This window comes from Equus przewalskii, chromosome 11 (assembly GCF_037783145.1).
Source record: "Equus przewalskii isolate Varuska chromosome 11, EquPr2, whole genome shotgun sequence".
Lineage (NCBI taxonomy): Eukaryota > Metazoa > Chordata > Mammalia > Perissodactyla > Equidae > Equus > Equus przewalskii.
The window spans coordinates 20,861,171-20,933,259 of NC_091841.1; the positions used below are offsets into that span (position 1 = coordinate 20,861,171).

The 72,089-nt window shown below is 36.5% G+C and overlaps 3 protein-coding genes and 2 pseudogenes across 3 annotated transcripts in view; all 5 read right to left on the reverse strand.

The window, feature by feature from the left end:
* Positions 1 to 12,746: 12,746 nt before the first annotated feature.
* On the reverse strand, positions 12,747 to 13,723 carry LOC103556897 (olfactory receptor 5A1-like; annotated as a pseudogene).
* Positions 13,724 to 41,849: 28,126 nt separating this feature from the next.
* On the reverse strand, positions 41,850 to 42,788 carry LOC103556898 (olfactory receptor 5AN1-like). The gene has a single exon (XM_070566059.1). The coding sequence runs from the start codon at positions 42,786 to 42,788 to the stop codon at positions 41,850 to 41,852; it is 939 nt and encodes a 312-aa protein (XP_070422160.1).
* A 9,809-nt stretch (positions 42,789 to 52,597) lies between these two features.
* Positions 52,598 to 53,560, reverse strand: LOC103545087 (olfactory receptor 5AN6-like). Its single transcript, XM_008511824.2, has one exon. It carries the CDS (start codon positions 53,558 to 53,560, stop codon positions 52,598 to 52,600), a length of 963 nt encoding a protein of 320 aa, XP_008510046.2.
* Positions 53,561 to 64,460: 10,900 nt separating this feature from the next.
* LOC103556900 (olfactory receptor 5AN6-like) lies at positions 64,461 to 65,414 on the reverse strand (annotated as a pseudogene).
* A 6,226-nt stretch (positions 65,415 to 71,640) lies between these two features.
* The window catches only part of LOC103556901 (olfactory receptor 5A1-like), a 975-nt gene continuing 526 nt past the window's right edge, over positions 71,641 to 72,089 (reverse strand). Inside the window, exon 1 of the mRNA XM_008529204.2 lies at positions 71,641 to 72,089. This exon is cut by the window's right edge and continues 526 nt beyond it. Coding sequence (XP_008527426.1) covers positions 71,653 to 72,089 — 437 coding nt within the window. The 3' untranslated portion in view covers positions 71,641 to 71,652.

The following is a 72,089-nucleotide window of genomic DNA, read 5'->3' on the forward strand; positions in this document are numbered from 1 at the left end:
GCTTTGCACATCTGCAGAGCCTAGATAGTGCTCCCATCAGACCAGGGAACTTGGTAGGGAGTTCTGCCTGAATTGCAACCCCAAATGATGAGACTTGCTGGCCTTGGAACCTGTCCTGATTCCCCACTCAGGCAGGGGAACAAATTCATAGCCCTGTCTAGTGCTGAGTGTAACCCTCCAGCCTGGCCCAACCAAGAAGCCAGGTCAGAACACCTGCAAAACTGTGTAGTTCAGCATCACTTGAGAGTAGAGCTTGTCAAGAAGTGCTACCCTTCTGCAGAGCCAGGGCAGTGGATTCATTTGTCCAGGGAACTCAGTGTACATGGTTATGCCAAATCAAACATGAGAGTTCTGACCTTGCTGGCCTTGGAGCCTATTCTGCCACTCCACCCAGGCGAGGAAGATAATTCATAGCTCTACCTACTGCCAAGTGTATCTCCTAGCCCTTCCCAACAAGGAAACTTGGCTGAAGCCCCTGGGAATCTGCATATCCCAGAAGCATTCAAGCAGAGTGCCTGTTCAGTGGCTTTGACCTTCTTCATAGCCAACCTGGTGGATCCGTCTATCCAGGAATCTTGGTACACACTGCTGCCTAATTTGGGCCCCTGAATAATGATGCTGGCCAGTTTTGAAGCATGTTCTGCTGCCCTGTCTAGGCAAGGAGGCTAATTTATAGCTCTGTCTACTGCTGAGTGCTGTTCCCAGCCCTTCCCAACCAGGAAACCTGACCAGAGCATCCCGGAAGCTGCCTAAACCAGAAACACTTGAGTGGAGAGCTTAGCCAGTGGCTCTGTTCATCTGCAGAGCCAAGCTTGCAGCCCCATCTGACCAGAGAATTTGGTGTACAGTTCTACCTGATTTGGGACCCCAAACAACAAAATATGCTTGCCATTGAGCCTGTTCTCCCTGGCTTCCTGGGCAGAGAAGCTAATTCATAGCCCTGCCTATTGTGGAATACAGCCTTCAGCCCTACCTGCTCAGGAGACTTAACCAGAACACCTGGGAAGCTGAATTGCCCATTCTATAACCCCACATACAGGGGCACCTGAGCAGAGAGCCCAGCCAGTGGCTCTGCTTATCTGCAGAGCAAAGCTTGTGGCCCCATGTGGCCAGGGAACTTGGTGTGCAGTTCTGCATGATTCAGGCCCCCAGTTAATGAGCCGTTCCAGCCTTGAGCCTATTCTGCAGCCCCACCCAGCCAGTGAAGGTAATTAAAAACCCTAACTCCTGCAGAGTATAGTACCCAGTTCTGCCCAACTAGGAAGCCTGACCAGAGAATACGAGTAACAACAGAGCCCACTCTACAGCCATGCTTGGCCAGGAAATTAGGCCAGCAATCCTATCCAACTTTTCCATGCCAGTAGCACCCCTCCCAAACCTCAGAACTCAGTTGATGACCTCTTTCAAAAATAGACCCCAATTGTAAGCCACACCTGCCCAAGGACACTACTAGCTGACCCATCCCAACCCCAAGCTGAGCTGACTGGTGAAGGACTGTCTTTGCCAAAGTGAACGTGTAAAATCTGGGAGTGGAAACTGCTTACTCAAATGTGCAGATGCCAACATAAGGAATCAAGGGTCATTAAAAACCAGGGAAACATAACACCACCAATGGAAACTAATAAAGTTCCAAGAACTGATCCTAAAGAAATGGAGATCTATGAACTGTTAGATGAAGAATTTAGGATATTCTTAAAGAAGTTTAGTGAACTATAAGAACACACATACAACAAAATGAAATTAAGAAAACAAAGCATGAACAAAATGAAAATTTAATAAAGAGAAACCATGAAACAAACAAACAGTAATCCTAGAGCTGAAAAATATAGTGAGTGAACTGAAGACGTCAATAAACAGTTTCAACAACAGACACAATAAGGCAGAAGAGAGAATCAGTGAGCTCTAAGATATGTCATTTGAAATTATCCAATGAAAGGAGCAAAAAGAAAAAGAATGCAAAAGAGTGAAGAAAGCCTACAGGGCTTAGGGACACCATAAAGAGACAAAATATATGCATTATGATAATCCTAGAAAGAGAAAAGAAACAGAAAGGGATAGAATATTGAAAGCAATAATGGCTGAAAACGTCTAAAATCTAGGGAGAGAAATAGACATTCAGATTCATGAAACACAAAGGACCCCAAATAGGTTGAATCATAAAGGGCTACACTGAAACAGATTATAATTAAACCGTCAGAAGTCAAAGAAAAAGAGAAAATTTTGAAAGCACCAAGAGAAAGTGACAACTGGCATAAAAGAGAACCCCCTGAATGTGAAACAATGGACAGTTTCTCAACAGAAACTTTTTGTCAGCAAGGAGACAATGGGATGATATATTAAAATGTGGAAAGAAAAAAAAATTGTCAACAAAGAATATTCTACCTGGCAAAGCTGTCCTGTAGAAATGATGGAGAGATAAAGACTTTTCTAAACAAACAAAAGCTGAGGGAATTCATCACCACTACACCTGCTGTCTGAGAAGTGTAAAAGGTAGCTTTTGGGCTTGCCCTAGTGGTCTAGTGGTTAAGTTTTGTGCACTCTGCTTCAGCAGCCCAGGTTTAATTCCAAGGTGCACACCTACATCACTTGACAGTGCCTCTGATATGGTGGCAGCTCACATACAAAAAAAAGAATATTGGCAACAGATTTTACCTCAGGCCAAAGCATCTTCAGCAAAAAGAGGAAGATTGACAACAGATGTTAGCTCAGGGTAAATCTTTCTCAGCAGAACAAAAGAAGTTCCTCAAGTGAAAATGAAAGGATGCTAATTAACAAGGCAGAACATATTTGAATGCAGGATGTAAAATTGACCGGTAAGAGTAAATGCATAGTCAGAGTCAGGTTCTTTAATATTGTAATGGTGGTACATAATTCACTTACAACACTAGTTTAAAAGTTAAAAACAAACATATTGAAAATAGTGATGACTACAATAATTTGTTAGTGGATACATACATAAAACTGTGTAAATTGTAACATCAAAGACCTAAAGTGTGAGGGGGGATGAAGTAAAAGTGTAAAGTTCAGGAATGCTCTTGAAGTTAAGTTGTTATCAGCTTAAAATAAGGTGTTATAAATTTTACGTAAGCCTCATGATAACCACAAAGGAAAAACCTGTATTAGTTACACAATAGATTATGATAAAAGTCAAAATATACTGCTACAAAAAGACATCAGATCACAAAAGAGGCAACAAGATAAGAAGCAAGGAAAAATGCACCTATAAAATAACCAGAAAACAATTAACAGAATGGCAATGGTAAGTGCTAACCTTTCAATAATTATTTAAAAAAGTTAAATGGATTAAATTATCCAGTCAAAAGACATAGAATGACGGAATACATATGAAAACGATATAAAACATGCTTCCTACAAGAGGCGACTTTAGCTTAAAGACACAAAGAGTATGAGAGTGAAAAGATGGAAAAAGATATTTCAACAAATAGTAACCAAAAGAAAGCAAGGAAGGATACAGTTATATCAGAAAAAATAGACTTTAGTCTAAAAATGCTCAAAAGAGAAAAAGAAGGTCACTATGCAATGATAAAGGGTCAATCCATTAAGGGGATATAACAATTGTAATATTTATGCAAGAAACATCACAGCACATAAATATATAAGGCAAATATTAACAGAACTAAAAGGGGAAATAACGGTGACTTTAGTACCCCACACTCAACAATGGAAAGATCATCCAGAGAAAGAATCAATAAAGAAAGAGAAGATTTGAACAACAGTATAGACCAAATGGACCTAATAGACATATACACAACATGCCATCCAACAACAGCAGGATACACACACTTCTGAAGTGCAACCAGAACATTTTCTAGGATAGATCATATATTAGGCCACAAAACAAGTCTTCACAAATTTAAGAAAATTGAAATCGTACCAAGTATATTTTCTGACCACACTTACATGAAACTAGAAATCAAACAGGAGGAAAACTGGAAATTCAACAACACACTCCTGAATTACCAATGCATAGAAGAAAGAATTAAAAGGGAAATTAAAAAGTGTCTTAAGACAAAAAAATGGAAGAAAAACATACCAAAACTTATAGGAGGAAGCAAAAGCAGTTCTAAGAGGAAAGTTTATAGCTATAAATACATACATAAAGAAAATAGAAAGATCTCAAGTAAACAATCTAATTCTCCTTCTGTAGGAAGTAGATAAAGAAGAACAAACTAAGCCCAAAGTTAGTAGAAGGAAGGAAATATTAAATATAGGAGCAGAATTAAATGAGATAGAAAACAGGAAAACAATAGAAAAGATTAACAAACTTAGAGTTCATTCTTTGAAAACAGAAACAAAATTGGCAAACCTTTAGCTAGACTAATGACGAAAAAATCAATAAAATCAGAAATGAAAGGGGGACTGGTCAACTGATACCACAGAAATACAAAGGATCATAAGAGACTACTATGAATAATTATAGGCCAACGGACTGGACAATCTGGAAGAACAGGATAAATTCCTGGAAACAAACAATCTACCAACACTAGAGCAGGAAGAAATAGAAAATCTGAACAGAGTATTGACAAGTAAGGAGATTGAATCAGTCATCAAAACCTCTCAACAGAGAAAAGTCCAGGGTCTGATGGCTTCACTTGTGAATTCTCCCAAACATTTGAAGAATTAAAGCTAATCATTCTCAAAGTCCTTCCAAAAATTGAAGAGAAAGGAACACTTTCAAACTCATTCTACAATGCCAGCATTACCCTGCTACCAAAGCCAGAAAGGATGCTACAAGAACAACAAAACCACAGGCCAATGTCTCTGATGAATGCGTAGAAATAATTCTCAACAGAATACATGCAAACAGAATTTAACAGCACATTGAAAAGATCATACATTTGGGCTGTCCCGGTGGCACAGTGGTTAAGTTTGCACATTCGGCTTCACTGGCTTGGGGTTCACCAATTCAGATCCCAGGTGCGGACCTAGGCACTGCTTCTCGAGCCATGCTATGGCAGACATCCCACATATAAAGTAGAGGAAAATGGGCATGGGTGTTAACTCAGGGCCAGTCTTCCTCAGCAAAAAGAGGAGGACTGGCAGCAGATGTTAGCTCAGGGATAATCTCTGCCCCCCCCAAAAAAAAATTAAAAATATAATTTAAGAAAAGATCTTATATTATGATCAAGTAGGGTTCTTTACTGGGATGCAAGGACAGTTCAACATATACAAATCAATAAATGGTGATACATCACATTAATAGAATGAAATATAAAAATCATATAGTCCTTTCAATAGATGGAGAAAAAGCATTTGACAAAATTCGTCATCCATTCATGATAAAAACTATCAATAAATTAGGTATAGAATGAACCAACGTCAACAGAATGAAAGCCATGTATGACAAGCCCACATCTAATATCATCTCAATAGTGAAATGTTAAAATCTTTTATCCTAAGATCAAGAAGAAGACAAAGGTGACCACTTTCACCATTCCTATTCAAAATACTATTAGATCCTAGCCAGGGCAATCAGACAAGAAAAAAGGAATCATCAGAATCCAAAAGAAAGAACTGAAATTGTGTCTATTTGCAGATGACATAATTTTATACATAGAAAGTTCTGAAACTCCACCAAAAAAGCTGTTAGATCTAATCAATAAATTTAGTAAAGTTGCAGGATACAAACTGGACATGCAAAAATTCGTAGCATTTCTATACAGTAATAATGAATTATCTGAAAAATAAAGAAAAAAATCCCATTTATAATAGCATCAAAAATAATAAAATACTTTGGAACAGATTTAACCAAAGAAGTGAAAGATATCCCACTGAACACTGTAAGACATAGATGAAAGAAATTGAAGAAGACACAAGTAAATGTAAAGATATCCCATGTTTATTATTGAAAAAATTAGTATTGTTAAAATGTCCATATTTCTCAAAGCCACTGGAATAAGAAAAACCTCATAGAAACAGAGATCAGATGTGTGGTTGCCAGAGGCTAGGGAGAGGCATGGAGGAATTGGGTGATGGTGGTCAAAAGGTAAAAATTTCAAGTTATAAGATAAATTCTGTAACTGTAATGTACAACGTGATGAGTATAGTTAACAATACTACATTGGACATTTGAAAGTTACTAAGAGAGCAGATCTTAAATGTTCTCATCACAAGGAAAAGAGTTGTAACTATGTGAGGTGAAGGATGCTAGCTAATCCTACTGTGATAATCGTTTTGCACTATGTACATATATATATAATCACTATGTTATACACATTATACTTATTCAATGTTGTATGTCAATTATATCTTAATAAAACTGGAAAAAAAGAGTTTTAGTTCTGATACCCTCTCACTTTATGAATTTGTCCCAGCGGGTTAATCACACTAAGTGTAGTTTACTCATAAGAAAGTGAGGACAAGACCTCCTGGGCTTTAAAGTTAATGGGAGGGTTATATGAGGAAGTTAATGCCAATGTTGAGCACACAATTTGGTACATATTAAATTCTTCACTTGATGTTGGCTATTACTATCATTGATTGCTTGCAGGTAACCATGAATGACAGTTGTACAATGAGTAGGAATGCCAGGTGTGCTAGAGTTTCATGGGTTAATTTGGGGAAACTCTGGAGACATTGTCAGCGCTGTAGGTAGTCAGGTTTTATTACCTCTGGGCATGTGTGGATTCAGACCTGGTGCCCAGACAAGTCAAACCACCAGGGTCCATGAAGACACAAACCACGTAAATGATTTTCTATTTAGTTTGCTTGATTTCGAGTACACTCGGGTCAACTGACAACCAGCATCAAGCTATGATGAGTGCTGATGTCAAGAAAGAGTCCAAGAAATATTTCAATTCCCGAATAAAACAAAGATGTATTTCGTTATTTGTTGCTACAGTCAGTGTGTTAGTGCACACAACCAGATTCATAACAGATAACACCTCTTGGCTATGCTCCATACTCAAAATGACCTTCTTTGGGATGAAAGAGTAAATCAATAATAACGGCCAAGAAAATTTTGAAAAAGATTAATAATTATAAAGGGCTTGGACTTTCATATACTAAAAAGTATTATAAACCTTAATTCATTATTCTTGCTAAAACAGATATGTCAAAAGAACAAATAGAAATTTAAGAAATAAATTTAAATATTGGTAAGAATTTAATATATGATAAAGTTAGTACTTAGATAGAAAAAGGATAAACTTTGCCCTAAATGGTTTATGAGACTTGGCTCACTACAAGTAAAAAGCATTAGAGGAATAAATATATATGCATTTGTATAATCTTGGGATGGAAAATAAATTTCTGAAATATAACACCCACACAGAAACTATAAGAGAAAAAATGTTAAACTTGATGATGGCTGAAAAACCCACTTTTATAAAATGCTTTTGAAATAAAATTGATTAACTCGGAAAAATAGCCACAAAATATGAAAAAGTCGATATGGTAAGGCCTTTAATATAAAAAGCATAAATCAATATGGGATAGGAACTCACACATACTGCTCATATTTGCACAAAATTGTTCTACCTTTTTGGAGGAAAAAATGTGCATTATATAATCAATTTCTTTCTCTCTCTCTCTCTCACACACACACACATATATACTATATGAACCAATTACAATTGCCAAAAGTAATGAGTGGTATGACTTTGATTTTCTTCTTCATATTTATCTGTATTTTTTCAATTTCTACAACTCCCATGTTTATAGTAGCAAAAATTATTGTTATAGAAATCCTTAATCCACAATAATTAGCACTTAAAGGGGGTGGGAGAGGGAGAGAGAAAATGATGGAGAGAGAGAATGACAGAGAGAGAATGACAGAGTAGACATTTAGACTCTCCTGACTTTTACCTACTGTCTGTGTGACACTTACCTAGTTATTAACCTCTCTGTGCCTCAGTTGTCTCATCTATAAATGGGGCTAATAATACTACCTTATAGAGTTGTTGCAGATATTAAATGACATAAAGGGCCTAAAACAGTTAGGGCTCAATAAGTGTTAGTGTTGTCATTCCCATTATCATTTCTCTCTGTGAAAGAAAATGTAAGGAAGAATTAATATTGAAGAATCAAAGAGTTCTTCATAAAGTTATTTCTTAAATTAGGTGGTCTCTAAGCCTAGTGTCAAGAACATTCTCAATAGATGATTGCATTTATTCCTTTCTTGTATGACTCTGTCATCTCCCACTTAGTTGGATTGCAAACTCATGATGCCATTTTTTATGTTCCACTATCACCATGTCCTCTTGAGACGAGGATACTCACTATATACAGTACATGGACTAGTGGAGATGTTTTCCTATTTCATGATAAATATCTCATATACTAATATTTACATAACAATAAACATACTGAATATATTAATAAATGGGTCTCTCACCCAGTGTTGGATGTGGAACTAAAAAAATAATCTTATTTTGTTCCATTTCATTTACGGTTTTATGAATGTTGAAATCTTTCTGTTTACTCTTAGAATAGACTGCTGCCAAAATAATTTATCATATGTTTTATCCAGGATGAATTAAATTCGATGAAGATATTTTCAAAATATAAACTTGCATGCATTACATCCCTGGAAATGCCAACATAGCTGATCGATTCAGGGAAAATAAGTCAAGCCTTTGATCAATTAGTTACAGTAAAATTCTTCACATTCTTACTACATTCTGGTAACTGAAGCAGCCATAACTAAATGTATTCTACATGCCTCATCATTCCCAGAAAGGAGTGAAGAGTTGTGGTTTGTTTTTCTTGTTCATGAGAAAATTTATGCTATTAAAATTTGGTAAGCTAGAGGAAAAGGAAAAAATTCTGAATATACTCACTCTCTTAATTAATTTTTTGCATGTGTTAGCCACCTCCCAAGACGGTTTGGAGAAAGAAAGGTGATTGATGTAAATTTTGTTGGAGATTTTAATATGTGGATCTAGCTAATCAAAACTATTTCCAGGGCCTGGCCCAGTATCCGAGTGGTTAAGTTCCGGCACTCCACTCCAGTGGCCCAGGGTTTCGCCGGTTTGGATCCCGGGTGTGGATGAGCGGTGCTTGTCAGGCCACGTTGAGGCAGTGTCCCACATGCCACAACTAGAAGGACCTGCAACTAAGATATACAACTATGTACCGGGGGGATTTGGGGAGATAAAGAAGAAAGAAAGAAAAAAAAAGATTGGCAACAGTTGTTAGCTCAGGTGCCAATCTGAAAAAAAAAAAACCAAAACTCTTTCCAATTCTGATCTACTTAGAATATGGTCAGTTTGCCAGGTTGCACAGAGTACAAAACCAATTTAAAAGTCAGGATGTTGCTGAATGAAGAAGAAGAATACAAATAAAAGAAAGTTAAAAGGGACAGCTAGACCAATAATAGCTGTGCTTGGAGTGGGGCATCTCTGACATCTGTGTCACCCACACTAGCATCTCCAGACCCCCAGGGTCTCCAAAGACTACAGGGGAGAGCTATTTTAAGTGTTTCAAAGGCCAATACAATTGTACAAAAGAACTTTGTCATATCATTATGAAGTGACCAGCTTGGCTTTTGCTAATCAGAAATTATGAATCAAAGCTATATATTGAAATGGAAGTCAATTTAACTGTTGTTGTTTTAAAACAGAATCCTCAAGGAAAATAGTAAATTAAATGGGTTCTTGAGATGGATAAAATCAGGAAACATAGACAAACATGTTTTGATTTTAGTTAATTCACCCAAAATTCAGCAAATTATTATTTTGGATTCAGCACCAAATTATTAACTTCTACAGTGTTCAAGTCTTACAGATATTATTTCATTTGAGTTTGGATGACCCTATTATCCCTGTTTTACAGGTGAAAAACAGAAGGTAGCACCAGGTCAGGATCATGTCCTTAGGAAGTTACAGAACTAGAACTCAACATCTGCCCCTGACCCCAGAAAAATACCCGATATTTTAGGTTAGAGATTAATCTTCCCACTGACGGTCAGAGAAAGAGAACCCCAAAAGAGCCCTAAGTAGAGAAGGTGAAAATGAGAGATGACAAGAGTCAAAGGATGGGAGAGACTGAGGAACATAAACCTTGTTCCACATAGGTCCTACTGGAAGATTCACACAGATATTGAGATAGCACGGAATCTACTGTTCTCTGTAAATCTGGCCCTCTCACCTTGACCCAGATCACCGAGGAAAACAGAGTGCTCGCCAAAGGTTGAAATTGTGTATTTCTCTCCCCTCCCTAAATTTTCCAGGTGAGACCTACTGCACTCAAAGACAAGAACTTTTGTCCATGAAACCCCTGTCCACTCACAGCCAGAGAGATGCCCATGACTGGGGATCCTCTTAAATGTGTCATTAGGGCAGAGGTGAAAGGAGAAAAGACAATTACAGGGAGAAAACTCTCCAGGTACTTGCTCTCTGGAGTCACGGTTGTCATGGAGTTTTTGTCCCTGCTAATTTCATGCCCCACTTTGCCATGTCCTTTCTGATTCATTCCCCACTTCCCCACGGTCCTATTATGATCTCCTGATTATAGTTTTTCTTTTAACAAACTTGGGGTCATCAGAGCTGGAAAGGACTTAGGGATCATCTAGTCTAATATCACCAATTTCCAGGTGAGAATCTGAAGCCAGTGGATCTAAGAGATTTGCCCAATATGACACACTTGTCTAGTAATATAGCCTGACAACAATAAATTAGATATATGGACACTTCCCTGTTTACAAAGCACTTTATTTTAGATATTTACGTACATGCACTTTCACAACTCCCTGACCTGAATCAATTTTCACAGCAGTCCTGTGAGGCAGACATGGCATGATTTCCTACGCATAAGTGAGGAAATCGAGGCAGTAAGGAATACAATAAAACCAATTCATGACAGGGCCATGGCTTATCATGGTCACAACCGTGGGCATTGGTAACAGCCAATACAGTTTGAATGCCAGCTTTCCATTTGCTGGTTGTGTGACCTGGAGCAAATTAACCTCTTCAAGCCTCAGTATTATCACCTATTAAATGAGGCTGATAGTAGTAGCTACTTCATAGAATAGCTCTTCATAGAATCAAATTAGATAATACTTAGAAAGCACTTCAGAGAGTGCAGTACATATCATGCCTTCTATTAATTGTAGGTGCAATTTATGTGTTCTGAATTGGAGTTCTTTCCAACATATGCTGTGTTACTAATCTTTCATCAAAAATATCTACTTAAGATCATTCCCACAACCATTGTTTCTTATTTTTTTCGTTTTTTGTTTTTTAAATGAGCTCTTCTACCCTGCCATTGCTAGGGATACAGAGATGTTTTAGGAACGTCTCATTCTTGGTTTGATCTACTTTAAACAGTCTTACTTCTCGGGAGAAAGAGATGAATGGGAAATAAGTTTATTTGATTTAACTCTTGCTAATAGGTTGGTAGTTATATATTCCCCCCCGATAGCAACTATAATAATTTAATCTTTTAAGTTGAACAGCTTCTTAATATCGTTTTAAAGAAGTAACACCAAAAGTATAGAATTTGGGCTCCTCCATTAGCTGAGCAATGGGGGACATGTTTCTGGTCAATAAGAACCATTTACATTCCACAAATCACACTTTATGAGATTTAAGATGGATTGTTGCTACACTGGGAAGAACATCGTGTACCTCAATATGCCCAATAGTTCTATCTCGAAAATGAGGATAATATCTCACCTGCCAATTTCACAGGGTAATGGAAATAAATCACTTGTATACAATGTAACTATATGAAGTGTAAAGTGTTATATAAATACTAACATAATATGTATGAAACATAGTGCATAAACTCTTGTCTGAAAATAATGTGTTTTTTAAAAATTTTATTTAAATTCTCTTGGTTGGACTCTGAGTTTCCATGGTAGCCCCAAGTCTGGTGTCTCTGCTGCTCCCTCGTCAAAATTAAGGCCATAGAATCTCTGGGATGCTCAGATCTCTGGGACTTGGACCCTGCCTCCCTAGACAAACCATGCAGCTTTCATTTCTGAGTCTTGCATGGTCTCTGGGAAGCTACCACGGAGCATGCTTCAGACCACCTATGTCCAGAAATTGATAGCTTTCACTTCTTTCTAGCCTCTGAGAGTCTCCCCAACTCTCGACCTTAAAAGTGCCCGTTCTTTCTATCATCCCTTTCTCTCATTCTTTTTCACAATTCACTTCACAAGGAGGTTAGAGGAGTAAGATGGAGGGAACAAGGCATTCAGGAATAAACCCAGATCAATCCCTTTCTCCCTCTCCTCTCCTCTCCTCTCCTCTCCACTCCTCTCCTCTCCCTCTTCATCACTAACTCTCTGTCTCTATGTCAAACTCACTGCCTCTGTCATTTTGAGATTAAAGTTATAGGGTGTTTATTTAAAAACTATTTTTATTTTTTACATATTTAATTTTTAAATTATTTTTTAAATTTCTTTGTAATATAAATAAACACAACAGTTAAAAATAAATAAAATCAATAAAAAACAGATGAGGAGAGAACCATCTGTGTGGCTTCCTAGGGCCTTATCATTTCTCTAGATATAATACCTGCCAGAAACTCTGTTCTCAAAACATAAGGTTTTATCTACCTGGGTCTAATCATGGAAACACACTTTTTAAACTGGATTCAATGGTGGTGACACTGCCTCAGACAGATCACTTGGTGGTGGCAGCTAAATGTAATGGCACCAGGAATCAAGGAATCAGGTTTTCACTTCTTTTCTCTACGTATCTCTTCTTGTGACCTACAAAAGATTTCTTACATGTTCTTACCCCATCTTCCTTATAAAGAAAATAAAACCTGCTCAAATATTATTCATACTGAGGTAAATGTTTTAGTCTCTTTATGACCCTCTTGAAGGCCTCTTTGATCTCCTTTTTCCTCAGGCTATAGATAAGAGGGTTTAACATGTGGATGAGGATAAGATAGAACACAGACAGCACTTTGTCCTTCTTCCTGGAGTGGCTAGAGCTAGGATGCAGGTACACTGAGGGGCCTGTGCCATAAAATAGTGTCACAACTGCCAGGTGGGAGGTACAGGTATTGAAGGCCTTGGCACTATCTTTGATGGAGGATATTTTCAGGATGGAAGCTGCAGTGAAACTGTAGGGTAAGAGGATCACAAGGAAAGAACCAAATCCAATTAAAAAAAGCTACCAGAAAAAGAATCATTTAGCTGATGAAGGGATTAGAGAAAGACAAGGAAATGATATGGGTTATGTCACAGAAGAAATGTTGAATGACATTTGGCCCACAGTAGTAGAGATGAAAACAAGGGACTGTTTGAACTAAGCTACCAATAAAAGCACTCCCATAGGCTCCAACAACCATATTCTGACAGAGGCCAGGAGCGATGATGGCTGAGTACTGCTGAGGCCTACTGATAGCAATATGTCTGTCACAGGCCATGGTGGCCAAGAGGCAGCACACAGCCTGACCCATCCAGGACCAAACAAAGTACTGAGTGGCACAGGCAGTGAAGGAAATCATCTTTTCATCTTTTAAGAAGTCTCAAAGCATCCTTGGGCTGGTGGAAGAAGAATAGCAGATGTCTATAAATGACAGGAAACTGAGAAAAAAGTACATAGGTATGTGCAAGTGGGAGTCCATCCTGATTAGGATGATGAGACGCAGGTTCCAGATGAGAGTCACAAGGTAGATCACTAGGAAAATTGGGAAGAGTATAAGCTGCAGCTCTTTTTCATCTGAGAGTCCCAGGAGAACAAACATGGCCACAGAGGTTTGATTTCTATTCCCTTCCACGGACCTGCTTGGTGACATCTGCTGAGAAAAAAATGAGAGAAGGAAATGGTTTCATTCTCAAAAAACACAAAGAAATATGCTTTAGTTTTTCAGTCATGCAGCTGACTAAATATTCAACTTAAATCATCAATGTTGAGTTAATCTGTGCCTTCCATGATAATTACCAACTTTGAGAAATCATCTTGGGTAAATATTGTCACTCTCTCTTTGGGAACAAAAGACAGTAATTGGGCATCATTAGTACCTTATCCCCTATGATGTCTTAAATTCACTTTTTTCCATTCCAGATTTTACACATATATGAGAATTGGAAATAGACCTAATTAAGATAACTATCGTCTCTCTATATGATGAATTAGAATGATTCTGCTTAGTCATGGCTCTAATATTAATTCCATGCTTGGAGAAGCCCCTGAATCATGCTGGGCCTCATATATCAAATGAGGGTGTTGAAGTAGGTGCTCTTTGAAATCTCCTTGAGTACTAATATTCAATCAATCAGTACTCAGGGAGAGTGGACAAATCTCTTTCTGTTTTCATAAAGCCTGGGAAGATATAAGAATAATATTGTTGTGTATTGGGAAGAATCATACACCAAGGAGCAGCTTGGAAATGGATGTGCCTTAACCAACTTAATGACTCTAGGAAGGCTCCTAAGAAGTTAGATAAGACAAAGTTGAAAGAGCCATTATGTTCCCTTCCTTGCACGGACAGATTTTTCTTTCCATAAATCAGAGATATTTATGAGTTTGAATAAACCTGATTCCCAGGTTAAAGACTTCTGACAAGGAAGAGTGACTTGAACTAATGTAAGGGTTAGGATGCTTAGGCAATGGACATGGGGATTAGCAATGTGAGGAATGATTTTTGGAATATTTTTTTCTCTTTTTCCCATTGGAGCCAGTCCAGAGTAGGCAAGCATTCAGTCTTCAGGTCAAATGGTAAAAAATCAAAATAATAGGGATCATTCTCTCCAGCTGGTCACAGAGCATCTCCAAACACAAAGCCATTTATAGTCAAATGAACTCAAACTAGAAAGGAAATCATGGGAATTCATGAAAGGTAGGAAATAGGTGTCAGGTACAGCCTGGGAGTTATGCAAAGGGAAGAGTAGAAGTCTTGGAGATTTCTTTGGAGAAAGACTGGGACATTAACAGAATAAACTATGCTAATGAACTAGAAATATTTGTCATCATTAGCCATCCAGAATGTCTTCCTTCTCCCCAACAGTTTCCAAGACACCTAGTCCAAAAACGAACAAAAAGATAAAATCCCCATAAAAGCATAAGGCTATACCTGAGAAATAAGATAGAATGGTTCATTTCCCCAAATCAGTGCATTCTTTGCTTCATGGTGCACCACTTGAGAAGAATTCTGAAGGAATGAAGTGATCAATTCGAAAAGAAAATCAAGATGTTTACCATCAATATGAAAGGAGAAATGGCAGCATACAGACTACATATTTACCGTTCCAGACTTATGTGTGGTTCTATCCACAGTGAGACTGAATAGAGGGTGAATTTTGTGAGAAGGGAGCAGAAAACTGAACTCTTCATCATCAGCACCATAATCCCAAATCAGGACAACAAAAAGATTTATTGAGCAGCTACAGTGTATACTGATCTCCTTCTACTCATGGAGATATTCACAGCTTCCTCTGATGTCCGTTCATTCAATATGGTAACGTTAATCCTGGTGTACTATCTTATAACACCAGAGGGTACTCTGAAAATTGCCTCTATATTTTTGTTATATGCCTCTGGAACCCTAATTTGATGTATGTTGAATCTTCTTGGTCTGCCTCCACATCACTGAAACATCCATTATCTGTATTTCTCTACTATGTTCTGTTTAATTTTTACCCATATTTCCCATGAAAACAGAGCTCTTGCCAAAGGTTGAAATTGCTTATTACTTTTCCAAAGGAATTTTCCAGGTGGGGCCCACTGTACTACAAGATGAGTGTTTTGGCCATGAAGTTGGCCATCTTCTTACAGCCAGAGAGATGCCCACAAGTGAGGATAGTCTTAAATGTGTTATTAGGGCAAAAGTGAAAGGAGAAAAGATAACTAGGGGGAGAAAACTCTTCAGATAGGTGTTCTCTGGAGTCATGGTTGTCATGGAGTTTTTTTCTTACTAATTTCATGCCACACTTTGCCATGTCCTTTCTGATTCAACTCCCCACTTCCTCGTGGTCCTATTATGATCTCATGATTATCACTTTTGTTTTAACAAACCTGGAATCATTTGAGCTGGAAAGAAACCTACCAATTGTCTAATTCAATACCATCAATTTCTAGATAAAGATCTGAAACCAGTGGAGCTAAGAGATTTGTCCAAGCTTGCACAACTGGCTGGTAATATAGCTCTATAACAATAAGTTAGATACTGTGGGCATTTCCTTGTTTACAAAATACTTTCAGATTAGATATATTCATGCATCCATTTTCTCAATACCTGACCTGAACCAATCATCTCAAAAATCCTGTGAGGCGGACATGGCATGATTTCCTATGCATAAGTGAGGAAATTGAGGCAATAAGGAATACAATAAAACTAATCCATGACAGGGCCATGACTTATCATGGTGACCACCACGGGCATTGGTATCAGCCAATCTGAGTTGACTTCCAGCTTTCCAATTTCTGATTGTGTGATCTTGAGCAAATTAACTTCTCCAAGACTCAGCACTATCACCTATAAAATGAGGCTGATTGTAATAGCTACTTCACAGATTAGCTCTTATAGAGAGAATCAAATTAGACAATGCTTATAAAGCACTTATCAGAGTGTGAAGTACACAGCAAGCCTTCTATTAAAAGAAGGTGTAATTTGTGTCTTCTCAATTGGAGTTATTTCCACCATATTATGCTATATTACTAACTCTTCATTAAAAATATTATGCTGCTGATTAAGAGAAATAAGCAGGAGAGAGAAAGACAAACACCATATGATTTCACTCATCCATGGAAGATAAACAAATACATGGACAAAGAGAATGGGTTAGTGCTTACCAGAGGGGAGGGGGTTTTGGGGGGTGAACATAAGGGTAAAAGGAGACATATGTATTTGGTGACTGAAAAATAACGTACAATTGAAATTTCACAATGTTATAAACTATTATGACCTCAATAAAATAAAACATATGCTGCGTTACTAACCCTTCATTAAAAATATCTACTTAAGATCATTCCCACAACCATTGCTTCTTTTTAAAGTGAGCTCACCTACCCTGCCATTACTAGAGATACACAGATATTTTAGGAAAGTCTCATTCTTGGTTTGATGTACTTCAGGTTATCTTACTTCTAGGGAGAAAGTGCTGAATGAGGCAATGAGTCAATTATTTGATTTAACTCTTGCTGATAGGTTATTAGTTATATATGCACACTGATAACAACCGTAATAATTTAATCTTTTAAAGTGAACAGATTCTTAAGATAGTTCTAAAGTATAACACCAAAAGTATAAAATCTGGGTGTCAAACTTAAGGCCCTGGAATCTCTGGGATGCTAATTTTCTGGGACTTGGGTCCTACCTCACTAGAAATATCATAACCACCTTCATATCTGAGGTCTTGCATGGTGTCTGGGAAACTACCACAGAGTGTGCTCCAGCCCACCTGTGCCCAGAAGTTGATGACTGTGACTTCTTTCTAGCCTCCCCAAATTTCCCCCACTTTGTCCTTAAAAATGCTCCTTCTGTTTACCGTTTCTTTCTCCCATCTTTTTTTCACAATCCACTTCACAAGGAGTTTCAAGGAGTAAGACGGAGGGAATAAGGTCATTCAGGGATAAACCCAGATCAATCTCTTTCTTCTTTTCCTCTCACCTCCTATCATTTCTCTCTTTCCATCTCTTCTCCTCTCTCTTCAACTCACTCCCTCTCTGTGTTTGAGATTAAAGTTATAAAGTGTTTCTTTACAAATTATTTTTATTTTTTAAATATTTAATTTTGTAAATTATTTTTTATTTTTATTGTAATATAAATAAAACACAATCATTAAAAATAAATAAAAGCGGTAAAGAAAATCAATGAGGAGAGATTCATCTGTGTGGCTTCCTAGGTCTTGTCATTTCTCTAGATATAATGTGTATCAGAACCTCTCTTCTCAAAACATAGTGTTTTATCAACCTGGGCCTAATCATGGAAACACACTTTTTAAACTGGATTCAATAGGTAGTGAGACAGTCTCAGGCTGATCATTTGCTGGTGGCAACTAACCATGATGGCACCAGGAATCAAAGAGCCAGGTTTTCACTTCTTCTCTCTACCTACCTATTCTTGTGACCTACAAAGTTCACTTACATATTCTTTTATTTTTTTATTTTATTTTACTATTTATTTATTTAATGCAGTAACATTGGATTATAACATTATATAGCTTTCAGATGTACCTTGTAGTATATTTCGAATTCTGTGTAGATTACATCATGTTCACCACTCAAAAACTAATTATAGTCCATCCCCTCATGTGAGCCTAATCACCCCTTTTGCCCTCCCCCGTCCTTCCCCCATGGTAACCACCAATCCACTCTCCACTGTTATGTGTTTGTTTATTATTGTTTTTATCTTCTACTTATGAGTGAGATCATACGGTATTTGACTTTCTGCCTCTGACTAATTTCACTCAGCATAATACCCTCAAGGTCCATCCATGTTGTCACAAATGGCCAGGTTTCATCATTTCTTATGGCTGAGTAGTATTCCATTGTCTATAAATACCACATCTTCTTTATCCATTCATCTCTTGATGGGCACTTAGGTTGCTTCCAAGTCTTGGCTGTTGTATATAATGCTGCAGTGAACATAGTCCTTATAGGGGAAATAACACCTGGCCAAATGTTCTCCTCACTGAGGCAAAAGTGTTAGCCTCTTTATCACTCTCTTGAGGACCTCTTTGATCTCCTTTTCCTCAGACTATAGATAAGAGGGTTTAACATGGGGATAAAGATAACAAAGAACACTGGCAGCACCTTGTCCTGCTTGTTGGAGTGGCTAGAGCTGGGAAACAGGTACACAGAGAGGCTTGCACCAATAGAACAGTGTTGCAACCACCATGTTGGAGACACAGGTATTGAAAGCCTTGGCACGACCTTTGACGGAGCATATTTTCAAGATGGAAGCTGCAATAAACCATATGATAAGATAGAGGCCAGCCTGGTGGCATAGTGGTTGAGTTCGTGCACTCCACTTTGGCTGCCCAGGATTCTGAAATTTTGGATCCTTTGCGCGGACCTAGCACCACTCATCAAGCCACACTGTGGCCAGCGGCCCACATAAAGTAGAGAAGATTGGCACAGATGTTAGCTCAGTGATCATCTTCCTCAAGCAAAAAGAGGAAGACTGGCAGCAGGCATTAGCTCAAGGCCGATTTTCCTCACACACACACACACAGGAAAGAAAGCATGATAATAATGGTAACTAGGAAAGAATTGAACCCAACAGAATTACACACTTGAGAAAGAATCATTTGGCTGATGAAGGGATCACAGCCAGACAAAGAAATAAACTGGGTTATGTGACAGAAGACATTTGGAATGACATTTCACCCACAGTGGGAGAGATGAAAGGAACAGACTGTTTCTTTCTTTTTATTTTTTATGTGTTTTAGTTTATTTAGTTATTTATGTTTGTATATTTTTTATTGTGTTAATATTAGTTTGTAGCATTATATAAATTTCATGTGTACATCATTATATTTTGATTTTCGTGTAGATTACATCGTGTTCACAATCCAAAGACTAATTCCAATCCAACACCAGACACGTGTGCCACATACCCTGTCACCTTCTCCCTCCCACATCCCCTCTGGTGACCACCAATCCAATCTGTTTCTATGTATTTGTTTGTCTTTGTGTTTATCTTCTATTTATGAGTGACATCATACAGTATTTGATTTTCTCCTTCTGACTTATTTCACTTAGCATAATACCCTCATGTTCCATCCATGTTGTCACAAATGGTTGGATTTCATCATTTCTTATGGCTGAGTAGTATTCCATTGTATGTATATACCACATCTTCTTTATGCATTCATTCTTTGATGGGCTCCTACGTTGCTTCCAAGCCTTGGCGACTGTGAATAATGCTGCAATGAACATAGGGGTGCATATATCTTTATGGATTTGTGTTTTCATGTTCTTTGGATAAATACCCAGCAGTGGAATAGCTGGATCATATGGGAGAGCTATTCTTAATTTTTTGAGGAATATCGATACTGTTTTCCATAGTGGCTGCACTAGTTTGCACTCCCACCAGCAGTGTATGAGGGTTCCCTTCTTGCCACATCCTCTACAACACTTGTTGCTTCTTGTCTTGTTAATTATACCATTCTGACAGGAGTGAGGTGGTATCTCATTGTAGCTTTGATTTGTATTTCCCTGATAGTTAATGCTGATGAACATCTTTACATGTGCCTACTAGCCATCTCCCCATGTTCTTTGGAGAAATGTCTGTTCAGATCTTTTGCCCATTTTTAATTGGGTTTTTAGTTTTTTGTTGTTGAGATGTATGAGTTCTCTGTATATTTTGGATATATTAACCCCTTATCAGATATACGGTTTGCAAATATCTTCTCCAAAATGTTAGGTTGTCTTTTCATTTTGTTGATGGTTTCCTTTGCTGTGCAGAAGCTTTTTAGTTTGATATAGTCCCACTTGTTTATTTTTCTTATTCTTTCCTTTGCACAGTCAGACATGGTAATTGAATATATGCTGCTAAGACTGATGTCAAAGAGTGTACTGTCTATATTTTCTTCCAGAAGTTTCATGGTTCCAGGTCTTACATTCAAGTCTCTAATCTATTTTGAGTTACTTTTTGTGTATGGTGTAAGATAATGGTCTACTTTCACTCTTTTGCATGTGGCTGTGCAGTTTTCCCAACATCATTTATTGAAGAGACTTTCCTTTCTCCACTGTATCTTCTTGATTCTCTTGCCAAAAGGTAGATGTCCATAGCTACGTGGGTTTACTTCTGGGCTCTCAATTCTGTTCCATTGATCTGTGTCTCTATTTTTGTGCAAATACCACCCTGTTTGGGTCCATATAGCTTTGTAATATATTTTGAAATCAGAGAATGTGATGCCTCCAGCTTTATTCTTTTTTCTCAGGATTCCTTTGACCATTCAGGGTCTTTTGTTGTTCCGTATAAATTGTAGGTTTCTTTGTTCTATTTCTGGGAAAAATGTTGTTGGAACTTTGGCAGGGATTGCATTGAATCTATAGATTGCTTTATGTAATATTGACATTTTAACTAGGTTAATTCTTCCAATCCAAGAGCATGGAATATCTTTCCATTTCTTTGTGTCTTCTTTAATTTATTTTAACACTGTTTTACAGTTTTCAATGTCCAGGTCTTTCACCTCTTTGGTTAAGTCAATTCCTAGTTATGAGATTGTATTCTTAATTTCTCTTTCTGTGACTTCATTGTTAGTGTATAGAAATACAACTGATTTTTGTATGCTGATTTTGTATCCTGCATCTATTGAGAAGATGATGTGATTTTACTCTTCATTTTGTTAATGTGCTGTACCACATTGATTGATTTGCAGATGTTGGACCATCCTTGCAACACTGGAATAAATCCCACTTGATCTTGGTGTATGAGCTTTTAAATGTGCTGTTGTATTTGATTTGCTAGTATTTTGTTGAGGATTTTTGCATCGATGTTCATTAGTGATATTGGCCTGTAATTTTCCTTTTGTGTGTTGTCCTTGTCTGGTTTTGGTATCATGGTAATGTTGGCTTCATAGAAGGAGTTAGGAAGCTTCTCCTCCTCTTCAATTTTTTGGAAGAGTTTGAGAAGGATGGGTATTAAGTCTTCATTGAATGGTTGGTACAATTCACCGGGGAAGCCATCTGGTCCTGGACGTTTATTTTTTGGGAGTTTTTGATTACTGTTTTGATCTCCTTACTGGTGACTGGTGTCTTCAAAGTTTCTATTTCTTCTTGAGTAAGTTTTTAAAGGTTGTGTAATTCTAAGAGTTTATCCATTTCTTCTAGATTATCCAATTTGTTGGCATATAGCTTTTTGTAGTATTCTCTTATAATCTTTTGTATTTCTAAGGCATCTGTTGTAATTTCTCCTTTTTCATTTCTGATTTTATTTGTTTGAGCCTTCTCTCTTTTTTTCTTGGTGAGAATAGCTAAAGTTTTGTTTATCTTTCCAAAGAAACAGCTTTTGCTTTCAGTGATTTTTCCTATGGTTCTTGTAGACTCTATTGCATTTATTTGTGCTCTGATTTTTATTATTTACCTCCTTCTGCTGACTTTGGGCTTTGTTCTTCCTTTTCTAGTTCTGTTAAGTGTAGGTTAAGATTATTTGTTTGATATTTTTCTTGTTAGTTAAGGTGGGCCTGTATTGCTATCACTTTCCCTCTTATAACACTTTTGCTGCATCCCACAAGAATTGATATGTTGTGTTTTCATTTTTTTTTTGACTCTGCGTATTTTTAAATTTCTTTTTGATTTTGTCATTAATCCAATGGTTGTGCAGTAGCATGTTGGTTAGTCTCCAAATATGTGACTTTCCAAGCTTTTTCTTGTACTTAATTTCGAATTTCATAGCATTGTGGTTGGAAATAATGCTTGATGCAATTTCAATCTTCTTAAATTTATTGAAGCTTACTTTGTTTCCCAATATATGGTCTCTTTAAGAATGTACTGTGTGCACATGAGAAGAATGTGTATTCTGCTGTTTTCAGATGGAATGCTCTCTATATATGTATTAAGTCCATCTAATCAAGTGTTTCATTTAAATTCACTATTTTTTTATTGGCTTTCTGTCTGGATGATCTATCCACTGATGTAAGTGGGGTGTTGAGGTCCCCTATGATTATTGTGTTGCTGTTAATGTCTCACTTTACATCTGTTAATAGTTGCTTTAGATACTTTGGTGCTCCCGTGTTAGGTGCATATATATATATATATATATATATATATTTCCGCCTCTTGGTGGAAAGTCCCTTTTATCATTTTATATTGCTCCTCTTTGTCCCTCACTATCTTTTTTATCTTGAAGCCTTATTTGTCTGATATAAGTATGGCAACATCTGCTTTCTTTTGTTTGCCATTAGCTTGCAGTATCATCTTCTATTGCTTCACTCTGAGACTATGTCTTTAGAGCTGAGATGTGTTTCCTGGAGGCAGCATGTTGTTTTCTAATCCATCCAACTACTCTGCCTCTTTTGATTGGAGAATTTAACTCATTTACACTTAGAGTGATTATTCCTTTATGTGGGCTTAATACTGCCATTTTATCTCTTACTTTCCAGTTGTTCTATATTTCCATTGTTTCTCTTCCCCTGTGCTTCTGATTGCCATTTCATTTTGGTGGTTTTCTGTGGAGGTTTTATTTTTCTCTTTTTTATGAATTGTGGCTCTGTTCTCATTTTTTGTTTAGTGGTTACTCTGAGGTTAGCATGAAAGATCTCATAGAGGAGATAGTCCATTTTCTTCTGGCCTCTTTTCTCCATTAGCCTAAGTATGTTCCATTCATTCCCTCTTCCCCTTCTGAGTTATTATTGTCACAAATTATTCTGTGTTTTGTTATGAGTTTGTGACTAAGTTGAAATGTTTTTAGTTACTTTTGATGCTTTTCTTCCTTTTATCTTTTAAATTATAATTAAGTATTTGCTATCCTTTTCTGAAAGAGAGCTGAAGTTTCCTGATTTTTTCTATTTCTCTCCTTGCTGAAAGCTTTGTAGACATTTGTTTTTATGTTGAAGATATGAGGACATCCTTAATCATTTCTTGTAGGGAAGGTCTAGTGGTGATGAACCCCCTTAGGTTTTGTTTACCTGGGAAAGTTTTTATTTCTCTATCATATCTGAAAGACAGTTTTGCTTGATAGAGTATTCTTGACTGAAAGTTTCTCAAAATTTTGAATATGTCATTCCATTCTCTCCTAGACTGTAAGGTTTCTGCCAAGAGATCCAATGAAAGCCTGTAAGGGGTTCCTTTCTTAGGTATTTTCTGCTCCCTTGCTGCCCTCAATATTTTTCTTTGCCTTTGACTTTGCCAGTGTTACTATTACATGCCTCGGAGAAGGTCTTTTAGCATTGATGTAATTAGGAGTTCTATCGGCTTCATGTATTTGTAAGAATAATTCTTACCACAGGTTTGGGAAGTTCTCAGCTGTTATTTCCTTGAACAAGCTTTTTTAAATTTCATTAATTCTATTCTTCATTTCCATAATTTCTACTTTTTTTTTTTAATAGTTTCGCTCTTCTTGGTGAAGTATTCCTTCTTATTATTAATTTTATTCCTGAGCTAATTGAACTGTCTTTCTGAGTTTTCTTGTAACTCATTTATTTCTCTATGATATCTATTTTGAATTATTTGTTATTTAGATTGTAAATTTCTGTGACTTCAGGGCTGGTTTCTGGAGATATATATTTTTCTTCTACTCTGATTTGTTGTTGTAGTTTCATATGGTCTTTGATGAACTAATCTTTAGCTGGCACATTTGTGATAGTGTCAAGTCCCAGATTCCACCTGTTACCACTGGGGAGAAGCAGGAGCTCCGTTTCTGATTCCAACCCATCTGCTGGATCTTGTGCAGGTACATTGGGAGCTCCCACCCACCACCAGGAAAATGTTTGCATGTGGGTTCAGAGCTGCTGCTATCCAAGGTGCATTCTCACTTTAGGGGCTACAGCAGTACTATGGGTGCTCATGCCAGCCAGGAAGGCATTTGTGTGCACACATATATCAGCTGATTCTTACGGTCATGCTGACCACTGTGCTTGGTGAGTGGGGCTTCTTCACGAGATCCAAGCCTTGACTACTCGTTGGGACTCCAGGGGCAGTGTGGGCTCTTTCACGGGCTGCAAAAGCATTTGCATGTGGGCCCAGTGCTGTTGCCATCTCTTCTCACAGTCATACCAAAGCTCGTTCCCGTTTTGGGGGACACAGCAGTGCCTCAGCACCCGTGCCAGCCAAAGTGTTCAAACATGTGCACAAGGCTGCTGAGGAATTGTGGGGTAGTGCTCTCCTATCTTCACCACTTCTCAGGGAGACAGTCCATCCACCTTCAGATCTATAGCTGCATGGGTTTCTCAGGCATCCTATTGTGAGGTGAAGGAGTCCTCTGTTGGCCTACGAATGTCCATTTAGTTGTAGCTTAAAGGGAGAGAGATAAAGAGAACAGCTCACTCTGCCATTTTGCTGACGTCACTCAGGATTGCTTTCTTATTTCCTCTTTCTGATAGTTCATTTTCATTGTATAGAAATGCAACCAATTTATGTATGTTGGTTTTTATCTTGCAACTTTACTGAATTTATTAATCCTAAGAGTTTTTTGGTGGTGGCTTTATGGTTTTCTATATATAACATGATCTCATCTACAAAGAGAGTCAGTTTTACATCATCTTTTCACAGTTGGGTGCATTTTATTTCTTTTTCTTGCCTAAGTGCTCTGGGTAGGAATGCTATCACTATGATGAATAAAGTGAGAAGAGTGGGCACTCTTATCCTCTTCCTGATTTTAGCGGAAAAGATTTTGCTTTACACCATTGAGTATGAGGTTAGCTGTGGTCTTGTCTTATGTGACTTTTATTATTTGTTTATTAATTTATTTTTTGTGTGGCATTTCTTTTTTTTCCCCTTCTCTCCAAAGCCCCAGTACATAGTTGTATATCTTAGTTTTAGGTCATTCTTGTTGGTTTCCACTCTGATGTTTGTTATTTCCTTCCTTCTACTCACTTTGGGCTTAGTTTATTCTTTTTCTAGTTCCAGAGTTGTAAAGTTAGGTTGTTTTAAGTGACCTTTCTTCTTTCTTAATGCAGACATTCTTTGCTATGAACTTCCCTCTTAAAACTGCTTTTACTGCATCCTGTAAGTTATGCTGTGGTCCCATTTCATTTTTCTTAAGATATTTTTGTTTCTGTTTTTATTTCTTCCTTGACCCATTAGTGTTCAGTACCATGTTTAATCTCCACTTATTTGTGAATTTTTCAGTTTTCTTATTGTACTTGATTCCAGTTTTATATTGTTTTGGTTGGAAAAGATACTTGATATGATTTCAATCTTCTTAAATTTACTGAAACTTGTTTGTAGTCTAACACATGATCAGTCCTTGAGAATGTTCTGTGTGTACTTTAGAAGATTGTGTATTCTGCTTCCTTTAGATGGAAGGTTCTGTAAATATCTGCTAAGTCCATCTGTTCTAACATGCAGTTTAAGTCCAACTTTTCACTATTGATATTCCATCTGAATGATCTATTCATCATTGAAAGTGGGGCATTGAACTTTTCTACTATTATTGTATCACTATTTATTTCTCTCTTCAAGTCTGTTAATATTTGCTTACTATATTTAGGTTCTCCTAGGTTGTGTGCATAAATATTTACATGTTACATCTTTTTGTTGGATTGACTCCTTTATCATTATCTAATGACCTTCTTTGTTTCTTATTAAAGTCTTTGACTTAAAGTCTGTTTTTTTCTGATAAGTATAGCTACTCCTGCTTTATTTTGGTCTGCATTTACATGAAATGTCTTTTTTTCCATCTCTTCACTTTCAGTTTGTGTGTGTCTTAAAGCTTTAAAGAGTCTTTCATAGGCAGCATAGGGCTGAGCCTTGCTTTTCTAACGATTCAATCACTCAATGTGTTTGATTAGAGAATTTAATCCTATTACATTTAAAGTATTATTAGTAGCCATGGACTTACTATTGCCATTTTTTTCTTTATTTTCTGCCCAATTTGTAATTCTTTTGTTCCTTTCTTCTTCTCTTTCTCTCTTCCTTTGTGATTTTCTCTTGTGGTATGTTTAGATTCCTTTCTCTTTATCTTTTCTGTATTTAGTATATGTTCTGTTTTGTGCTTCCCATGAGGCTTACATAAAAGATCTTATAGTTATTGCAGTCTATTTTAAGCCTGTAACAACTTAATTTCAAATGCATACTAAAACTACAATTTTACCCTCCCCGTGCACAATTTATGATTTGGTGTAACAGTTTACATCTTTTAATCTTGTGTATCTATTCAGAAATTATTGTAGTTATAGTTACTTTTACTACTTTTGTCTTTTAAGCTTCATATTAGATTTATAAGTGTTATACCAGCATGACTATATTATTAGAGTATTCTGAATTTAACTATATTTATCCCTATCTGTAAAATTTATATTTTTATACTTTTCCTGTTACTAATTAGAGACCTTTCATTTTTGCTTGAAGATATCCTTTCAACATTTCTTGAAAAGCTGATCTACTTTTGATCATGATCTTGACCTTTGATCAAGGTGATGAACTCTTGAGGTTTGTTTTTCTGAAAACTTCTTTATTTCCCTTTCAATTCTGAAGGACAACTTATCTGTGTAGGCTTGGGAGCCATGTGACATACAAATATTAGAATAATTGGAGTTCCAGAAGGAGAAGTGAGGGAGAAGGTAGTGGAAAATTTACTTAAGGAAATAAAAGCTGAGAAATTCCCAAACCTGGCGAAATACATGGACAATCAAATTCATGAAGTTAATAGATCACCACATTATCCCAATGCAAAATAACCTTCTTTGATACATATAATAATGAAAGTGTCAAAAATTAAAGACAGAGAATCCTTAAAGCAGTATGAGAAAAAAAGATTGCAACCTACAAAGGAACTCCCATTAGGCTATCAGCAGATATCTCAGCAGACACCCTACAGCGAGGAGACAATGGAATGACATATTCAAAGTGTCAAAAGAAAAAATAATTGCCAGCTGAGAATATTCTATCTGTGAAAGTTTTCCTTCAGATAGGAAGGAGAAATAAAGGCTGCCAGACAAATAAAAACTGAGGGCATTAATCATCATTAGACATGCCTAGCACGAAAGGTTGAAAAGAGATTGTCGAGCTTAAATGAATAGATCATAAATGGTAAATGAAAATATACAATACACTGGTATAAATAGATATAAAGGAAGATTTACAAATCTGCTTATTAATAGGATAGAGTATTATCCAATTAACTATCATATAACTATTATAATTTGCTAATATATGCACAGAATGTAAAAAGAAGTAAATTGTCACATCAAAGAATAAAAGGATGGAATAAAAGAGTAGTGCTTTTGTATGAGACCAAAGTTAAGTTTCCATCAACTTAAAATGGATTTTTTTAATCTGTAAGAGGACTTACATAAGCCTCATGGTAACCACAAAGAAAAACCTATAGTGGATTCACAAGAGATAGAGAAGGGGAAATCAGAACATACTACCATGGAAAATCACCAATTCACAAAGATAAGAAGAAACAGGAAAAATCAACAATAGAAATACAAAACAGGCAAAAAGCAATTAATAAATCAGCATTAGTAAGATAGCACATCAAAAACTACTCTAAATTTGAATACATTGAATTCACAAGCCAAAAGGCACAGACTGGCTAGATGATAAGAAAAAAACAAGAGCCAACTATACGCTGCCTATGAGACAGTCACTTCAGTTATAAGGACGCACATATACTAAAAGTGAAGGGATGGAAACTGATATCCTATGCAAGTGGAAATCAAAAGAAGTGGGATAGCTATACTTAGGCAAAATAGACTTTAAGCTAAAAATGAAAACAAGAAACACAGAAAGTCATTACACAATGATAAAGTGGTCAATTCATCAAGAAGATATGGCAATCGTAAATATATACAAACCCAACATCAGAACACCAATATATATTACGCAAATAGCAACAGATCTGAAAGGGAAAATAGACAACAATATAACAATAGTAGGAGAATTCAATGCTCTACTATCAGAAATGGATAGATCATTGACACAGAAAATCTACAAGGACATTTTAGACATCAATCATACCTAACAGACAAATGTACCTAACAGACATTTATAGAACATTCCATCTATCAGCACTAGAATACACATTCTTCTGAAGTGCATACAGACCATTCTTCAGGATAGATTATATGACAGGACACAGAACAAGTCTTTGCAAATTCAAGAAGATTGAAATCATACCAAGTAACTTTTTTGACCATATTGTTATAAAACTAGAAATCAACAACAAGCAGAAACCTGGGAAAGTTGACAAATGTGTAAATTAAGCAACACACTCCTGAACAACCAATGGGTCAAAGAAAAAATTTAAAAAGAAGTCAAAAGTACCTCAAAACAAATGAAAAAGGAAACAACACAGCAAAACCCATGTGAGGCTTCAAAAGCCATTCTAAGAGGGAAGTTTTCAGTGATAAATATGTATATTAAGAAAGTAGAAATATTTCAATTAAACAACCTAACTTTTCACATCATGCAACTAAAAAAATTACAAACCTAGCCAAAGTTAGCAGAAAAAGGAAATAACGAATATCAGAGCAGATAAATGGCCTAAAGATCAGAGAAACAGTAGACAAGATCAATAAACTAAAAGATTTTTGAAGAGATAAGCAGCATTGAAAAACCTATAGTTAGGCTAAGATAAAAAGGGAGAAGACTAATCAGAACCTTAACCTTAGCCCTAAAATTCACTTTACAATGAAAATATTACCCTGATACCAAAGACAGATAAGAACACTACAACAAAAGAAAACTATAGACCAACATTACTGATGAATACAGATGCAAAATTTCTCACCTACTTATTAGCAAACTGAATTCAACAATACATTATACATCATGATTAAGTGGATATTATTGCTGAAATGCAAGGATGGTTCAGCATAAATGAAACAATAAGTGTGACATAAACTTATTATTATTAGAATAAAAGAAAATTATTAATAGAATGAAAGAAAAAATCATGTGATTGCCTCAATAGATGCAGAAAAAGAATTTGACAATATGAAACATCCTTTCATAATTAAACCCTCAACAAATTAGGTATAGAAGGAACATACTTCAATATATATGACAACACACAAATAACATCATAGAACAATGAAAAGTTGAAATCTTTTCCTATAAGATCAAGAAGGCCCACTCTCATCCCTCTACTTCAACGTAATATTGGAAGTCTTAGCTAAAGCTATCAGGCAGGATAAAGAAATAGAAGGCATCCAAATCATAAAGGAAGAAGTAAAATTGTCATTATTGCAGATATTATACTCTTACATGTAGAAAATCCTAAACATTCAACCAAAAATCTGTTGGAACTAATCAACAAATTTAGTAACATTTCAGGATATAAAAACCATCATATAAAAACCCGTTGCATTTCTACACACTAACAATGAAACATCTGAAAAAGAAGAAAAGAACATAATTTCACTCAGAATAACATTAAAATTAATAAAATACTTAGGAGTAAATTTAACCAAAGAAGTGAAGGATATGTACTATGAAAACTACAGTACAATGATGAAAGAAATTAAAGAAGACATAAACAAAAGGAAAGATATCTCGTGTTCACAGATCAAGAATTCATATTGTTGAAATGCCCATACTACCCAAACCCAGACACTCAATGCAATCCCTATCAAAATTCCAATGGAACTTTTCACAGAAATAGGAAAAATCCTAAAATTTGCATAGAAGCACAAAAGATCCTGAATAACCAAAACAATACAGAGAAATAACAAACTTGAAGGCATCACATTCCTAATTTCAAGCTATCCTACAAAGCTATACTAATCAAAACAGAATAGGTCTGGTATAAAAATAGACACATAGACCAATGTAACAAAATAGAGAGTCCAGAAAGATATCCTCATGTATATGGTCAACTGGAATTTTATAACTAGGGAATTAAAAAGGAAGTAAAGAATACTCAATAAGGAAAGCATAGGCTGTGTAACAAATTGTGTTGGGAAAAGTGGAGAAATACATGCATGAGCATGAAATTGGACCTCTGTCTTCTACCACTCACAAAAATTAACCCTAAATGGATTAAAGATGTGAACATAAGACCTAAAACAGTAAAACTCAAAAAATAAAAATTGTTTGAAGAATCAAACAATTTTCTTGACATTGGTCTTGGCAATAATTTTTTGGATCTGACATGAAAAGCACAAACAGAAAAAGCAAAAATCCAAAGATAGGACTACGTCACATTAAAAAGTTTCTGCACAACAAAAGAAATTATCAACAAACTGAAAAAGCAACATACAGAATGGGAGAAAATATCTGCAAACCATATATTAGACAAGGGGTTAATATCCAATATATATAAGGAACTCATTCAACTGAATAACAAGACAACAATCTGATTATAAAATGGGAAGAGGAACTGAATAGACATTTTTCCAAGAAGACACCCAAATGACCAGCAGGTACATGAAATGGTGGTCAACATCACTAGTCATCATGGAAATGCAAATCAAAATCAAAATGAGATATTACTTCACACTTGTTAGAGTGGTTATCATCAAGAAGACAAGAGACAGAAAGTGCTATCTGAGGAAGTGGAGATAAAGAAAATCTTGTAGACTGTTGGTGGGAATGTAAATTGCTTCAGTCACTATGGAAAACAGTATAGAGATTCCTCAAAAAATAAAAAAAAATAGAACAACCATATGATCCAGCAACTCCACTTCTGGGTATAAATCCTAGGGAAATAAAAACAACATATGGAAAAAAATATCTTCACTCTCGTGTTTATTGCAACATTATTCACAATCCAAGATATGGAAGCAACCTAAGTTACCACTAATGGATGAATGGATAATGAAGATGTGGTATATACACACAATACATATAACTTAGCTATGAGAGTGAAAGATATCCCAACAACATGAATGGAGCTTGAGGGCATTATGCTAAGTGAGAAAAGCCGGAGAGAGAAAGACAAATACTGTATGATATCACTAATTTGTGGAATCTAAAAATTCCCAACTAATACAAAGAGAGAGCAGAATGGTGCTTACCAGGGGCTGGGGACAGAGGAATTGGGGAGATGTTTGTAAAGAGTAGAAACTTGTTAAGAGATGAATAAGTCCTGGAGATCTAATGCACAGCATAGTGATTATAGTCAACAACGTTGTGTTATGTACTTCAAAGTAGTTAAGAGATCAGACCTTAAATGTTCTCAACACAAATTAGAAATTTTAATGATGTGACATGATAGAATTGTTAGCTAATACTGTGGTGGTGATCATATTGCAACATAAAATGTATTTAATCAAACATTGTATACCTTAAACTTACATAATATCATATGGTGACTATATTTCAATAAACATTTAAAAATAAGTATTAAAATAAAATAAATAAATTTCAGAATGATAGTAATATATTTTCTTAACTCTAATCCTACCAACATTGTCATTCAAACATCTTCCAAATTTGTTCTCCTAGATTGTGCATCAGGAAGAAAAATTTTAATCATTCATCCCCCAGAGGACTAAAAACTAATTCTCCTCTTGCGTACATACTCAGCTACATATTTCAGTGAGATCTAAAAATCTTGGGACTTGAGATCTATTAAATGAACCATATGTATATCTCAAATGAGTCCTATCCTCTTCCAGGGCTCTGATTCTTCTTCTCTATTATTTAGACCTTTTCAGTGTCTGTGATCATGTGAGATTTCAAATCAAATGATGCCATAGCTTCTTGGGATGCAAATTTCTACTAGTTCTCAAAACTGATCTCTTTGTCTAAATAGTCTTTCTAAAACTATCTTAATGAATAATGGTTTTGTATTAACTTTCTACAATATTAATAAGATATCACTGAAAGTGTTTGAAAAAGAAAAAGAGCATTCAGTACCTTAGAAAGATTATTAGGATTGTTTTAAGAAGATTATTTGGGCCAAGAAGTCAGTTATGAGAAAGAGTAAAAACCATCAACCCTTAAGATCTCAATGATTCATTCTCTTTGACTTGACTAAATATAAAGTGAAATTCTGAGTCTTTATGATAAAAATCATGCTCAACTTTCATCCTGTACTCTATGGATCCCAATAATGCCTCTCTGCACATGCAGCCCATTCCACTTTGCTACTTACTCCACCTACTGGGAATGCTCTTCTCATTTGTCAAATAAATCCTGCAAAATGAGGTCAAGCTCCTCTTGACTGAACCTTCAATTGACCCACTGATAATTCATGTAAGTTCTTATTCTTTTCACCTCTCTTTGTCTGTGGGTCTCTTTCAATCGTTTGGTGTTGAACTACACCTAAAGTGTAGAATTCATTATTTTATATATGGGTCTGTCTCCTAACCAGATATGAGGGCAGGAAATCTTTCTTATTTCTCCTTTCATCCTTACCACCCACCTTGATGTATTTGTCTAGCAAACCCTTGCAAGAACTGCCAGATTGACTGTTCCCCTGTAAGATTATATGGCCAAATCTCTGTGCAATTACTGCAAGCAAGCTAAACTATCTTTTTAGTCCCATAGACTGACCGAGTTTAGAGTCTGTGGTTTATCTAAGAGTAGAATCTGGAGTGTACCATTTATCTAAATATTCTTCAGGGGTAAGTCTGAATATCTATGTTATTTTCCCCCTTTTTTTTGCTGAAGAAGATTTGCCATGACCTACCATCTGTTGCCAATCTTCCTCAACTTTGTATGTGAGCTACTGCCACAGCATGGCCACTGCAAATGTGTGATGTAGGTCTGCACCTAGGACTTAAAGCCAGGTCACACAGCAGAGCACACCAAACTTAACACTAGGCCACCAAGGCTGGCCCCACCAGTTTTTTTCTTTAAAATAATACTTTTTGGCATTTCCCATCAGTACCTCTAGCTGATGGCTCTCAACAGCAACCCATAGAGGCAATTCTTGGATAACAGCACTTCCCAGGAACCCCACTCATCTACAGGAGCTTCCAGAAATTTACTTTCCAGTCACCATCAACATCTCCTATTCACCACCTCCCTGAGCTCTTCTGAACTCATAAAGCGGTACATCAGCGAAATATTATGGAAATATCCTCCATTACCATTTAGTAGAGTTCTGTTAGTAAGGAAGCTCACATGGCCACTTAAGAACAGGCTTCTCATACATTCTTAAATATTTTTAAATAGCAATGCTTCAAACAATATACCTATGCTTGGATGGGGACAAACAACCTTTGTTCATATTAAAGTTTCCTTGGCATGTGGTAAGCCCTCATGTTCTCTCCAAGAGGTTCAACAATTGGCCGTCTCTCAATCCTGTCCATGTGTAAGCTCATGGAAGATTTGACAAAGGCATCAAATACCTCTTCACTTACAGTCCTTAATTAAAATGAATAATTCATGTGACTTATTAAAATTGAAACCCCATAATACATTCATTAAGACTGCAATGAGAAGAATGAGGTAAGCATGATGGTGGAGTGAGTTGCTCCTTTAGCCTCTCCTCTCTAAGTTACAACCAGTAGGATATCCATTGACCAATAAGGACTCCTTTCAAAGCACATTAGAACAGCTTAGAAAGCCATACATCTATACATTTGAAAGTGGGTGGACTGGACCTCCAGGAAGCAATGGAACCAAGGGAACAGCACACACACCCATCCCTGGTAGTGGTGATCCCAAACACAAAAACTATACCTGCACCAAAGACCAAAGGCTGCAGAAGGAGCAACGACACTCATGGCTTAGCCCCTTTCCCTTCCTCAGTGGAGGCAGGAGGTCCCTGTGAGACAAAGCTTCAAGAAACATAGTGGTACTGACTACCTAGCTCCTTCCCTGTCACTTGGTGGTGACAATCCAAAACATTTATACCCCCAGCAGGCGTGATGGTTCCCTGACATGAATTTTCTAAAAGTACTTTGGAGCTGGAGACTAGAGGCTTCAGGAACAGCAGAGGTGCTCACAGATCAACCCCTACCCTTCCTGCAGGAGTGGCAGGTGGCATCTGTGACCTGAGTGTTCAGGAGACACATCAGTACCCATGAGTTAGCCCCAGTGGCAGCACCCTTGGCTCTGGCTTTACGAGCATTGGGGGCTGAATTCAAGAACCTGGGATCCTGGCAGTGGTAGCAACACTCATGAACCCAGCATGCCCAGCAGCAGTGTTGCCAGAACACCAAGGTAACTCAGAAGCAGCAGAGCACATGATACATGTGGCAGCAGTACCTGAGCCTGTGGAGAGCCTGTGGAAAGCCAGTCTTAACATGAGACACAGGTGACCCCAGAAGCAGCAGAGGTGTTCAAAGTTGGTGACCATGGTGGTAACATCAGTGACTGCAGGGACATCACAAGCAGTAAGTCACCGGCAACTTAAGCAACATGAGCAGCACGAGGAGGGTACTGATGATGCCTCTGATATAGGCAGTGGAGGGCAGAAAATGCAGGATCTCAAATATAAGCAGAAGCAACTAAGACTCAAAGTCACCAAATCCTTACTCAAATAAGAAATGTTTTTACTATAACAAATGTGCTGGCAGAAGATCAACTCATCAAGCACCACGAAAAACTACAATAACATGGCAGAACAGAAAGAAGAGAACAACTTCCCAGAAACTAAACTTGAAGTCACAGATGATTGCTATCTAACTGAAAGAGATTTCAAAATAGCTGTTATGAAGAAACACAATGAGTTATAAGAAAACTCAGAAAGACAGTTCAATGAGCTCAGGATTAAAATTAATGAACAGAAGGAGTACTTCACCAAAGAGAGTGAAACTAAAAACAAACCAAAAAGAAATTTTGAACCTGAAGAACACAACTAATTATATGAAAAATAAAATAAAAAGTATTGCAAATAGAGCAGACCACAGAGAAGAGAGAATTAGCAAATAGGAAGATAGAAATCTAGAAATGATTCAAATGAAAGAGGAAAAGAGAGAGAGAACTTAGAACTAAGTTTTTTTTTTTTAAATGAAGAAGTTCTGTAAGAAATATCCGACTCAATTATGAAAAGTTACATAAGGATAATTGGTATCCCATAAGGAGAAGAGAGGGTGAAAATCTTGGTAAACTTATTTAAAGAAATAATAGCTGAAAACTTCCAAAATATGGGGAAGGAACTGGATATATAAGTAGATGAAACTAATAGAACTCCTAATTATCTCAACATAAAAAGACCTTCTCAAAGGCAAATTATATTAAAACTGCCAAAAGTCAATAACAAAGAAAGAACATTTAGGGTGGCCAGAGAGAAGAAAGTAGCTTGCAAAGGAACTCCCATCAGGCTGTCAGTATATTTCTCAGCAGAAACTGTACAAGCTAGAAGAGAATGGAATGATACACTCCAAAGGTTGAAAGACAAAAACCATCAGCCAAGAATACTCTCTTGAGCAAATTTTCCTTCAGATATGAAGGAGAAATAAAGTATTTCCTAGACAAACAAAACCTGAGGGAGTTCATTGCCACTAGACCTGCCTTAGGACAAATGTTGAAAGTAGCCCTCCTACCTGAAACAAAAAGGAGAAGGTACACAAAGCTTTGAGCAAGGTGATAAATACACAGACAGAATTAGAAAATTGCAACTCTATATAAGAGTAGGTTAGTAAAAACTTAATTATAACATAAAGTTTAAAGAGAAAAAAATCATCAAAAATAACTATAACCACTTCAATTTGGCAACAAATTCATAAAACAAAACGGGATAATTTGTGACAACAAAAACCTAGAAGGAGAAGAGGAAAAGGACAGAACCTGCATAGGCTAATGGAGGTAGGACGTTATCAGAAAAAAAGGACTATCAATCTATAAGATCTCTTATGGAAACCTCATGGTAAAAACAAAAATCAGAGCAGAGGCACAAAACATAGAAAAAGAGGAAACTGAAAAGAACATCACAGAAAACCACCAAACTGAAATGGAAGACAGAAATATAAGGAAAAAGAAAAAATGGAACTATAGAACAACCAGAAAACAAAAGTCAAAATGGCAATATTAAGCCCTCATAAAGCTATAACCACTCTAAATATAATTGGATTGAATTCACCAATCACAGATTGACTGGATGGATTAAAAAATGAGACTCAATATATGCTGCCTCGAGGAGATCCATCTCAGCTCTAAAGACAAACCTAAGCTCAGAGTGAAGGGGTAGAAGATGGTACTCCAAGTGAATGGCGACCAAAAGTAAGTGGATGAAGCCATACTTAGATGAAATAGACTTCAAGACAAAAAATATAACAGGAGACAAGGATGGACATTATATAATGATAAAATGGACATTCCACCAAGAAGATATACTTATTAATATACATCCACCTAACACAGGAGCACCAAGGTATATAAATCAACTATCAACAAATCTAAAGGGAGAAGTTGACAGTAACACAATATTAATAGGGGACCTTAACACCCCACTTACATCAATGGATAGATTATCCAGATAGAAAGTCAACAAGGAAACAGTGGCCTTAAATGAAATACTAGAACAGATGGACTTAATAGGTATATATAGAACATTCCATCTAAAAGCAGAAGAATGCACATACTTCTCAAGGGCACATAGAACATTTTCAAAGATAGATGATACACTGGGAAACAAGGAGAGCCTCAATAAATTTTAGAAGATTGAAATCATATCAAGCGTTACTTTCCAACCACAATACTATAAAATTGGAAATTGACTACAAAAAGATAGCTGGAAAAGTCACAGATATGTGCAGATTAAACAACATGCTACTGAACAACTATCGAATCAATGAAGAAAGCAAAAGAGAAATCAAAAACTACCTAGAGGCAAATGAAAATGAAAAGAAAATATACTAAAACTTATGGGATGCAGCAAAAGCAGTACTAAGAGGGAAGTATATAGCAATACAGGCCTACCACAAGAAACAAAACAAAAACTCAAATAAGCAATCTCACACTATACCTAAAGCTACTAGAAATAGAAGTATAAACAAACCCCAAAGTCAGTAAATAGAAACAAATAATAAAAATCAGAGCAAAAATAAATGAAATAGTTACTGAAAAACAGTAGAAAGGATCAATGAAACTATGCGATGGTTCTTTCAAAAGATAAACAAAATCAACAAACTCTTAGATAGACTCACCAAGAAAAAAAGACAGAAGTCTCAAATTAAGAAAATCAGAAAGAAAAGAGGAGACGTTACAACAGACATCACAAAAATACAAAGGATTAAAGATGAATACTACAAAAAGCTGTATGCCAACAGATTGGATGATCTAGAATAAAGGAATAAATTCCAAGAATCACATAACCTTTCAAAACTCAATCAAGAAATAGAGAATCTGAATAGAACAATCACAAGTAAACAGTTTTCAAACAGTAATCAAAAACCTCCTCCCAAAAACAAAAGTCCAGGACCAGGTGGTTTCACTGGTGAATTCTACCAAATATTCAAAGAAGATTTAATACTTATCCTTCTCTAACTCTTTCAAAAAATTGAAGAGGACAGGATTCTTCCTAACTCATTCTATGAGGCCAATATTACCCTTATACAAAAACCAGACAAGGACAATACAAAAAAAGAAAATTATAGGCCAATATCACTGCTGAACATAGATTAAAAATCATCAACAAATATAAGCAAATCAAATACAACACTAGTTAAAAGGATCATACACCATGATCAAGGAGGATTTATTACAGAGACACGGAGATGATTCAACATGACAAATTAATCAGTGTGATACACCACATTAAAAAAATGAAGCATGAAAATCACATGATCATCTCAATAGATGTGGAGAAAGCATTGCCAAGATTTAATATCCATCTATGATAAAAACTCTCAAAAAATGGGTATAAAAGGAAAGCACCTTAACGTAATAAAGGTCATTCATGACAAACCTGCAGCCAACATCATATTCAATGGTGAAAAACTAAAAGATACTCCTCTAAGAACAGAAATAAGGCAAAGATGCCTACTCTAACCACTCTTATTCAACATAATATTGGAAGTCCTAGACACATCAATTAGGCAAGAAAAAGAAATAAAATGTATCCTAATTTTAAAGAAAGGGTTTAAAGAAAATCCTAAAGAATCCACCAAAAAGCTATTAGAAATAATTAATAAATACAGAATAGTTGCAGGGTACAAAATCAACATACAAAAGTCATTCACATTTTTATAAATTATCAACGAACTAGCAGAAAAAGAAATCAAGACTACAGTCCCATTTACAATCACTACTGAAAAGAAGAAAATACCTAGGAATAAATTTAACCAGGGAGGCAAAAGATTTAAAACTATAGGACATTACTGAAAGAAATTGGAAAAGATATAAAAAATAGAAAGATATTCTGTGCTCATGTATTAGCAGAATAAACATAGTTAAAATGTTCATATTATCTAAAACAATGTACAGATTCAATGCAATCCCTAATAGAATTCCAGTGACATTTTTCATGGAAATAGAACAAAGAATCTTAAAATTTATATGGCCCCACAAAAGAGCCTGAATGGCCTAAGCAATCCTAAGAAAAAAGAAGAAAGCTGCAGGTATAACACTCCCTGATTTCAAAATATACCACGAAGCTATAGTAATAAAAACAGCATGGCACTGGCACAAAAACAGACACACAGATCAATGGAACAAAATCGAGAGCTGAGAAATAAATCCACACATCTAAGGACAGCTAACTTTTGACAAAGGAGCTAAGAACACACAATGGAGAAAGGAAAGTCTCTTCAATAAATGGTATTGGGAAAACTAAACAGTCAAGTGCAAAGGAATGAAAGTAAATCACTGCCTTACACCATACAGAAAAATTAACTCAAAATGGACTAAAAGCTTTGATGTAAGACCTGAAAACATAAAACTTCTAGAAGAAAACATAGGCAGTATTCTCTTTGACATCAGTTGTAGCAGTGTCTTTCTGAGTACCATGTCTCCCTAGTCAAGGGAAACTAAAGAAAAAATAAACAAATGGGATTAATCAAACTAAAAATCTTCTATACAGCAGAGGAAATCATCAACAAAATGAAAAGACAACCCACTATATGGAGAAAATATTTGCAAATCAAATATCTGATAAGGAGTTAATATCCAAAATATAAAGAGGACTTGTAACTCAATAACAGAAAAACTAAAAACCCAATCAAAAAGTTCGCAGAGGATGTGAACACACATTTTTCTAAAGAAGTTGTACAGGTGGCCAACAAACACATGAAAAGATGTTCAACATCGCTAATTATCAGGGAAATGCAGATCAAAATTACAATGAAATTATCACTTCACACCCATCATAATGGCTATTGAAAGACAAGAAATCACAAGTGTCGGAGAGGATCTGTAGAAAAAGAAACTCTCACACACTGCTGGTGGGAATGTAAATGGGTGCAGCCACTGTAGAAAACAGTATGGAGATTTCTCAAAAAATTAAAAATAGAAATACTATATTATCCAGCTATTCCACTTCTGAGTATTTATCCAAAGAACATGAAAACACTAGTTCGAAAAGATGTTTGTCCTCTTATGTTCACTGCAGCAGTAGTCACGATAGTCAAGTCCTGGAAGCAATCTAAGTCTATATCAATGAATAAATAGAGAAAGAAGATATATATATATATATTTATCTCCATATATATTCAATATATATATATATATATGTGTGTACACACACACAGAAACACATACATATATATACACACACAAACAGACACACACAATGAAATACTATTCATCCATAAAAAAAGACAAAGTTGTGCCATTTGCAACAACATGGACGGACCTTGAGTGTATCATGCTAAACCAAATAAATCAGACAGAGAAAAACACCTACTGTATGACTTCACTCATATGTGAAAGATGAAGCAAACACATAGATATGGAGGACAGATTGGTGCTTAGCAGTGGGGAAGGGGATGGAGGGAGGGCAAAATGGGTGAAGGTATGTATGGTGACAGATGGAATCTAGACTTTTGGTGGTGAAAAGATGCAGTCTATACAGAAGCCAAAATATAATCATGTACAATGGAAATTTATATAATTTTATGGAAATTTATATAATTTTATAAACCAATGTGACCTAAATAAAATCAAAATTTAAAAAGAAAGAACTCAATGAATCTCCAAGGATAATACGTAAATGTAATAACACCTATTTTATATTAATTTGTTCAAGTCTAAGCAATCTGGAAAGTCAATAGTCAGTGCTGCTACACGTCTTGTTCTCCTTTTTAACCAGACCACAAGAAACACTACTTTATGTTTTCCTCCAGATGGTGAAAACTGGTCAGAGTTGAGAACTCTACCTATGCCACTATTTCCTCTACTGGCCCTTGAAGTTTCCTGGAAAATATTAGTGTTAAAGTAACTCAAACCATTCTACTCTAGCCATTATATCACCCCATATGATCATAAATCTCTAGGACATGAAATGTTGGACACAAACAATAGGAAAGAATGTACACCAGTTTTCCATATTAGCTCTTTGTCTCTGCAATACTGAATATTCACTAATTCTATTACAATGAATTATCCCACAAGTCTTCTCACAAAAAACATTTTCAGATGCTTGAAATGTCAGAAATGATTTTGTAGTGTGATCCCATTGGCTACAACAACCAAAGATAAATTTTCCAGATTTTATGGGGGAGAAAAAGAGAGGTTTGGTTCCCATAACATCTGAAATTGCTATTGTCGGTGACAAGGATTTTGAATTTCATCTTCATCCCCACCAAGCACTAGCTGTAAGAAATTACATCACCAGACTCATAAGTAAACGACAATGAATGGACCACATATTTCTTTTCATTCATTTTATAATTCAAATCACCTCCTCCTTCCTTAGACTACAGCTGGTGGAGATTAGGATGTAACCCAAAACTTATTAGGTGATTAGCATTGAAAGAAGTCTTAGACAAACATTAGCTACCTCAGACTGGTCTTCCCAGGGGGCACAACCAGGCCAATTCTATAGCTGAGTTTCTGTCCAAAGGCACATCTCCTCTCTCTGATCATCTCCATTCTGGTCAGAGACACAGAACAGACATTGGTGACCACCATGTCTGGATTATTCTGCATCAAAATATTTGGGAAATAAGGTTTCTATATTCTCTGGGCCCTCTGTCAGGACATGAAGTTTGAAACTCAACAGGGCTTAATCTCAAAAGCAAAAAGAAGCAACAAACTTCTAAACCTGGATGTTTCACAAATACTTGCAGATAGATTAATAAATGATGAGGCCACTCTTCCTGTAGGGCAAAAAAAATGAACCTCTAGCTCTTAAAGATATAGAGTTTGTGTGACATCGAGTCAACTGTTGATTCATTTTGGCCTATTATCTGTGTCAAATTAAGCCGTCTTTGTCCAAAGGTAGTATTAATTTTGTTATAGTGCATTAGTGTGCATATTATTGTGTGTTAAGGTGATTCTTACAGGACAAATTGATCAGAAATCTCATAATCTGTGACCTCAGCAATACTTTCCCTTCTTTTGCAACCTCTTCAAGGCATCTTTGATTTCTTTGTTCCTCAGACTATAAATCAAGGGATTCAACATGGGAATCACCACAGTGTAGAAGACTGATGCAAATCTGTCAAAGCTGGAGGAACCGCCAGAGCTGGAACTCAAGTAGACAAAGATACTTGAGGAATAGGAGAGGGTCACTGCTGTCAGGTGAGAAGCACAGGTGCTGAAAGCCTTGGACCTGCCTTTAGCTGAAGTGATCTTCATAATGGAGATGACAATACAGCCATAAGATATCATGATAATTGAGACATTTATTATCCCAAAGATCACTATTAATACCGCAGTCATGAGTTGTACAAAGAAAGTGTCAGTGCAGGACAGGACTAACAGTTGTGGCATGTCACAGAAGAAGTGGTTGATGACATTAGACCCACAGAATTGGAGCTGATGTATGGCACACAATTGGGTTATAGAAGCAGAGAATCCAGCCATATAGCACCCCAGTACCATCTGAACACAGAGGGTGGGTGACATGATGGATGAATAGAGAAGTGGATTACAAATGGCAGCATATCGGTCATAAGCCATGGCTGTCATGAGACAAGACTCACTCAGACCCATCGTTGAAAAGACCAAGTCCTGAATAAGACAGCCCACAAAGGTGATAGTTTGCTGCTCCTGGAAGAAGTTGAAGAGCATCTTGGGGACTGTGGAAGTCGCATAGCAGATATCAATGAAGGCAAGATTACAGAGGAAGAAGTACATGGGCCTGTGTAAGTGCGAATCCATCCTTATTAACATGATGAGGCACAAGTTCCAAGTCAGAGTCATAATGTAGATCAACAGGAATACAGCAAAGAGCACTGCTGTGATTCTGGGAAAATCTGAGAAACCCAATAGGATGAAATAGGTGATCTCTGTAATATTTCTTTCCTCAATCATTGGTTTGGTGCTCCTAAAATCAGAAAATAGATAAGAGAATGCATTGTGAACTCAGGTGAAATAACAGAATTACAGTTCTCATATGTGCCATGTTTTTCCTCCATTGAGCACTGAAAACAGGGGAATGTTTCATTGTCCTGTGTAAAGGCCCTAGCTATTCATCTTGAATGTCAAAAAGTGCCTTCTCAGTGCTTCAGTTATCAATTATTTCATGAGGTCTCACGAAAATTCAAAAGATGTTGAAAAAGTTAGTTGACAACTTTTTCAAAGGCAATAGAATTTCCGTGATTATTACATATGATAGAAATGATTGATTAAAATAATAAGTTTTTAGGACCCAGGCCCGTGGCCTAGTGGTTAAAGTTCCACGTGTTCCGTTACAGCAGCCTGGGTTCGTGGCTTCTGATCCTGGGTGTGGCCCTACTCCACTCACCAGACATGCTGTGGAGGTGTCCCATGTATGAAAAAATTAGAGGAAGACTGTCACAGATGTTAGCTCAGGGCTAATCCTGAAACAAAAAGAGGAGGATTGGCAATGGTTATTCGCTTAGGGCTAACTCTCCACAAAAAATTTTTTTAAAATAATAAAATTTTTAAAGGACCTCTGATAATTCAATGTATAACTGAAACATACAACCTAGAAAAACTGAATCAGGAAGAAACAGAAAATCTAAACAGACTAATAATAAGTAAGGAGATTGAATCAGCACTCAAGAGCCCCCCAAAAAAGAAAAGCCCAGGTTTTATGGTGAATTTACCAAACATATAAATAAGAATTAACACCAATCCTTCTCAAATGCTTCCAAAAAATTGAAGAGGAAGGAGCACTTGCAAACTCATTTTATCACGCCAGCATTGATACCAAAGCCAGACAAAGGACATTGCAAGAAAAGGAAACTACAGGGAAATATCCTAGTGAATACAGGTTTAAAAATTCTCAACAAAATACTAACAAACAGAATTGAGCAGCACATAAAAAGGATCATACACCATGATCAAGAAGATTTCATTCCTAGGATGCAAGGATAGTTCAATATACACAAATAAATGTGATAATCACATTAATAGAATGAAATATAAAAATCATATAATCCTCACTAGAGGTAAAAAACATATGACAAAATTTAACACCCGTTCACGATAAAAATTCTCAACAATTTAGATATAGAAGAAACTTAACATAATAAAGGCCATATATAACAAGCCCATATCTAACATCATACACAGTGGTGAATGGTTGAAAACTTTTTTTCTAAGATCAGGAATAAGACAAAGGTGACCACTCTCATTACTCCTATTCAACACGGTACTAGATCATAGCCAGTGCAATCAGGTAAAATGTAAATAAATAAAAGGCATCCGAAGTGGAAAGAAAGAAATAAAATTGTGTGTATTTGCAGGTGACATGATCTTATACATAGAAAATACTAAAAATTCCACCAAAAAACTGTTAGATCTAATCAATGAATTTGGTAAAGTTGCAGGACACAAGTGAACATTCCATATACTCACACGAATTATCAGAAAAAGAAATGAAGAAAATAACCCCATTTACAGTAGCTTCAAAAACAATAGAATTTAGGAAGAAATTTAACCAAGAACGTGAACGATCTCTACATTGAACACAATAAGACATTGACAAAAGAAATTGAAAAATACACAAGTAAGGGAAAGGTATTTCATGTTTATGAATTGGAAGAATTAACTTTGTTGAAATATCTATACTACCCAAAGCCATCTATAGATTTGATGGAACCTCTATGAAGATTCCAATGTCATTTTATCATGTAAATAGAAAAAATAATCTGAAAATTTGTATGGACACATGAAAGTCTCTGAATAGACAAAACAATCCTGAAAAATAAGAACAAAACTTACAAAGAGGAATTGCGCCTCCTTATTTCAAACTATATTGCAAAGCTATAGTAATCAAAACAGTATGGTACTGACATAAAAACAGACACATAGAACAATGGAACAGATTCGAGAGCCCAGAAATGAAAACCATACATATACAGTCAACTAAGATTTGACAAGGGAGCCTAAAATACTCAATGGAAAGACACAGTATCTTCAATAGATGGTGCTGTGAAAATTGTATATTCACATGCAAAAGCATGAAACTAGATCCCAATCTTACACCACTCACAAAAATAAAATCAAAATGAATTAAAGATTTAAATGTAAGACTGGTAAACAAAAAACTCTGAGAAGAAAACACAGGGAGAAAACATCTGGACATGTATTGGCAATGATATGTTGGATATCACACCTAAAGCACAAACAAAAATATCAAAAATAAACAAAACGGATTATATTAAACTGGACCTGAATAGATATTTTTCCAAAAAATACAACCAAATGGCCAATGGATATATGAGGCTCAACATCACTAACTATCAGGGAATTTCAAATCAAAACCACAATAAAATATCACCTCACACATGTTGGAATGGTTATCATCAAAAGACAAGAGATAATAACTGCTCGCAAGAATGTGGAAAAAAGGGAACCATGTGCACTGCTGTGAGAATGTACATTGGTACAGTTACTATGGAAAACAGTATGGAGTTTCCTCAAAAATTAAAAATAAACGTACCATATGATCCAACAATTCCACCTCTGGGTATATATCCAAAGGAAATGATATCACTGTCCCCATAAAATATCTTCACTCCCATGTTTATTGCAATATTATTTATAATAGCCAGGACATTGAAACAATCTAAATGTCTATTGAGAAATGAATGAAGAAGTAATTTCATATATACATAAATAATATAACATTTAAATGCATAAATATGTATAAATAACCTAAATAATAAGAATAATAATGGAATATTAGGCATAAAAAAGAAGGAAATCCTGGCATTTGCAACAATCTAGATAGACCTTATGGGCATTATGCTAAATGAGATCAGTCAGACAAAGAAAGACAAATACTGAATGATCTCTCTGTATATAGAATCTAAAAACAAAACCAATCTCATAGAAACAAGGATGAGATTCGTGATTGCCAGAGGCAGGGAGTGGAAAGTGGAGGAATTGATCAAAAGGTAGTCAAAAGGTAGAAATTTCCAGTTATAGGATAAATAAGTTCTGGGAATATAATGTACAGCATGATAAGAATAGTTAACAATGATGTATTGTATATTTGAAAGTTGCTAAGAGAGCAGATCTCAAAAAATCTCATAATAAGGAAGAAAATTTTAACTGTGAGGTGCTGGATGTCAATAAATCTTATCATGGTAATCATTTTACAATATATACATATACTAAATCATTATGTTGTACACTTTATATTTATACAATGTTATATGTCAATTATATCTCAATGAAACTAGAAAACAAGAGTTTTAGTTCTGATACCCTGTGACTCTATGAACTTGTCCTAGTGGCTTAAACACACTACGTATGATCTACTCACAACAAAGTGAGGACAAGAGCTCCTGAACTATAAGGTTAATGGGAGTGTTATATGAGGAAATTTATATCATTGCTTAGCACACAATCTGGTACACTGTAATGGTTCAACAGATATTGTCTATTACTATCATTGACCTTTTACAGATAACCATGAATGACAGTCATAACCATGAATAGGAATGCCAGGGTTGCTAGAGTTTTATGGGTTAATTTGGGGAAATTCCTGAGACATCATCAGCCCTGTAGGTAGTCAGGCATCATTACCTCTGGGCAAGTGTAGATTCAGACCTAGTGTCCAGGCAAGTCAAACCACCTGGAACCGTAAAAACACAAACAACAAATGATTTTCTGTTTGGTTTGCTTGATTTCAAATACATTTGGGTCAACTGACAACCAGCATAAAGTTATGATGAGACTTCATGTCAAGAAAGAGTCAAAGTAAATATTTCAATTCCCAAATGCAACAAAGGTATATTTCATATATTTGTTAATACAGTCAGCATGTTAGAGCACACAACCAGATTCATAACATGTAACAGCTATTGGCTATGCTCCATACTCAAACTAATCTTCCTTCAGATGAAAGAGTAAATCAATAATAACAGCCAAGAAAAAGATTAATAATTAGGAAGACCTAGACTTAGATATTAAAAAATATTATAAACTTTGATAATTCGTTATTTTTGTAAAAATAGATGTGTCATAAGAACAAATTGAATTTAATAAATAAATTTAAATATTGGTAAGAATTTAATATGTGATAAAGTTAGTATTTTAAATTAATAGAAAAAGGATAAACTCTGTCCTAAATGGTCTATGAGACTCGGCCCACTATTAGGAAAAAGCATTAGAGGAATAAATAGATATTCATTTAGATAATCTTGGGATGGGAAATAAATTTCTAAACTATAATGCCAATCCAGAAATATAACAGAAACAATATGATATAACAATTTAAACTTGGTTATGGCTGAAAAGCCCACTTAAACAAAAAATTTTGAAATACAATTGATAAACTAGGAAATATAGTCACAAAATATAAAAAAGCCAATGTTGCAATGCCTTTAATGTGAAAAGCATAAATCAGTGAGGGATGGGCACTCGCATATACTGCTGACTTCTACACAAAATGGTTCTACCTTTCTTCAGGAAAAAATTTACTTTATGTAATCCATCTCTCCTTCTCTCTGTCTGTCTCTCTCACACACAGACACAGACACACACACACACTCACCCATGTGAGTTAATTGCAACTGTCAAAAGTAATGATTTTGATTTTGTTCTTTAGAATAATCTGCATTTTTCAATTTTCTACAACTCATATATATAATAAAAAGTTATTAAGATTTAGAAATCCTTAATAGTTATCACAGAGAGAGCAAAAGAGGGAGAGGGAAAAGGAGAATGGTGGGGAGAGAGAATGAGAGAATTTACAGAGAGAGAAAGAGAGAGAAAGAATGACACAAAGAATAGACTTTGACTTTCCTGACTTTTAGCTACTGGCCCTGTGACCCTTAGCAAGTTATTAACCTCTCTGTGCCTCAATTGCCTCATCTATAAAAGGGGCTAATAATACTTAACATTTCATTGGGTTGTTGCAGGAATTGAATGACATAAATGGCTTAAAACAGTAAGGACTCAATACATGTTAGCAGTTTCATTCCTGTCTGTGAAAAGAAAATAAGGCAGAACTAATAGTGAAGCATCAAGGAGCTCTTCATAAAATTATTTCCTAAATTAGATGGCCTCTAAGCCTAGATTCAAGAATACCACTCATAAGTGATTGTATTTATTTCTATCTTGTGTTTTTCCATTGTCTCTCACTCAGCTCGATTGTATTCTCATGGCGCCACTTTTTATGTTGCCCCACCAGGTCCTCTTGAGATGATGATATTCACTATTTACAAAACATGATCTAGTGGAGATGTTTCCCTGTTTCATGATAAGTGTCTCATTTCCTAATACTTACGTAACTCTATAAATATGTATTGAATACATTATTTTTGGAGTGAAACTAAAAATATCTTATTTTTGTTTCATTTCAATTATATTTTATGAATGTTGAAATCTTTCTGTTTACTCTTAGAATAGTGCTGCCAATAGGATTTATCAGATATTTTATCCAAGATGAATTAGATTCAATGAAAATGTTTTGAAATAACAACTCTCGCACACAACATCCCTGAAATACCAACATAATTGATCAATTCAGGGAAAATAAGTCAAACTTTTGATCAAAAAATTGCATTAAAATTCTTTGCTTTCTTACTACATTCTAGTAACAGAGGTAGCCATAACTAAATGTATTCCAAAAAACAGTGAGGAGTTGTGGATTGTTTTACTTTTGCATGACAAAATTTATCCTAAAAATCTATGTTTTTAAAATTTAGTAAGCTAGAGGAAAAGAAACAAAATTCTGAATATACTCATTCTCTTTGATTAATTTTTTGCATGTGTTCACCATCTCCCAAGACAGTTTGTAGAAGAAAAGGTGATTGATGTAAATATTTGTTGGAGACATTACTGTGGGGATACAGCAAATCAAAACATTTTCCAAATCTCATCTACAAAGGCTATGACCATTTGCAACTTTGTACAGTGCATAAAATTGGGTTAAGAAAGCGAAGAATGTTGCTGAATGAAGAAGAGTGTAGTGAAAGGATAAAGGGGAGAGTTAGACCAACACTACCTGTGCTTGGAATGGGGCATCTCTTATATCTGTGTCATCCAGGCAAGTGTCTCCAGCTCTCCAGGGCTTGCAAAGATGGCAATGGACAGCTATTTGTAGTATTTCAAAAGACCAATAGAATTATACATGAATACTTTGTCATATCTTTATGAAATGACCAGCTTGACTTTTGCTACCCAGAAATTTGGAGTCAAAGGTATGCACTGAAATGGAAATCAAAGTAATTATTATTATACAAAAGCAGAACCTCCAAGAGAAAAATTAAATTATACTGGATAAAGTTGGGTAACATAGGTAAGCATGTTTTATCTTCATTCTCCTGAAATTCATCAAATTAATATCTTTGATTCAGTGCTCAATTATTAACTTATACAGTGTGTTAAGCTTTACAGACATTGTCTCATTAGATTATAGATAATGCCGTTATCCACAATTTACAGGTAAAAAACAGATATTAACAAAGTGAAAAATCATAAACTTAAGAAATTGGGAACTAGAACTCAACATCTGTCCCTCACCACAGAGTGATACCTGACATTTTTGTTTAGGAATTATTCTTTTCACTGAAGTTCAGAGAATTTGAGTAAGGAGAAAGAGAATCCAAGGAAGAGCCCTGAGTGGAGGGTTTAGAAGTGTGAAAGAGGGAAGAATTAAAGAATGGGAGAGACTGAGGACCATAATCTTGCTCCATGTAGGTCCTGTAGGAAGAATCACACAAATATTGAGAAAGAACAGAATCCACTCTCTCTATAAATCTTGCCCTATGACCTTGACCCAAATCCCCCAGAAAGACAGAATTCGTCCCAAAGGTTGAAATTGCTTATTTCTTTCCCAAAGAAATTTTCCAGGTGGGCCCTATTACACTCCAAGATGGGTGCTTTTGGTCATGAAATTGGCTGTCCACTCACAGTCAGAGAGATGCCCACAATTGGAGATCCTCTTAAACGTCATATTAGAGCAGAGTTGAAAGGAGAAAGACAATTGTGGAGAAAACTCTCCAGAATACTTGCTCTCTGGAGTCACAGTTGTCATGGGGTTTTTCCCCTGATAATTTCACACCCCACTTTGCCATGTCCCTTCTGAATCAATTCCCCACATCCCCATGGTCCTATTATGATCTCATGATTACAGCTTTTCTTTTAACAAAGTTGGAGTCATTTCAGCCGGAAAGGACCTAGAGATCATTTAGTCTAATACCATCAATTTCCGGGTGAGGATCTGAAGCCAGCGAAACTAAGAGATTTGCCCAAGATGACACAGCTGGCTGGTAATACAGCTTTATAACAACAAATGAGATAAATAAACACTTTAGATTAGAAATGTTTACAAAGCACTTCCATTTTGGATATACATATTTTCTTAACTCCCTGACCTGAATCAATCATCACAGCAGTGCTGTGAGGCAGACATGGCTGATTTCCTACTCATCAGTGAGGAAATCAAGGCAATATGGAATACAATAAAACTAATTCATGACAAAGCCACAACTTCTCGTGGTTACAACCATGGGCATTCATATCAGCCAATCTGGGTTGAACGCCAGCTTTCCACTCGCTGGTTGTGTGACCTTCAGCAAATTAACCTTTCCAAGCCTCAGTATTATCACCAATAAAATAGGGCTGATAGTGGTAGCTACTTCATAGAGCAAGTAGCTCTTCATAGAATGAAATCAGATAATGCTTATAAAGCGTTAATTGCACTTTGAAATAAGCAGTGTGTCTTCTATTAATAGTAGGTTTAATTCATGTGTTCTGAATTGGACTTCTTTCCAACATATTATGCAGTATTACTAATACTTCATTAAAAATATCTACTTAGAATCATTCCTACAATCTTTTCCAGTCTTTTTTTTTAGATGAAGCTCATCTACCCTGCCATTACTAGGGATACTGAGAAGTTTTTAGGAAGGTCTCATTCTTGGTTTAATCTACTTCAGCTAACTTCTAAGGAGAAAGAAGTGGGTGGAGCAGTGGATTAATTATGTAATTTAACTGTTGTTAATAGGCTAGCAGTCATATATTCCCCCTGGTAAGGACCATAATAATTTAAGGCTTTATTTTATTTATTTATTTTATTAAAGATTGGCACCTGAGCTAACATCTGTTGTCAATCTTCTTTTTTCATTTTTTTCCCCTTCTTATTCTCCCCAAAGCCCCGCAGTACATAGTTGTATATTATAGTTGTGAGTGCTTCTGGTTGTGCTATGTGGGACACCACCTCAGCATGGCTTAACAAGCAGTGCCATGTCCACGCCCAGGATCCAAACTGGCAAAAGCCTGGACCACCAAAGCAGAGTGCGAGAACTTAACCACTCAGCCACGGGACTGACCTCTAATTTAAGCTTTTAAATTGAACAGATTCTTAAGACAGTTCTAAAGATATAACACTAAAGGTATAGAATTTGGGTGCCATGGCCAAGCAATGGAGGACATGAGTCTGGTCAGTAAGAACCATTTATGTTCCACAAATGACACACTGTGAGATTCTACATGGATTTTTGCTGCACTGGGAAGAACGTGGCAGACCTCAATATGCCTAAAGTTTCTATCTGTAAAATGGGGATAATTTCTCACCTGCCAACTTTCACATGTTAATAGAAAAAAGTCACATCTATGCAATGTAACTAATGAAGCTTAAAGTATTACAAAATATTAATGCAATAAACATGAAAGTGTATAAACTCATCTGAAAAAGATCTCTTTTTAAGTTTTCTTTAAATTCTCTTGGTTGGACTCTGATTTTCCATGGCACCCCCAAGTCTGGTGGCTCTGCTGTTCCTTGCTCACACTTAAGTCCCTGGAATTCCTGGGGGGCTCAGATCTCTGGGACTTGGACTTTGCCTTTCTAGACAAACCAGGACAGCCTTCATTACTGAGTTTTGCATGATCTCTGGGATGGCTACTATGGGAAGCTACCTGTGCCCATAAATTGATGACTTTGACTTCTTTCTAACCTCTGAGAATCTCCCCAACTCTTGAGCTTAAAAGTTCCCCTTCTTACTACCATTACTTTCTCCTATCCATTTTCACAATTCTCTGCATAAGAAGGCTTGAGGAGTAAGATGGAGGGAACAGGGTTATTTGGGAATAAAGCCAGATCGATCTTTCTCCCTCTTTTCTCCTTTTTTTTCCCTCTCCTCTCCACCTCTCTGCTCCTCTTCCTTCCCATCTGGTCTTCTCTCTCTCTCTTTCTGTGTCCCTTCTTCTCAAACTCACTCTCTCTGTTTAGGATTGAGTAAAAAGTTTTCATTGTAAAATTACTTTTAATTTTCACATATTTAATGTTATACATTACATTATTTTATTTTGTTGAAATATAAACAAATGATTAATAATTAAAAATAAATAAAAGACATTTAAAAATTATAGAAGAAAGAACCATCTGTGTAGCTTCCTAGGATCTTGTCCATTCTCTATATATAATATCAGTCAGAATTTCTGTTCTAAAAACATAGGGTTTATGTACCTGGGTATAATCATGAAAACATGGCTTTTTAACTGAATTCAATGCTGGTGATGCTGCCTCAGACAGTTCACTTGGTAGTGCAGCTAAACATAATGGCACCAGGAATCAAGGAGCCTAGTTTTCATTTATTATCTCTACCTAGCTATTCTTCCAACCTACAAAAGATCAGTTACATATTCTTACCCATGTTTTCCATATTGGGGAAATAACACCTGCAAAAATATTGTTCTTAATGGGGCAAATGTGTTGCCCTCTTTATCACCCTCTTGAGGGCCTCTTTGATCTCCTTGTTCCTCAGACTATAGATAAGAGGGTTTAACATGGGGATGAGGACAACGTAGAACACTGACAGCACCTTGTCCTGCTTCTCATTGTGGCTAGAGCTACGATGCAGATACACAGAGAAGCCTGTGCCATAGAATATCGTGACAACTGCCAGATGGGAGGCACAGGTATTGAAGGCCTTGGCACTACCTTTGACTGAGGATATTTTCAGGATGGAAGCTGCAATGAAAGCATAGGATAAGAGGATAACAAGGAAAGAACTAAACCCAACAAAAATAGATTCCATAAAAAGAATCATTTGGCTGATGAAGGGATTGGAACAAGACAGGGAAATGATATGGGTTATGTCACAGAAGAAATTTGGAATGGTATTGGGCCCACAGTAGTACAGATGAAAGCAAGAGACCGTTTGAATTATGCTACCAAGGAATCCAGTCCCATAGGTCCAAGCAACCATCTTCTGACAGAGGCTGGGAGACATAACGGCTGAGTACTGCAGAGGCCTACCAATAGCAACATATCTGTCATAGGCCATGGTGGCCAACAGGCAGCACTCAGCATGAGCCATCCAAGACCCAACAAAGTACTGAGTGGCACAGGTAATGAATGAAATCACTTTTTCCTCTTTTAGGAAGTCTGAAAGCATCCTTGGGGTGGCAGAAGAAGAATAGCACATGTCTATAAATGACAGGAAACTGAGGAAAAAGTACATAGGTGTGTGCAGTTGGGAGTCCATCCTGATAAGGATGATGAGACCCAGGTTCCAGATGAGAGTCACAAGGTAGATCACTAGGAAGATTGGAAAGAGCATAAGCTGCACCTCTTTTTTGTCTGAGAGTCCCAGGAGAACAAACATGACCACAAAAGTCTCATTTCTATCCTCTTCCATGGGCCTGTGTGGTACCATCTGCTGAAAAAATGATGAGCGAACGAAATGGATTCATTTGCAATAAAACAAAGTGAACTACTTTTATTCCTTTATAGTCCGCAGCTGATTAAATACACATTGTGATTACCAATTTTGATTTTTCTGTCTTCCATGTGTAATCACCAAACTCAACTGAAAATTTCCCTTGCATAAAATTATCATACTTCTTGGAGACAGAAGACTGTAAATGGATATCATTAGTACATTATCCTCTAAAGTATATTAATTTCATGTTTTCCCATTCTAGATTTTACAGATATGTGAATATTGGCAATAGTCTAAATTAGGAAAATACTGTTATCTCTTAATATGATGAAACAGAATGACTCTGATAATATCAGCCATGGCTCGACATTAATTCAATGCTGGAAGAAGACCCTGAATAATGCTCGGCCTCATATGTCAAATGAGGATGTCGAAGTAGGTGCTCTTTAAAATCTCGTTGAGAACTAATATTCAATTAATCTGTAATCCAGGAAGGTAGGCAATTCTATAACTGCCTTTCTGTTTTTATAAAGCCTAGAGAGATACAAGAATAAGGTAATGGGATGGTGGGGAGAGTCACACACTAAGAAACAGCTTGGAAATGAATGTGACTTAACCAGCTTTTGGCTCTAGAAAGGCTCCTGAGAAGTTAGATAAGAGAAGGTTGAAAGAGCCACTGTGCTTCCTTCCTTGCAGGTGTAGATTTGTCCTTCCTCAAACTCAAATTATCTAAGAGGGTGATTCTTGATCTTCTTTAGGTCAGTGATATGTCTGAAAATGTTGGAAAATCTGGACCCTTTACCCAGAAAACTGCAACCGCTTACCACCTTTGCATACGGTTTCATTGGATTTTCAAGCCTCAAGTCCATTCATGGTGCACAGGTTAAGACTTCTCCTAGAAAGTAGAGTGACTTGAACTGATCTGTAAGAGTTTGGATGCTTAGGCAAAGGACATGGGGATTAGCAAACTGAGCCAGGATTTCTGGAAATTCTTTCTCTTTTCCTCACTGGAGCGAGTTCAGGGAAGACAAGCATGATGTCTTCAGGACAAATGTTAAATAAACAAAAAAATATATTTACCTCGGGCATTGTATGCCATCTTCAAGATGCAACAGCTGTCATCTCTCCAGATGGTCATAGAACATCTCCCAACACAAACGCTTTTATTCAGATGAACTCAAACTAGAAAGAAAATCATGGGAAGCCATGCAAGGTATAAAATAGATGTCAAGTGTTGCCTGGAAGTTGCGTATATGGGTAAAAGTAGAAATCTTGGAGATTTCCCTGCAGAAAAGCTATGGAATTAATGGAATAAAATATGTCTATGAACTACAAATTAGACATCCAGAGTATCCTCCTTCTCCCCAACCATTTCCCAGCCTCTTATTTCCAAAAATGAATGAAAATAGAAAATCCCCACAGAAGTATGAGGCTACAGTTTGAGAAGTAAGGTAGAAGAATTCTTTTCTCACAATGGCATCAGTTATTGCTTCATGACACATTTTTAAAGAACTATTCTGAAAGTATTAAGAAATTAATTAGAAAAGAAAATCAAGATTTGCCACCAATATGGAAGGAGAAATGGTAGCAGACAATGTATTTATCATCCTAGACTTAGGAGTGTTTCTGTCCACACTGAGACTGAAAGGAGGGAGAATTTTGTGAGAAGAAAGCAGAAAATTGTATTATTCATCATCACCATCATCATAACCAACAATCATGACAACAAAAAGATTTATTAAGCAGCTATGATATGTACTGATCTTCTCCATCTACTCATGGAGATATTTACAGCTTCCTCTAATGTTCATTCATTCAAGTGGTAGCCTTAAGTCTGATCTACCAAACACAGACCATACTCTGAAAATTTCCTCTATATTTCTGTTATATCCTTCTGGAACCCCAATTAGATGTATGTTGAGTCTTTTTGCTCTACCTTCCACATCACCGAGACATGCATTATTTGTATTTCTCTACTGTGTTCTGTTTAGTTTTTAAGATCTCTCTTCCAGCAAATTCACTCTAAGTTGTGCTAATTGTCTGTTTAATTCACCCATTGAATTTTAAATTCCAATCATAATATTTTATTTTCTCTCTACAGGTTGCACTTTGTTCTTTACCCAAATAGCCAGCTTTGAAAGTCTCTTATTGTTCCATCATACTTTCAGTAGTATCCTTTACTTAAACATTTTAAACATACTTAGTTAAATTATTATTTTCTAATAATATAAATACATAGTTTTGCAAATCTCCTTATATAGTTTGATGTTATTGCTCGCTGTTGCTCAGATGGCTTGCTTATTTGTGTGCTCAGTGATTTTTTAATCTTAAGTTCAAGTTTCTTTAAAATTTATCTGTGAGATCATTGATACTTGAGTTTAAAATGTATTCTTTCAGAAATAATCTATATTACTTTTCTCAGATCCTTTGGGGGCAACACCAGCTCAGAATCTCTTTAAATGAAAATTTTGAATAGTTTCTTTTGCAGAGCATCACAATAGTGATTATATTTAGACTGTATATCTACCAAAGTAGATGGATGAGTTAAAAAAATATCAGAGGAGGAATTGTCATCAGCATCATAGCAACAAAAGACATTTCTCCTTTTTGTCCTGCTTTAGTAATAATGAATTGAACATCTATCCAAGAACAAAAACTCCTTTGTGTGGATTGTAATATTCAGCATCGTATACCAAGGGACTCAGGAGGAATCTTGCCAACCTATGCACCCAGTAATAGGCAGACAGACCTCATTACGGGCTACCAAGCCAGCAGGAACCAGGGAACTTGCACCAACACATCTTGGCCACAGTCAGGGAAAGCCTGGAGAGTACTGACTTGGGCAGACAGCCATGAATGAGAGAGACTTTGTGGAAGCCCAGTCTTGCTGGGTGAGGATTCCAGCACACTATTGGAGAAGAAAAAAGTATAAATTTGGTCTCAGTGGAGACAATGAGAGGAGAATTCCCAGCACCATCCTCTGCTCAAACAAGACTGTACAAGCTAAACTATTCAGCAGAGGCAAACTCTTCTGTAGGGATAAGAGAATAGTGAGTAAGTTCCCAGGCTAACTTGGTTGTGCTGGATGCAGCTGGAGAAACCTATTTCTCTCCAGAACTACGTAGACAACAGAGGCGAGTAGTCTATGACTGTAAGGAGAAGGGAGATGAGAAAGGAGTGAATAAAATCAAAGTACAGTAAAAGGGGATAATTCGTGCTGACTGCACTCAGAATTTCAGCAGAAAGTCTACCCCTGTGGTACTCTAGGAGTACCTCACCATAAGACTTCCCAACCGGATCCATGGGAAAACCCACCTCCCAGTGGTAAATCACACCTTTCCCCACTCTGCAGCTGGCTCCTTGTCACTTTTTGAGAGCAGCAGTGAGAATAAATCTGGTAAGCTGAATGCTCTTGGAAAAACAGACCTGCATCTGTGGACAAAGGAGAAACCACAAACATGGGCTGTAGTGCCACATACTGGAAAACAAAAAAGAGATTTTAGGTAGCCAGGCTTGTTAGTGGTAAGAACCAGAGAAAACACAATAGCTTACGAATTATTGCTCCTAAAAGAGGGAGCAAGAAGAGTGGAGCACGTGTACCCATATAAAGGCAGAGAAAAACTCAGATATAACATCACAAATGACTGTATAACCTACCTGAGGCAAATAGTAAAGGTTTAAGGAGATGTCTACTACTTCAAATGCTAAAGTAATAACACAAACTTATAAGAAACATGAAATATCAAGAAAATGTTTCAACACCTGAAAATAACAATAATTCTCCAAGAAACAACCTGAAAGGCACAAAATTTTGTGACCTAGCTGATGAAGATTTTAAAGTAGCTGTTTTGAACAAACTCAATGAACTACAAGAAAACTCAGAAAAACAATTCAAGGAGATCAGGAAAAAAAATGAACAAAATGAGATACTCACCAAAAAGATAGAAATTATAAAAATGAACCAAACAGAAATTGTGACACTGAAGAATTTGAGTAATGAACTGAACAATGGAATAGTGAGCATCAGCAGTAGAGTAGAGCAAATGGAAGGCAGAGAAGTGAGCTAGAGGACAGGAAGTTTAAAATACTGCAGTTAGAGCAGAGCAAAGAAAAAAGAATGAAAAAGAGAGAAGAAAGCCTACATAATCCATGGGATTTCATCAAAACAAAATTAGAATAACTGAGGTTCAGAAGGAAAATAGATGGAGAAGTGGGTAGAAATGTTATTTAAAGAAATAATCATGGGAACTTCCAAAACCTGAGGAGAGATTTAAACATCCAAGATCAAAAAAGTAACAGATCACCCTACTATATCATGCCAAAAGAACTTCTCCAAGACACATTATAATAAAACTGTCAAAAGTCAAAGAAAAAAGAGAAAAACAACCAAGGAAAAAAGATTGTAACCTACAAACGAACCTCCATTATGAACCCTCAACAATTTTCTCAGCAGACATCCTACAGCCAGGTGAGAGTGGAATGATATAGTCAGTGTTGAAAGAAAAAACTGCCAGGCAAGAATATTCTATCCTACAAAGTTATATTTCATATAGGAAGGAGAAATAGACTTTCCTAGAAACACAAAAGCTGAGGTTGCTCATCACCACAAGACCTGCTTTGCAAAAAAATGCTGAAAGGACTTTTTAAAGCCTAAACAAAATGACATCAACGTGACATGAAAACGTATGAAAGCATAAACATAGTGATAAAGGTAAATACATAGATACATACAAAACTTCAATTCTGTAATAGCATGATGTTTTAACCACTTCAATATAGTATAAATGTTAAAAATGAAGAACATTAAAAGTAACTATAGCTACTATAATATATTAAATACACAATATAAAAAGAGGTAATGTAATGACAAAATATAAAAGTGGAGAGTAAAAGGGTAGAGCTTTTGGAGACAATTGAAGTTAAGTTGCTATCAGCTTAAAATGAACTGCTTTCTCTATGAGATGCTTATATCAGCCTCATGGTAATCACAAAACAAAAATCTGGAATAGATTCAAAAAAGACAAAGAAAAGCAAACAGAGCACATCACCACAGAAAATCACCAATGTACAAAGGTAGGCAGAAACAGATGAAGAAGAAACAATGAAAATAAGAAATAACCAGAAAAGAATGAATAACATATTATTAATAAGTCCTCACTCATCAATAATCAATCCCAGTATAAATGGGTTGAATACACCAAATCAAAAGGCTGAGAACTGGATGCATAAAAAACAAGATCCAACTATATACTGCCTACAAGAGACTCATAGAGGACATACAAAGCTTTAGGACACACACAGACTCAAAATGAAAAATGGAGAAAGATATTTCATGCAAGTAGAAATAAAAAAAAAAGCGAGAATAGCTATATTTATATAAGACAAAATAGACTTTAAGCCAAATAGGAAAACAAGAGGAGACAAAGAAGACCATTATGTAATGATAATGGGGTCAGTTCATCAGCAAACCTAATAAATGTAAATACATATGCACTCCAAATCAGAGCACATAAATATATTAAGCAAATACTAACAGATCTTAAGAGAGAAACAGACACCAATACAATAATTATAGGGACTTTAATACCCAACTTTTAGCAATAGATAGATCATCTGGACAGAAAATTATCAAGGAAATGTTGGACTTGAAACACACATTAGACCCAATGGACCTAACAGACATTTAGAGAACACTTCCTTCAATAGCAGCAGAATACACGTTCCCCTCAAGTGCACACAGAACAGTTCCAGACTAGAGCATAAGTCAGGACACAAAACATTCTTAGAAAATTAAGATTGAAATCATACCATGTATCTTTCCTGACAACATTGGTATGAAACTAGAAATACACCAGAGGAAACCTGAAAATCTACAAATATGTGGAAACTAAACGACACAGTCCTGAACAACCAAGGGAGCAAATGAGAAATCAAAAGGAAAAGTAAAAAATTTCTTGAAAAAAATAAAATTGAAAACATAATACATCAAAACCAATGGGGTGCTACAAAAAAAGTTATGAGAGGGAAGTGTTTAGCGATAAAAGCGTATATTAAGAATACAGAAAAATCTCAAATAACAACCTAATTTTATACCTCAAGAAACTAGAAAAGAAGAACAAACTAAGCCCAAAGTGAGTAGAAAAAAGGAAAAAACAAAGATCAGAGTGAAAATAAATGAAATAGAGACCAGAAAAACAATTAAAATATCAACATAGCTAAGAGATAGTTTTTGAAAAAATAGCCAAAATTGAAAAACCTTTAGGTAGGTGAAGAATAAAACAAAAAAGACTCAAATAAATAAAATCAGAAATGAAAGAGGAGACATTACAAATGATACTACAGAAATACATAAGATCATAAGAGATGAATATGAAAAATTATATGCCCACAAATTGGATAATTTGGAAGAAAAGGATAACTTCTTAGAAATATACAAGCTACTAAGATTGAATGAGAAAGCAACAGAATATCTGAATAGGACAATTATGAGTAAGGAGGTTGAATAAGTAATCAAAAACCTCCGAATACAGAAAACCCCAGAAGCAGACTGCTTCTCTGGCAAATTCCACCAAACATTTAAAGAACTAGTGGCAATCCTTCTCAAACTCTTCCAAAAAAATTAACTAGAGGGAACACTTCTAATCTCAATTTAGGCAGCCAGCATTACCCTGATACCAAAGCTAGATAAGGACACCACAAGAAACCTATAAACCAATATCTATCCTGAACATAGATGCAAAAATTATCAATAAAATATTAGCAAACAAAATTCAACAACATGGTAAAAGGATTATAAACCATGACCAAGTGAGATTTATCCCTGGGATGGAAGCATGGTTCAACACGCACAAATCAATAAATGTGATACACCATATTAATAGAATGAAAGGTAAAATTCATATGATCCTCTCAATAGATGTGGAAAAAGCATTTGAAAAAGTACAATATCCTTTCATGATTAAAACCCTCAAAATCTGTATACAGAAGAAACACATTTCAACATAATAAAGGCCTGTGAAACAAACCCGGAGCTAACATTATACCCAATGGTGAGAAATTCAAAGTTTTCCCTCTGACATCAGGAACACGACAAGGGTGCTCACTCTCACCCTCTTATTCAAAATAGTACTGGAAGTCTTAACTAGAGCAGAGAGGCAAAATAAAGAAATAAAATAAATCCAAATTTGGAATTTGCAGATGATATGAACTTACATGTAGAAAATCCTAACGACAATCAAAAACGTTTTGGAAGTAATTAACAAGTTCAGAAAAGTTGCAGGATATAAAATCAACATTAAAAAATCAGTTGTGATCCATGAGCTTGAAATATCTTTCCATTTCTTTGTGTCTTCTTTGATTTCTTTCAATACTGTCTTTTAGTTTTCAATGTATAGCTCTTTAACCTCTTTGATAACATTTATTTCTAGACATTTTATTCTTTTTGTTGTGAATGTGAATGGGATTGTATTTTTTATTTCTCTTTCTCCTACCTCATTTTTAGTGTGTAGAAACAAAGCTTATTTTTTATGTTGATTTTGTGTCATGCAACTGTACTGTATTGATGATTTCTAATTGTTTTGTGCTGGATTCTTTAGGGTTTTTTAATATATAAAACCATTTCATCCACAAATAGTGACAGTTGTACCTCTTCCTTTTCAATGTGGATATTTTTATTTCTTTGTTTTTGCAGAATTACTTGGCTGGAAGTTCCAATACTACGTTGGATAAGAGTTGTGAGAGTGCGCATCCTTAGACAACAATATTTTGATCTCAGTTAATTCCCTGGAAATTCAACAAATTATGATTTTTGATTCAGTGCTCAACTATTAACTTCTATGGTCTGTTAAGCTTTATAGACATTGTCTTATGAAATTCTAGATGGTCCTATTTTCCATATTACAGGTAAAAAACAGAAGCCAACAGAGTTCAAGGTCGCATCAGTAAGAAATTGCAGAACTTAACATCTGCCCCTCAACCTAGAGTAATACTTGATGTTTTAGTTTAGAGATTATTCTTTTCACTAAAGGTCAGAGAATTTGGTAAGGAGAAAAAGTCCTGCGGAAAAGTCCTTGGTGGAGGGTGTGGAAGTGAGGGAGAGAGAAGAGTTCAGAATGGGAGAGACTATAAACCTCATAAAACATGAGAACCTAAATCTTACTCCATGTAGGTCTCACTGGGAAAATCACAGAGACATTGATATAGCACAGAATCCACTGTTCTCTATAAATCTTGCTCTCTGACCTTGACCCAGATCCCCCAGGAAAATACTTCTTGCCAAAGGTTGAAATAGCTTATTTCTTTTTTGAAAGAATTTTTCAGATGGGCCCTATTGCACTCCGAGATAGATGCTCTGGCCATGAAAGTGGCTGTCCACCCACTGCCAGAAAGATGCCCTAGACTGGGAATCCTGTTAAATGTGTTATTAGAGCAAGGATGAAAGGAGAAATGACAATTAGAAGGAGAAAATTCTCCAGGTACTTGCTCTCTGGAGTCCTGGCTATCATGGAGTTCTTGCCCCTGCTAATTTCATGCCCCACTTTGCCATGTCCCTTCTGATTCAATTCCCCTGTTCCACATGGTCCTACTATGATCTCCTGATAATAGCTCTTCTTTTAATGAAGGTGGAGTCATTTGAGCTGAAAAGCATCCAGTGATAATACAACCTAACAATTTCAGTTTCCAGGACCTGAAGCTAATGGAGCTAAGAGATTTGCCCAAGATGGCACAGCTAACTGATTGAATAGCTTGATGACAAAATTACGTATGTGGACACTTCCCTGTTTACAAGGCAGCTTATTTTAAATATATACATATATACATTTTCTCAACTCCGTGACCTGAATCAATTATCACAGCAGCCCTGTAATGCAGACATGGCATGATTTCCTATGCATAAGTGAGGATATTGGAGCAATAAGAAATATTACACAACATGCTTTCTGTTAATAGTAGGTTTAATTCATGTGTTCTGAATTGGAGTTCTTCATAACATATTATGCTGCATTACTAATGCTTCATTAAAAATATCTACTTAAGATCATCCTCACAAACTTTTTTTTATGTTTTTGTTAAATAAAAGCTCACATATCTGCCATTTTCAGGGATACAGAGATGTTTTAGAAAGGTCTCATTTTTGCTTTGATCTACTTTAGCTTTGATCTACTTCTAGGGAGAAAGGGGTGGGTGGGGCAATGGGTTAATTATTTGATTTAACACTTGCTAATGCATTAGTAGCTATATATCCCCCCTGATAAGAACGGCAATAATTTCAGCTTCTAAAATGAACAGAGGCTTAAGATAGTTTTAAAGATATAACACCATACATATGGATTTGAGGCCTATGGATAGTGATAAAGGACGTGTTTCATGTCAGTAAGAAGGATTTGTGTTCCACAAATGATGCTTTGTGAGATTCTACATGGATTGTTGCTACAGTGGGAAGAACATGGTAGGACTCAATATGCCCAAAGTTCTATTTGTAAAATGAGGATAATTTCTCACCTGCCAACTGCACATAGTAATAGAAAAAAAAAATCACATTTATGCAGTGTAACTATATGAAATGTTAAGTGTTGTATGAATGCTAATATAATATGTATGAAACTTAGTCTATAAATTTTTGTCTAAAAAAACCTCTTTTAAATTTTCGTTAAATTCTGTTGGTTGGATTCCAAGTCTTCATGATACCTGCAAGTCTGGTGGCTCTGCTGTTCCCTGGTCAGATGAAGTCCTGGAATCCCCAGAGGCTCAGATCTCTGGGACTCCGACCCTGCCTCCCTATACTGACGACGGCAGCGTTCACTTCTGAGGTCTTCCGTGGTCCCTGGCAAGCTACCATGGAGAATGTTCCAGGCCATCTATACCCAGAAATTGATGACTTGGACTTCTTTCCAGCCTCTGAGAAGCTCCCAAGTTCTTGACCTTAAAAGTGCCCCTTCTTTCTACTGTTTCTTTCTCACATCTGTTCTTTTTTTTGTTTTGTTTTGTTTTTAAGGATTGGCACCTGGGCTAACAACTGATGCCAATCTTTTTTTTTTTTTTTCTGTTTTATCTCCCCAAAGCCCCCCTGTACACAATTGTATATCTTAGTTTCAGGTCCTTCTAGTTGTGGGATGTGGGACGCCACCTCAACATAGCCTGACGAGCGGTGCCATGTCCGCGCCTAGGATCCGAACCCTGGGCCGCTGCAGCGGAGTGTGCGAACTTAACCACTCGGCCACGGAGCTGGCACCTCACATCTGTTCTTGACAACTCACTTCACTAGGAGTCTTGAGGTGTAAGATGGAGGGAACAGGGTTATTTGGGAATCAAGCCAGACCAATCTTTTTCCCTCTCCTCTCCTCCCTTCACCTTCCCTCTGTTTCCTTTCTCTCTGTCTTCTTTATCCATTTCACCTTTCTGTGTCTCTCCTTCTAACACTTGCTCTCTCTTTCTCTCTCTCTCTCTGTTCAGGATTAAGATTATAAAGCGTTATTTTAAAAATTATTTTTAATTTCCACGTATTTAATTTTATACATTATTTTATTTTCATTGAAATATAAATAAATGCTTGACAATTAAAAAAAAAGAAAATGGGTGAGGAAAAAATTGTGTGGCTTCTAGGTTCTTCCTACTTCTCTGTATATAAGGTCTGACAGTATCTCTGTTCAGAAAACATAGCGCTTTATCAGCCTAGTTCTATTCATGGAAACAGGCTTTGTAATTTGCATTCAGTGTTGATAACACTGCCTCAGACATCACTTGAAGGTAGTAGTTAAACATAAGGGCAGCAAAAATCAAGGAGCTAAGTGTTCACTTCTCTTTACCTAGCTATCTTGTGACCCTCAAAAGGTCGATTGCATATTCTTACCCCTGTCTTCCTTATTGGGAAATAATACCTGCACAAGTATTGTTTTTATTGAGGTAAATGTGCCGCCCTCTTCATCACCATCTTGAAGGCCTCTTTCATCTCCTTGTGCCTCAGACTGTAGATGACACAGTTTAACATGGGGATAAAGATAACATAGAACACTGACAGCACCTTGTCCTGCTTCTTGGAGTGGTTAGAGCTGGGAAACAGGTACACGGAGGGGCTCATGCCAGAGAACAGTGTCACAACTGCCAGATGAGAAGCACAGGTATTTAAGGCCTTGGCATTACCTTTAATGGAGGATATTTTCAGGATGGAAGCTGAAATGAAATCATAGGATAAGAGGATAACAAGGAAAGAACCAAATCCTACAAAAATACCTACCAGAAAAAGGATGATGAAGGGATTAGAGCAAGACAAGGGAATAATCTGGGTTATGTCACAGAGGAAATGTTGAATGAGACTGGGCCCATAGTTGTAGAGATTAAAGAAAGTGACTATTTGAACTAAGCTACTAAAGAAACCACTCCCACAGGCCCCAGCAACCATATTCTGACAGAGGCCAGGAGCCATGATGGCTGAGTACTGAAGAGGCCTATTAATAGCAACACATCTGTCATAGGACATGGTAGCCAAGAGGCAGTGCTCAGTCAGACCCATCCTAGACCCAACAAAACACTGGGTGGCGCAGGCAATGAAGGAAATCATTTTTTCTTCTTTTAAGAAGTCTCAAAGCATCCTTGGGCTGGTGGAAGAAGAACAGCAGATGTCTAAAAATGACAGGAAACTGAGAAAAAAGTACACAGATTTGTGCAGGTTGGAGTGCATCCTGATTAGGATGATAAGACCCATGTTCCAGAGGAGGGTCACAAATTAGATCCCTAGGAAGACTGGGAAGAGGATAAGTTGCAGCTCTTTTCGATCTGAGAGTCTCAGGAGAACAAATATGGCCACAGAGGTGTGATTTCTGTCACCTCCCATGGACCTGCTTCATACCATCTGCTGAGAAAAAGATGTGAGAAGGAAAAGGATTTATTATTAAAAAACAAAACTAAATGCTGTTCATTTTTTCCACTAATGCAGCTGACTAAATATATAAACTTAAATTATCAATGTTGAATTAATTGGTGCCTTTCATGTATAATCACCAACTTTTAACAAAAAAAAATTCTCCCTGTTAAATATTTTCACTCTCTCTTTTAGGACAAAAGATAGTACATGAGCATCATTAGTACATTATCACTAAAATGTCTTAATGTTTTACCACTCCAGAGTTTGCAAATATATGAGACTTTGGAAATAGACCAAATCAGTAAAATACATCATCTTTCTGTATTATCATCCAAAGATTCTGCTCAGCCACAGCTAAGATATTAACTCAATGATTGAAGAAGCCCCTGAATCATGCTGGGCCTTGTATGTCAAATGAAAATGGTGAAGTATGAGCTCTTTAAAATCTCCTTGATAACTAGTATTTGATTAGTCTGCAATCAGGGAAGCTGGAAATTTCTGTAATTACTTTTCCACTTTCATAAAACCTGGAGAGATATAAGAATAAAGTAATGGGATGGTGGGAAGAGTCACACAAGAAGCAGCTTGGAAATGGATGTGACTTACACAACTTTTGACTCTAGACAGGCTCTTGAGAAGTTAGATATGACAAGGTAGTAAGGTCCATTATGCTCCCCTCCTTGTACGTGCAGATTTTTTTTCCCTCAAATCAGAGATTCTTAAGAGTTAAATTATCTAGGACAGTGATTCTTGATATTCTTTGGGTAAGTGATACTTAAAAATCTTTTAGAAACTCTGGACCCTCTACCCAGCAAATTGCAACCACTTACCACCATTGCATATGGTTTTCTTGGATTCTAAATCACCGTTGAGTCTATTTTTGGTGCCCATATTAAAGCCTTCTCCTAGAAAGTAGAGTGACTTGAACTCATGTAAGGGTTAGGATGCTTAGGAAATGGATACAGAGATTAGGAAAGTCAGGTGAGATTTCTGGAATTTCTTTCTCTTTTTCTCATTGGAGCCAGTCCAGGGAAGGCAAGCGCTAAGTCATCAGGCCAACAGGTAAATAACCAAAAGAATATTTTCACATCTGGAACTGTATGCCCTCTTCAAGATGCCATAGTTGTCATATCTCCAGATGCTCATTCGAACATCTTCCAACACAAACACATTTTTATTCAGATGAACTCAAACTAGAAAGCAAATCATCACATTCTGTTAAAGGTAGAAAATAGACGTCAAATGTAGCCTGGGAGTTGTGGATATAAGTAGAAGTCTTGGAAATTTCCCTGGAGAAAGGCTGTGACATGAATGAAGTAAACTACGTCTATGAACTACAAATATTTGTCAGCATTAGCTATCCAAAATGTCTTCCTTCTGCCCAAACAATTCCCACACTCTTAGTTCCAAAAATGAATAAAAATGGAAAATTCCCACAGAAGCATAAGGCTATAGCCTGAGAAGTAACGTAGAGGGTTCCTTTCCCCAAATCAAATCAGTCATGACTTCACAGTACACTGTTTTGAAAAGAATTCTGAAAGAATGATGAAATTAAATATAAAAGAAATTCAAGATTTGCCCTCAACATGGAAAGAGAAATGGTAGCAGACTCTGTGTTTACTCTACCATACTTAAATGTGGTTCTGTCCACAGTGAGACTGAATGGATGGAGGATTTTGTGAGAAGAGAACAGAAATTTCATTGTTCATCATCATCACCATCGTCATTACTAACACTCATGACAACAAAAAGATATATTTAGCAGCTAAAATACGTACTGGTTTCTTGTACTTGCAGAAATATTCACAACTTCCTCTAATGTCCATTCATTCAATATGGTAACCTTAAATCTGGTGTGCCATCTACCAAACATAAACATTACTCTAAAGATTGCCTCTATGTTTCTATTATATGCCTCTGAAACCTCAACTAAATGTATGTCATTGAATCTTCCTGTTCTACCTTCCACATCACTGAAACACACATTATGCATCTTTCTCTACCGTGTTCTGTTTACTTTTTACAGATCTCTCTTCCAGTAAATTCATTCTATCATAAGTTGTGCTAATTGGCTGTTTACCTCAGTCACTGAATTTCAAATTTCAATCATAATATTTTGTTTTCTCCCTAGAGATTACACTTTGTTCTTTACCCCAATTAGCAGCTTTGATAATCTCTTATTTTATCATACTTTCAATATTATATTTATTTAAATTGTTAAACATTTAAATTATCACCATCTAATAATACAAATGCGTAGATTTGCAAGTCTCATTCTATAGTTTGATGTTATTGCTAACTCTTGCTCAGGTGCTTTGTTTATTTGTGTTTTCAGTGATTTTTTAATCTTCAGTTCATGTTTCCTTATATTATTTGTGAGCATCATTGACACTTGAGTTTGAAATGTTTTCCTTCAGAAATGATTCTATATTACTAAGTTCAGATACCTTAGGTGCAACACCAATCCCAAACCCCTTTAAACAAAAATTGTACCTGGTGTTTTTTGGTGTCATAATAGTAATAATATTTAGTCTGTGTGTCTACATAAGTAGATGAATGACGTTAAAAATTATCAAGGGAAGGAGTGATGTCAGCATCTTAACAGTGAATGACATTTCTCCTTTTGGCCCTGCTTCTGTAGCAGTCAGTTGGATATCCATCCACAAACAAAACCACCTTTGTGGGAGTTGTAGTATCTGGCACTATATGCTAAGAAGCCAGAAGGAATCTCGCCTACCTGTGCATCCAGCAATAGGTAGATGGATCTCATTATGGGCTAAAAGGTCAGCAGTGGCCAGTGAACCTGCCCCAACCATCTTGGCTATGGTCAGGTAAGCCTAGAGAGTGCAGACTTGGGAAGACACCCATGAATAAGAGACACATTGTGGAAGCCCAGCCTTCCTGAGAGGGAATTCCAGCACACTAGGTGGAACAGAAAAAAAGTATGAATTTGGTCACAGTTGAGACAATGAAAGGTGCTTTTGCAGCACCTCATCCCCTCAAGGTAACACTGCACAAGCAAAACTATTCAGCAGTGGCAAGCTATCCTGCAGGGAAAAAAGAACAGTGAATGAGCACTCAGATTACCCCTGTAGTGCTGGACACAGCCAGAGAAACCTGTCTTTCTCCTGAAGTACCTAGACTACTAAGAAGAGAGTTCATGACTGCAGGGAGAAGAGAGATGAGGAAATGGGCAAATAAAAACATCGAGGGGCATTAACAAGGCATAGTTGCTGCTGACTGCACTCAGGATTTTACCAGAAAGTTCAACCATGAGCCACCAGGAGTACTTTACCAGATGATCTCCTGACCAGATGCATGGGACACTCAACCTGCCAGTGCTAAGCCCATACCTCTCCCCACTCTGCAACTGGATCCTTGTACACATTTCCAAGGGCAGCAGTGAGAGTAAATCTGGTAAACTGAGTGCTCTCAGAAAAACAGATGTGGGTCTGTGGGAAAGGGAGAAATTACAAACATGAGCTGTAACACCTCATTCTGGGAATGAAAAAAGAGGTTTCCCGTAGCCAATCTAATTAGTGGTAATAAGCGTAGAAAACACAACAGCTTAAGAATTCTGCAACAAGAAGGAGCAAGAGGATGCAGCATGTGTACCATACAAAGGCAGAGAAAATCTCAGATATAACAAAATGAGCAGAACGAAATACTTGCTAAAGAGATAAATATTATAAAAAAGAACCAAACAGAAATTCTGAAGCTGAAGAATTCAATTAATGAAATGAACAGTTTAATAGAGAATATCTGCAGTGGAGTAGAGCAAATGCAAGACAGATAAGTGAGCTAGAGGACAGAAAGTTTGAAATTACCCTGTCAGAGCTAAGCAAAGAAAAAAGAATGACAAAGTGCAAAGAAAACCTACATGGTCTATGGGATTCCATCAAAACACAATTAGAATAATTGTGGTTCAGAAGAAGAAAAGAGACAGAAAGGAGCAGAAAACTTATTACAATAAACAATCCTGAGACTTCCAAAATATGGGGATAGATTTAAACACCCAAGTTCACAAAGTGAACAGATCATTCTGCCCTCATCCAAGAATAATACCTGACATTTTACTGTAAAGATTCTTCTTTTCACTGAAGCTCAGAGAATTTGGTTAAGAAGAAAGAGAACCTAAGGAAGAGCCATAAGAGGAGGGTGTGGAGCAAGGGAGAATGAAGAGTTATAGAATGGGAGATATCATAACCTTTATAAAACTTATAAGGACCATAAATCTTACTCACATAGGTCTTACTGGGAGAATCATATGGATATTGAGATAGCGCAGTATCACTGTTTTCTATAAATCTGGCCCTCTGACCTCGACCCAGATTCCCCAGGATAACAGAGTTCTTGCCAAAGGTTGAAATTGCTTATTTCTTTTCAAAAGAATTATTCAGGTGAGTCCCATTGCATTCCAAGATTTCATGGTTTAGGCCATGAAATTGGATGTTCACTCACCAAAGAGATACCCACAACTGGGAATCCTCTTAACTGTGTTATTAGGGCAGAGGTGAAAGGAAAAATGACAACCATAGGGAGAAAACTCTCCAGGTACTTGCTCTCTGGAGTCATGGTTTTCAGGGCATATTTTCCATAGTAATTTCACGCCCCAGTTTGTCATATCCCTTCTGATTCAATTCCCCACTTCCTCATGGCCCAATTATGATCTCATGATTATAGCTTTTCTTTTAACAAGCTTGGAATCATTTGAGCTGGAAAGGAATTACAGATTGTCTAGTCTAACACCATAATTTTCAAATTGAGGGACTTGAAGCCAGAAGAGCTAAAAGATTTGCCAAAAATGACACAGCTGGCTGACAATATAGTTTGGTAAAAATAAATTAGATATATGAATGCTTCCCTGTTTACAAAGCATTTTCTTTTTAGATATACACACTTTCTCAACTCCCTGACCTGAATCAATTATCATAGCAGCCCTCGGTGGCTGACACGGCATGATTTCCTATGCATAAGTGAGGATATAGAACAATAAGGAATACAATAAAACTAATTTATGACAGAGCCTGGAATCCCCAAGAGGCTCAGACCCCTGGAACTTGAGTCTCACCTCCCTAGACATGCCAGTACAGCCATCATTTCTGAAGTCTTGTATTGTCTCTGAGAAGCTACCATGGGGCATCTCCAGGCCACTTATGCCCAGAAATTGATGATTTTGATTTCTTTCTAGTCTCTGAGAATCTTCCCAACTCTTGACCATAAAAGTACTGCTTCTTTCTACCATTTTTTTCCCATTATTTTTTAAAATTCACTTCACAAGGAGGCTCAAGGAGTAAGATAGAGGGAACAAAGTTATTTGGGAGTGAAATCAGATCAATATTTCTCCTGCTCTTCTCCTTTTGTCTTTTCTCTTCTCCTCACCTCCCCTACCCTTCCCTCTGTTCCCTTTCTTTTTCTCTCTCTGCGTTTCTCTCTCACTTTCCATTTTTCTCTTTCTATGTCTCTCAGTCTCAGACTCTCTCTCTCTCTCTCTAAGATTATAAAGAATTCATTTTAAAATTATTTTTAATTTTCACATGTTTACTTGTTCTACATTATTTTATTTTTAATTAATATAAATGAATGCTCAACAATTAAAAATAAATAAAAGAAATGAAGAAAATTGGCGAGGAAAGAATTGTCTGTGTGGCTTCATAGCTTCTTTTATTTTCTTGACATATAATATGTATCACAAACTGTTCTCAAAAAATAGTTTTATATAACTGGGTCTAATCATGGAAACAGGCTTTTTAAACTGAATTCAATGTTGATGACACTGCCTCAAAGAGATCACTTGGTGGTGGCAGCTAAACTTAATGGCACCAGGAATCAAGGAGCCAAGTTTTCACTTCTCTCTGCCTAGCTATCTTGTGTCTCTAAAAAGGTCACTTCCGTATTTTTATCCCTGTCTTCTTTTTTTTTTCTTTTTTTTTTTTTTTGAGGAATATCAGCCCTGAGCTAACTACTGCCAGTCCTCCTCTTTTTGCTGACGAAGACTGGCCCAGAGCTAACATCCGTGCCCGTCTTCCTCTGCTTTATATGCGGGATGCCTACCACAGCATGGTGTGCCAAGTGGTGCCATGTCCACACCCGGGATCGGAACCGGCAAAACTCGGGCCGCCGAGAAGCAAGAAGCGGAACGTGTGAACTTAACTGCTGTGCAACTGGGCCGGCCCCTAGCCCTGTCTTCTTTATAGAGGAAATAATACCTGCACGAATATGGTTCTTACTGAGTAAAATGTGTTAGCCTCTTTATCACCTTCTTGAGGGCCTCTTTGATCTCCTTGTTCCTCAGACTATAGATAAGAGGGTTTAACATGGGGATAAAGATAACATAGAACACTGACAGCACCTTGTCCTGCTTGTTGGAGTGGTTAGAGCTGGGAAGCAGGTACACAGAGAGGCTTGTGCCATAGAAGATTGTTACAACTGCCAGGTGAGAGGCACAAGTATTGAAGGCCTTGGCACTACCTTTCACAGAAGATATTTTCAGGATGGAAGCTGCAATAAAACCATATGATAAGATGGTAACTAGGAAAGAATTGAACCCAACAAAAGTACACACCAGAAAAAGAACCATTTGGCTGATGGAGGGATCAGAGCAAGACAAGGAAATAATCTGGGTTATGTCACAGAAGAAATTTGGAATGATATTGGACCCAC

What these genes read in the sequence shown, in the direction of transcription:
- LOC103545087 (XM_008511824.2), bottom strand. Translation starts at nt 53,560, where the DNA reads ATGGTACCACACAGGCCCATGGAAGAGGATAGAAATGAGACTTTTGTG.
- LOC103556898 (XM_070566059.1), bottom strand. Translation starts at nt 42,788, where the DNA reads ATGATTGAGGAAAGAAATATTACAGAGATCACCTATTTCATCCTATTG.